General features: G+C 43.0%; 1 protein-coding gene and 1 non-coding gene across 2 annotated transcripts; one reads left to right on the top strand and one right to left on the bottom strand.

Moving 5' to 3' along the window:
* Window positions 1-1,178: 1,178 nt before the first annotated feature.
* Window positions 1,179-1,285, top strand: LOC133820313 (small nucleolar RNA R71). Its single transcript, XR_009886731.1, has one exon. It is a non-coding gene; the product is annotated as a small nucleolar RNA R71 (small nucleolar RNA).
* A 13,332-nt stretch (window positions 1,286-14,617) lies between these two features.
* Window positions 14,618-16,349, bottom strand: LOC133818822 (cytochrome P450 89A9-like). Its single transcript, XM_062251894.1, has one exon. The coding sequence runs from the start codon at window positions 16,314-16,316 to the stop codon at window positions 14,745-14,747; it is 1,572 nt and encodes a 523-aa protein (XP_062107878.1). The 5' UTR covers window positions 16,317-16,349; the 3' UTR covers window positions 14,618-14,744.
* Window positions 16,350-72,089: the final 55,740 nt, after the last annotated feature.

Consider the following 72,089-nt stretch of genomic DNA (forward strand, 5'->3'; position numbering starts at 1 on the left):
TCAACATCGCGCTACATCCTTCTGTGAGAGCCACAGTCTCAAACTCCCCCAATCGCCTTTTCTTTGTCAAAATAGCCTTTAAGAACTTGACATAATTCGGCATTTGCTCCAATGCTTCGACCAAGGGGATATTAATATGCAGCTGTTTCAGTACATCCAAAAACTTTCTGAACTGACCATCCTGTTGTTGTTTTCGAAATCGCTGCGGAAATGGAAGGGGCGGTTTAGGACCAGAATTTACTGGAGCAGTTTGCTGACCCTTTGCTGTAGCAACTGGGCCAGTTTCAGCAATTTCCTGGGCAGTTTTGTTACTTGTTTCTCCTTCACTTTGGATTGAAGTGGGCTCTCCACTACCCTGTATCTCCTCAGAATTTCCCAGATTTTTACCATTCCGCAGCTGAATAGCTTTACAGTGTTCTTTCCCATCTCTCCTTGGATTTTCTGTATCACTAGGCAGAGATCCTTGCGGCCTAGTTTTCATTTCATTGGCTAGCTGGCCGAGCTGCATCTCAAGATTACGAAGAGAAGCTGCTTGGCTCTGTATGACTGCATCGTTCTTAGCCATATACTCCCTCATTAGATTCTCCAAAGAGTTCGGCTGGGAGTTTTGAACATGTTGTGAAGGTCTTGGCTGCTGTGAAAAACCTGGTGGATATGATTGTCTTCCTTGTGCTGGTGCTGTACTTGAACTTGCTCCTTGACCCCCCCATGACAGATTAGGATGATTCTTCCACGCTGGATTGTAAGTGTTCGAATATGGGTTGTTGTTGCGGTTGAAATTCTGATTTCCCACATAACAAACTGAGGCTGGATTTGAAGGGCAATTCTCAAAAGTATGCCCGTCCCCACAATACACGCATGACACTTCTGCACTTTGAATGGCAGCAGCTGGCTGAATACTTCCTCCCAAACTCATATTCTTCAAGATGTTGGTCATTGAGGCCATTTGAGCTGTTAGAGCCGTTAATGCATCTACTTCAAGAACTCCCGCCACCTTCCTACTTGTAGGAGCTCTAGTGTTTGACCATTGATAGTTATTACTTGCGATCCTTTCCAAAATCTCAAATGCTTCGTTGTAAGACTTGGAAAGAATGGCTCCATTGGCTGAAGCGTCCAAGACCATTCGAGAAGCTGCATTGAGACCATTGTAGAATGTCTCCATTTGTATACAGTGTGGGATACCGTGGTGTGGGCACTTCCGCAAAAGCTCCTTAAATCTCTCCCATGCATCACTGGTTGATTCATCTTCAAGCTGCTGGAATGACATGATTTCACTTCGAAATTTTGCATTTCTGGTAGGAGGGAAATATTTGCGCAGAAACTTTTCAGCAAGATCATTCCAATTTGTGACGGAATCAGGAGGCAAAGTGTTGAGCCATGATCTAGCTCGGTCTCGTAATGAGAATGGAAATAGCTTCAGCCTCAATGCTTCTTCACTCACTCCTTGAAGCTTAAAGGAATCGCTCACCTCCAAGAATGAACGAAGATGGAGATGAGGATCCTCCGTTGGCATCCCGCTGAACTGCCCCACAGTTTGGAGCATTTGAAACATCACTGGCTTGAGCTCGAATTGAGCTGCTTGTATTTCTGGCCTCACAATGCCTGGATTTAACTCATTAAACATGGGGGCAGCGTATTCCCGTATTGCTCTGGCTCTGTCATCCGCCAAAACAATGGGATTAGTAACTTGCTGGCCATCCCCCTCATCATCAACACGTTCAGCCATAGTGCCTCGGCTTTTAGCCTTTTGATCTTTTCTCCTTTTTCTGAAAGTGCGTTCGATCTCGGGGTCAATAGGAGCAAGTTCACTGTCCTCTTGCTGGTTCATACACTGTAGGTACCTGAGTTTGCACAACCCGAACCAACAAGGTCAAAAACAATGAAAATAAACTGTAAAATAGTTGATAAAACAGAATTTAATTTTAAAGTCCCCGGCAACGGCGCCAAAAACTTGTTGTGAATTTTCTAACGATTAAAATATGCGCAAGTATACACAATCGACAACAAGTAATACAGTGATAATGTATCAAAGTTCGTCTCCACAGGGACTTTTCAACTAAATTAATGTAAAATCAACCAAAAACAACTTATAAAATAGTAACCAAAACAAAGGAAAGAGTGGGTAATTAACTCTGAAAATAATTTTAGACAAACAAAGGAATTAAACCAAAAATCAGAGATTAAAATGACAAAATACTGGGTGGTTTTCAGATATAAGAAAAATGGGTTCGGGTGATTAATTCCCCTCGGTTCGTTCCAGTTGTTACAGCAATGGGTTAGCAATTATGACAGTGTTAACAAATTTCGTAAAACCCAGCAAGTTTTTCCCAAAACGTGCAATCTAATGTCTATACTCCCCTTCTATACATTCCTGCATGAAACCAGATTATAAACATTCAATTAAGCATCAAATCTGACGTTATGCAAGGTAGCAAAACATTCCTATTCTACTACTCACAATCACCTAAAACTAGATGAATCTCTTGCATCAATTGAATGGGTTCAGCTAGACTTCCCTCTTCCAAGTTAGATCTAGCTTAGCACATGCTAAAAATGGCCAATAATTAACATTCAATAACAGTAAAGCACATTCAATTGAACAAAGACATAATCACTTAGCCATTGCATTTGTATATTGAGTTCACACTTGAGGGTTCATAATCACCCTAGCCCTTAAGAAATTAGTTCATAGTTGCAAACTTAAACATGAAAATAATACAGAAGTAATCCATGGAGTTTGCAGAAATTAGATGAAATTAATACAAAAAGAAAGAGAAGGTGTAGGACGAATGAGTTGTGAGCTCAAATCCCCCTTATGGAATCAGCCTTCTTTCTTCTCTTTTGGTCGTACTCTTCTCAAATCTTCTCCCTGAAACCTCCTCTGTACTTAGCCAGAAGTTCTCTCTCTTTCTAAAATGGTCAATATCCCAGAATAATACGGCTCCTCCTTTAATTCTAGGGTACTTTCCTTTACCCTAATTGGACAATCCAGATCATTTGCCTACATGTACTTTGTCCCACATACTCAGCTGACTCAGTACTCAGTACACTTGCCACCTTTCTACTTCATTTAATCCAGCTGGAGCATTGTTTTCACGAAGTCCTTTTTCTCTAGCTTCAGTTTAATTGCTAAGACTGACTGCTACAGCATTGTTGAGTTAGCATCCTCCCCTTTTCAGCAACATTTCCCTTTGATTTACAGTTCCCTCAGCTCCTGTTTTGTAAGCTTCCCTTCCTGATTAACACAACACAGTAATTTACATAAAAACACTAAAAAAATATTACAATACAAACCTAACTTTTACCCAAACTCACTACCTAGAATAACACACTAAAACTGACAAAATTATAAGAAATAAGGGTTCATTACTCTTTTTAATTTTGAAAAGCAAGTTCAAAGATTATAAAAATAACTCTAAATCCTAGAGTTATCAGTTAGCCCTCACCATAGGAGAACAACCTAGACAAACCACCATAATGGCAAACTTTGTCGTGGTAGACTGCACCTCGGCCTTCAACGCGGTCTTAGGAAGACCTTCCCTAAGAGAATTGAAGGCGATAACCTCAGTATATCACTTAGCCATGAAATTCCTAACTCTTGGGGAGATAGCAAGCTTGAAAGGAGAGCTGAAGGAAGCAAGGGAATGTTATAACACATCACTCCGCACGGCCATAAAACTGTTAGTGCCTACAGCGATGGTAGTACATGGAAGCACAAACCCACACGAATTGGACTTGCGGGTCGCAGAGGAACCCAGGGCCAAGCCAGTAGAGGAGTTGGAAGAGGTCACAGTTATGAATGAGCCGTTGAGGAAGTTGAAGGTAGGAAGAAACCTTCCAGATATCGTGAAGGAAAAGCTAGTAGAATTTCTAAAAGTTAACCTTGATGTATTCGCCTGGAGTCATGAGGACATGGTGGGGATAGACCCATCAATCATGTGCCATCACTTGAACATCGACCCAAAAGCGAGACCTGTGAGGCAAAAAAGGAGGGCGCTGGATCCAGAAAGATATGCGGCCCTAAAAGAAGAAGTTGACAAGCTGAAGGCAAATGGGTTTATCCGAGAAGCATTCTACCCAGTATGGGTATCCAACCCAGTTTTAGTCCCGAAGCCCAATGGAAAATGGAGGATTTGGATGGATTTTACTAACCTCAATAAAACCTTCCCTAAGGACAACTTCTCGCTTCCTAGGATAGATCTGTTAGTAGATGCCATGGCTGGGCACGAGCTACTCAGCTTCATGGATGCATATTCCAGGTACAAGCAAATACCCATGAACTCTGCCGATAAGGAGCACACTTCATTTATAATAAACAAGGGGATTTATTGCTATAAAGTGATGCCTTTGGGTTAAAGAATGCAGGTGCTACTTATCAAAGGTTGGTAAATAGAATGTTTGCGAATTAGATAGGAAGAAATATGGGAGTATATGTAGATGATATGTTGGTAAAGACAAGGAGGGCAGAAGAGCTCACAAGCGACCTCAGTGAGATAATTGACACCCTCCGAAAATTCAGAATGAAGCTAAACCCGCTCAAGTGCACATTTGGAGTTTCGTTAGGGAAGTTTCTTGGTTTTATGGTGAATTCTCGAGGTATTGAGGCCAATCCTGACAAAATCAAGGCGTTGTTGGAAATGAGCCCACCACGAAGCAAGAAGGAGGTGCAATGCTTAACAGGGAGAGTAGCAGCCCTCAATAGGTTCATCTCCAGATCCATTGACAAATGCCTCCCTTTCTTCAACGTCCTAAAAAGGAGCAAAAAGTTTGCTTGGGATGAAGATTGTCAGGAAGCCTTCGCTAAACTAAATGAACACCTTGGAAAACCACCCCTTTTGGCTAAGCCAGAAAAAGGGGAAAAATGTACCTGTACTTAGCAGTGTCAGAGCATGCTATATGCGCCGCCCTGGTCAAAGGAGAAAAGAAGCATCAGCAGCCCGTATACTATGTCAGCAAGCGGTTGGTAGACGCAGAAACCCGATACCCAGAAATAGAGAAGTTATCATATGCCTTGATAGTGGCTTCGTGAAAGCTGAGGCCCTATTTCCACACTCATGCTATTGAAGTGCTCACCAACACCCCTTTACACCAAGTCTTGCACAAACCGGAGACTTCAGGAAGGTTGTTAAAATGGTCAATTGAGTTAAGTCAGTTTGACATCATTTATACCCCAAGGACCTCGGTCAACGGGTAGGTACTTGCAGATTTTATAGTTGAGTTTGCATATCGACCTCATGAGGAGGGAGAAATAGAAGAGAATGAACCAACAGGCGGAGGGGAAAAACAGCCTGAATAATGGAGCCTCCATGTGGATGGGGCATCTAACGAAGGAGGAGTCGGCGCTGGCATAGTGATGACGGGACCTGAGGGACATAAGATGTATTGTGCATTAAGATTCATATTTGAAGCTTCCAACAACGAAGCAGAATACAAAGCACTACTGGCTTGCCTGCGACTAGACAGGGAGCTGAAGGTAACACATTTGCATGTCCTAAGTGACTCACAGTTAGTAGTATTTTAGGTGAAGGGCGAATATCAAGCTAGAGGCCCAAAAATGGCTGCATATCTTGCCAAAGTGAAAGGGTATTTGGATCAATTCGAAAAATACACCATAGAACAGATCCCAAGGGAGAAAAACACGAATGCCAATGCTCTCACAAAACTCACCTCTACTCGAGATGAAGACACACTTGAGTCCATCCCTGTTGAATACCTCACCAGGCCAAGCATAGCAGAAGAGGGGTTCACATGGTCAATAATTATGAGGAGTCAAGGTCTACACCCATCTTGAGGTACTTAAGTGATGGAACGTTGCCTTTGGAAAAAAAGACACCTGTAAGCTGATTTATAAAGCCGCCCAATACACCTTAGTAGATGGAGTTTTGTATAAAAGAGGCTTCTCCACCCCGCTCATACGGTGTATAGACAAGGGGGAGGCTTTAAAGGTCCTGCAAGAGATACACAAAGGAGAGTGTGGAAATCATGTTGGGGGGCAATCCACGGCAAAAAAGGCCATACGAAAGTGGTATTATTGGCCTACCATGGAAAAGGACGCGGGCGATTTCGCGAGAAGATGTGACAAGTGCCAAGGACATGCAAATTACCTCAGACAGTCACCAAATGAGCTGGTGAGCAGGACCAGTCCGTGACCCTTTGCTGTGTGGGGGATTGCCTTGGTCGGAGCGTTACCAATAGGAAGGGGAGGAGCGAAGTGCGCGGTTGTAGCAGTCGATTACTTTACTAAATGGGTGGAAGCAAAGCCTCTAGTCAACATAACAGCTAAGCAAATCACTACCTTTGTCAACAAATTTATCGTCCGCAGGTTTGGAGTACCCTACAAGATAATCTCTGACAATGGGACACAGTTTGAAGGAGATTTATTCGAAGAGTATTGCAGAGAAAAGGGAATTAAGAAGAGTTTCTCCGCTGTAGTGCACCCGCAAGCAAATGGACAAGTGGAGGCCATCAACAAGATCCTAAAAAGGAACCTGAAAACAAAGTTGGAAAAGTTGAAAGGAGCCTGGGTCGAAGAACTGCCCAATGTGCTTTGGGCCTACATGACCCAAGACCACGCCCCATTCGACTACTGGAGAAACGCCTTTCACCTTAGCCTTTGGGTGCGAGGCTGGTCTTCCAATAGAAATGAAAGTCAACTCCTTCCGCATACAAGCATACGACGACCTGGCTAACCACGCAGCATTGGCTGAAAATTTGGATCTGTTGGAAGCGAGAAGAGAAAGGGCACAACTGAAGTTGGCAACGTACCAGCAACGGGCCGCAAGATACTATAACTCAAGGGTGCGAGAAAGGACGTTCAAGGTCGGAGACCTCATTTTAAGGAAAGTTCTGCCAAACACTCGAGACCTGAGTGCGGGTGTATTAGGGGCAAACTGGGAAGGGCCCTACCAAGTTGCCCAGGTGGTGCCCCATAACACCTACAAGCTGGCACGTTTGGATGATACCATGGTACCCAGAGCGTGGAACGCAGAGCATCTAAAAAAATATTATCAGTAAGACCTCAATGTCTGAGGCAAAAATATTATTGCTTTGTCTAAACATGCAACTTTAAGTGTAATAGCTATGAAATAGAGGGCTAACTTAGAGCCCTTGATATGTAGTAAGAACAAAGTCACCGTAGGTAGCTATGTACTCCACTCATTTCCAATGAATATGTTTCTCTTTGGCATCCAATGAATATGTAGTAAGAACTCTCGTGTATGAGCAAAATGATCACACTATCTAACTCTCATTTCCAATAATTATCAAAGTGCATGAGAAAAATGATCAAAGTTCCCGATGAGATAAATCTCACCAACCACTTGGGGGGCAGAGTATACAGCCGAAAAAGGATCCTAAAAGAGACCCTTATATAAAAGGGGTCCTAGAAAAGACCCTTATAAATAAGGAAGAAGACCATGCAAGGAACCTCTTGAGTTCATGAGGAAAAGCTTCCTAATAAAGGTTGATACTTCCATGAGAGGAAAGGCCTCAGGAAGAGCATCCACCAATAAGTCTAGAGTGGCCACCAAGCCATCTAGCCAAAAAGGGTCCTAAAAGAGACCCTTACAAAAATAGTACTATGCATAACGACAAGAAGGACGCTTCTCGCAAGAAATAATAAGCGCGCACAAAAGTATATAAAAGGATGACTAGAACCCAAATGGTCAACATATCCTTATAGATACAATCAAGGTGCACCAAAGAGAGACCTATCGAACCCCTTTTTGCAGGCTCAAAAGGACCTCAAGCATAGAGAAGCAAAAACAAATGATCACACACATATATATATATATATAAATGAGAAAGAAAGTTGCGATAATGTGACAGGACTTAGAAAATTTCCAAAAAAATGAGGTTAAAATGAGCATACAACCAAATTGAATTAAAAGGTAAAAACTGTAGAAGCAAAATCTCAAGGCCTCCTGCCGTGAGCATTCCACTCGGCCACCTTGGCGACGGCATTCTCAGCAAAGGAGGAGAAATCGAAGTTAGGATTCTGCCTCCACATTCCATAGAGGGTGTGCTCTATGGACTTGTACTCGACCTTAGCCAAATTAGCCTCCAGGAGAGTGACCCTCTCTTGCAATGTCGCAGCCTTGGCTTCCGCTCCCCCCAGATCAACCTCCAATGAGTGACCCTCTCCTGCAACATCATAGCCTTGGCTTCCGCTCTCCTCCTCTTTTTTGACGAAGAAGAGGCCTTCGCCAAGGCCTTCTCCAGCTTAAGCTTGGTGTCAGTAAGATCCCTCTCAAGCTTCTGAACTTTGACCACTAGACAGTCCCTTTCAGTGTTCGACGAAGAGAGGTCCTATGTGGAGTCGGCGAAGTGTTGAGCCACCAGCGAATCCTGCAAAAAAAAAAGAAAAAGAATGATGATCAAATAAAGAATCCAAAAAAAGAAAGAAAGAGAAATACCCATGTAAGACGCATGAACTCACCCAAGTTGTGGAGTGCACAAGGGTCTCCCCAAGCTCCGCCATGGTAAAATTCTCGAGACCTCTCCACTCGGCCTCAGGAATACCCTCGGCGACTCGAATATACCTTTGCCCATAAGGGGCCGCCATGCGACTCACCCAGGATGTTCCCTCCAAATCAGGGGTGCCTGGGTGAGAAGGGACAAATGACCCACTCACTGAAGGAGGAAGAGGCACATAATATCGAAAAAATGGGGCCTCGAAGGACCATGATTAATGGGAGCATGAGGAAGATTATCATAGTCCTCAGAGAAGGGCACATCGAAGCACCCTGGCATGGCTTGCAGACTGTGGGAATGAGAGGCCATGTCGCGGTCCACAGGGACAAAAGGAGGGCACCCCCTGGGGGACGGAGATGACTGGAGTGGGTGTCTAGATTCTGGGGAAACCTCCTCAGGCACCCACTCCACATCACCCCCATCCAAGTGAGGCTCGACTATAGTCACCTTCTTCTTTCGTTCGAAAATATGCCACAACAAATCGGGCTCTAAAACCGTGGATAAACCATAGCGGTTAAGGTTGGCCATAGTGAAGAGACAGGAGACCATTTTTATAGCAGGGTCGGCATCGAGAAAGATGTCCACTGGTGCTGCCTCCGACTTAGGAACATCGGGGATACTGAAGCTCTCTGAACAATCAACACAATTATCAATATGAGCATAAGTTCCAAAATAGCAAATTCAATGTAAAAGAAAAAAAAAACTTGAAGTACTTGGGGATGAGCGAAAATGTTCACATACGGAAATGAGACCTTTCACAAAGAAAAAGTCATGCTTCCAAGAACCCAGGTTGGACACAGAACCCTCTATCAAAGAGACCTGAGAATTGGCTTTTTGCAGGAAATAGAAGCCTTAGGATTTAGGGGTGGGCATGAGGTTGTGCATAAAGTGCGCCTCTTGGGCTGTAGGAGCACGACGGTTAAGCTCCATAAACGCCATATATAGGCAGCTTAAATTCAACCAGCTGTTAGGCGCCAGCTGAAGTGGAGCAAGGTGAAGTGGTTGAGGACCATGACGAAGAACGGGTGTAAGGGAATGGTCCCACCCGCCTTCAGGATGTGCTCGCTCATGGCCACGTACCCCTGGGGAGGATTATCGGCCCGACACTTGTCGGAAGGAACGTACAGCTTGTACTCCTTGCCAATATGATATGTCTCGGATAACTCCAATAGTTAGTTCTTCGATACGTTGGACACGATAGTAGACGCCAACAGAGGACCAGAATCTGGCCTCTCGGGAACCAGCTGTCGCCGCATTCTCTTTGACATATTTGCAAAACCCAAAGAAAAAGGTGAGGTCGAAACAGGGCACTTTACCCTCCATTTTTTCTTTCTAGCAAGAGTTTTCCACCGAGGCGTTGAGTGTGGAAGCATTGAACATGGGTGGATCGAAGACAATGGTTGAGGGGAACCCAGGGTAACCTCATGGCAACTATAGGGGGAGAACGGGGCAGGAGGTTCAGGTGGGAGGTTTCCCTCCATGAACTCCAACTCCATTTGTAGATAAAAAAGGCTCACTCTAAGGTTTGAAATGTGCTCACTAAGGTCAAAGGGGAAATGGACTCCAACACCCCTCAAAATTGAATCTATTTCACTCTCCACCACCTAGATTTTATGCTTAAGCTCGGCCATGTGCTCAAGGTGACGTATATGGGCCTTCCTCAAAGTGTCATAGTCTTGGTAAGGGTTGTTCTCCGCGGACCCCGAGTCTGAAGATAAGTCTACAAACTCGACCCTCGGAGGGATGCCAGACGATCCCTCACATGCCATGAAACCTTGTCTCGTTGATAATAAGGGTGCAAGTGTAGGTGAAGGGGGTGCTACAAAACACAAAGGAATAGGCTCAAAACCTCTAGACACAAGTGCTCGAAATGACCAACTACGGGGTACAAGCAAGGTCATGTGTGTGGATTAGCTCACGAGGAGCTCCGACTAAGGCAACCCATCCCGAGTAGTGCTAATTTAGCCCATTGAACATAAGAAAGAAAGAAAGTATACCTTGAGTAAGTAAAATCGAGCATCGTCACAGTCGGAGGAATGCAAAGGGTCAAAAGCACCGTCACAGTCGAAAGAAGGCCAAGGGTCAAAAGCACCGTCGCGATCGAAGGAATGCAAAGGGTCAAAAGTATGCATCTGCAAAAATAAAGGAGAAAGATGTTTTAGTCTCCAAGCACCTATATAGACGTTTAAATAAAAGAAAGGAATTTAAATAATAAAGAGGAAATGAAGCCAAAATGACTATGTGAGGAATTGAACCCCTTACCTCTTGGAGGAAGTGAAGACACAAATACCACCAAGCTAAGACAAGATGTAAATATTATGCTTGAGATGAAGGTCTATTTATAAGAGCCACAAACTCATCTTAATCATTGGATCCAATGCTTGATTAATGCCCAAGAAGGGGGCTTGGCACTCGCCTTGGGATCCGCGGAGCACAATGATAGGCACACATTCACTCTCAAAATCTCAGTCTTTTTTTTTTTTCTATAATGCCAAAATAAAGAAGCAAGTTAATGCCTCACGGGCATCCCAAAAACATCGCACCTTGAAGTCTACCAGAGAGCCTGAAGACCCTCTCATAGTTAGGGGGGCAAGTGTGAATGCCAAAAATTGAACATGATCCTGAGAGGGCCACAGTCAACACTCGAGAGAAAAGTTGAGGCTTTCCCCTAGTGACCTAGGGCACACCAAGCAACCTCATGTCTCACCCTACGTGAGACCAATGCCTCACGCGAGGCCTTCGCAAAACTACCCATCTTGCCCTATGCGAGGCCCTTGCGAGGCCGTGACCCCGGGTGCATCTCGCCTCGCCTCGCCCAGATGAGCGTCTGAAAGGCCACGTTCTGGAGTGTGTCACCTCGCATGCCCACCAACGGCCTCGCACCTCAGGCGCGAGCCGCAGTGCCGCGCACACAACCGCGCCTCACGCCCTCGGCATCCCGCCTCGCGAGACACCAGCGCCACGCGCCTCTAGCCCGCGCCTTGCGCCATTGGCCCTTGGAAGCCTGCCTCGCGAGACACTAGTGCCATGCACCTCTGGCCCGCGCCTCGCGCACCAGCGAACTAGCGCCTCACGCCACTGGCCCTCAACAGCTCGCCTCACGAGACACCAGCACCTCAGGCCTCTAGCTTGCACCTCGCGCACTAGCGCACTAGTGCCTCGTGCCAATGGCCCTTGGCAGCTCGCCTCGTGAGGCATAACCTCGCACACAGTCCTTCCCCCGCGACAGGCACCTCGAGGCTCTAGCCTCCCATGCCTTTGGGGATCGTAATTCCTATGATGACCCATAAGGGCTCCAACACTTAAAGTTTAAGAGAGTAGGATGCATTATGAGTATAAGAAAACCCACGAATGACTCAAAAGAGATCATACAAATACGAAGTATGTATGGAGGTACGACCCTGAATGCCCTAGATGTCTGACCCTGAACACCACGACAAAAAAGTAGTGGTCATACGAATAGGGTACCTGATGTGGTCTTTCCCAGCCAACCTCTGACGTTCGTACTAAACAAGTGGTGGAGGTACATCCAAGTATTGAAGTTGAGGTGCTCCAACAAACCCTCTGCATGTACTAAAACCGACCACCACACTCCTGGCACCACTACCACCTGTAAAGTGCATATGCAGGGTCGTGTCCCCAGGGACCACAGTGTACTAAGTGTCATTAGTACTCTACTATAAATATGACCTCCCTTCATCTGAAGAGGGAGAGAGAGATTTTGGGAGATTTTTGTAACCACACATTGTTAATGGGAATAGATACTATACATTTTTCATTTTGAAATTTTAGCATTTACATTTTATGTTTTGGAAATCATAAGAAAGTTTGCTTGAAATTCATTTGATTTGAATCTACTTCTTTTACAACTCACGAAGTTCTTGATCTAACTTAGTTGACTAGTTCTTATTGTCAACAATATATGATTAACTATTCTATTTTTACACACAATTTATTTTTTAATATAAGTGGCTGAGGTTAAGGATTACTTTTCTTGTATTTTTTTTTCTTCTGCATTTCTGTTATGCTATTGAAGCTTAAGGATTACTGAATGGTGTGAATGCTTCTTAAGCATTTTTTTTTATTTCTGGTATGATTTTCAACGTCAATTAAAAAATTTCGCCATAGAGAGCCAGCCACGATAGTTATTAACTGTCGGCGTTGCTAGAAATGATGACAATTTTTAACTGTCGAAGTTGCTAACTGTCGGCATAGGCAAATACGACAGTTAGTCGACTGTCGTCGTTGCTCAATGGAGACAGTTAAAAACTGTCAGGAAAGCTCATTTTTGTAGTAATTATTGAACTAGTCAATTTGATATTTTTATAAATTAATAATTAAATTAATTATTCAAGACTATTAGTTTCATTTTGATAAGAGATGACATGAGGACCATGGATCCATGAACAAGCTCCAATAAGTTACTATGAGTTTATTTATAACAAATAATCTCACTACCATATTAATTTCTCGTGACTCCACTATAGTATCAGAATTGCACTCTTGAATTCATAGAACGCTTTACACCAAATGTAAATATGTTATCCATTGTTATAACCATAATTGTCATTCAATTCTCTATAGATGATCTACTAATGAGACAGGTGCAAACTATCGTTTTACCTCTCATTGGTATTTTATCCTTAACTCTCACTAAGTTCCTTGTAAATGATATTTTCGTAAACTTAATTACAGAAATGAGTACTCTATCATTTGACACTTGAACCAAGCTTTAAGGAAATCATCGTTTCACTTATTAAACAGAAGTTAAAGATTTCATGTCTATGATAAAGACTCCCACTCAATTATACTACAAAATCTCCAATATGTAAGTATGAGCTAGTCCGTAGGGTAAGCTGGTAACGAACAAATCAAAAGACTTGAATAATACAATTAATAGAATATTAATCACTCAGAATTAAGATTTAATTGACATATGGTCAACGTTGTGATATGATTTGATTAGATAATAACAATACTTACTTATTTTATCAGTCCAGTCTAATGTAACAAAATACATCTGATCTTATCTATTTGGACAATGTCTTGGATAAGACATCACACCCGAATGTGTAAGTAGATCATATCGTAGATTACCAGATCAGTGGAAATCCAATGCAGTGACTTAATCTTAGGACTCGTTCTTTTAAACATATAATTACAATTATAATTTACTGTGATCTAGTCATTATAATTGTAATTATTTATATGTTTGAGATTTTACAAATGTTTGCAGTATTCCAATAATCACATAATAAAACACGCAAGTAATACAGTTGTGAAACTAAATAATTTTTACTTCTCTTATTCACAATATAAAATTGTGTTTTATGTCTGACGTGATTCAACAATAGCGACATTATTGTTGAATTTTTTTTTACTGAATAATCGATATCTAGTTAGGTGAGGATGGTTGTAGTAGTCTGCATGTCTCAAACTTGGTCAGTTTTGCCAAGCCAATGCATGTAAGATCTTGAAGTGAGCAATAACAAGAAGGCACTTGCTGACATAATTTGATTTTGGTATTGTTGAAAGTCAGTTTCAGATGTTAAATGCCAATAGGTTTCGTAGTAGACTAGCTCGCTCTTTGGGAAAGCAAAGTACGAAATTAATAAATTGCCCTGTCTAACAATTGATCTTTTGGTGTAATGATAGGATAGATATGTTTATGGTACTAAAAGTAGAAAATAATAATTAAAAATAAAAGTCGCTTTCTATTTTGACTAATACTACTCCCTGCATTCTTTTTTAATCTTTTAATCCGATTTCTTTTGGGTTTATAGTAAAATTAACTCAAGTAAAAAATACTTTTATCCAAATCTATGTTTTAAACCTAAAATTTTACTTTTAAAAAAAATAATAAAAATAATTTGCTATTTTCTTTAATTTTGATCATTAAATTTATTAATAATTAAATTGAGCACAATTTTTTTTATTTAAAAAAAATAATATTATTATTTGAAATAATTTAAAATATGATCACGCGCATATTTTAATCATTAAAAGCATTTTTGCTTATTTAAATCAATCCCATGTAATAACTTAATTGATAGTGTCATGCAGGCAAGGCAAACTAAGCTGGCTATCCTATCTTTGTTGAAAATTTGGAGTAAACTTCATAGACAGAGACAGTTTACTCAATTCATACTGGAACTGGAAATAAAGTGATCACTAAATAAAACCCAATACAGATTGAGGTAAACACAATATAACTTACATAGACACATAAGTAGTAGTAGTAGCAGTAATAATCTTGTGGTGTGTTGTTATTCTTAATGGTGATGAGTCCTTGGAGACAAGCGAACTTGCAAAGGATTCTTCATGACAACGGTGAACTCTTGTTTCTCAGACAAGTCAACATCATCATCATCATTGACCTTGTTCCACTCAAACATCCAAACCAAATTGGCCACAAAATACTCCAAATGAAGTATGGCCAAACCATAGCCAGGACATATTCTTCTCCCAGCCCCAAACGGCATCATCTTGATCTCTTTACTTCCTGTTATATCAAACTCCACCTTATTATTATTACTCTCATCATTATTAATAATGAGGAATCTTTCTGGCTTGAAAGCCATGGGATCTTCCCACACCTTGGGGTCCCATCCCATCTCTGCCACCATGAAGTTAACACTCCCATTTTTAGGGACCACATATTCATCTAAAACAACGTCCTTGGTCACCGCGTGCGGCAAAACGAAGTGTCCCGGCGGGTGACGCCTCAGCCCTTCCAATATCACTGCTCTTAAGTAACACATCTTAACCAAATACTTCTCTTCGATTTCATGGTGATCATCAATGTTATAGCTTGAGCCATGCGCCATCACTACTACCCTTTTTATCTCCTCATACAGTTGTTTTTGAATCTCTGGATGTTTCACTAAATTCGCCATGATCCATTGAAGTGCCGTCGACGTCGTATCAGTCCCGGCGTCCAGAAATTCTGAGCAAAGACTCACTATTTCCTCTGTTTTCAACCTTCTCTTCTTCTCTTCCTCCGGCAGCTCCAAACCCAATAAAGTATCCACATAACATGCCACTGGCTGTTCTTCTTTCTTGACTTTCCTCCGGAACTCTATCAAGGGGACGAGAACCGCTTCTTGGTCCTTGCGCAGCTGAAAAAACTCCTGCCACCGCTTTCTGAACAAAAACTTTGTCAAACTAGGCCAGAAATTAAGCGTATTGAACCGTCCGAAGCTCAGCAATATGTTACGTTGAGCGGTCTCGATTTCTTTGATCTTTTGCTCCTCGAGTCTGTCCCCGAAACACATCAACACTAAGAGGCAGAACATGGCGTATTGGAAGTGGTCCATCACGCGGACGTGTCCATTGGTTTGAGTATAAGAGTAAAGGCGGGTGAGGAGAATGTCGAGGACCCACTTGCGAGCGCCAGAATAGGACTCCACCCGCGAAGGGTGGAGAATCTCGGCGGTGAGGTTGCGGCGGAGGAGACGCCAAGTGGGGCCGTACATGGCGGAACTGATGTTGTGTTGGTTGCTGCTTATGATTTTGCTGGTAGGGAGAGCGGGTGGGCGGTCGGCGAAGACGGCACCGTTTTGGATTAAGGCTTGGTGAGCGAGAGAGCGGTCGGCGACGAAGACCGCTGGGCGGGGACCGATATGGAGAGAAACAAGGGGGCCGTATTTGGTGTGAAGGTCGCGGAGGACGGGCTCTAACTCTGAGAATGATTTGCGGAGCCATATGAAGTTGCCGAAGATGGGGAAGGTGAGAGGTCCCGGTGGCAGCTTCTTAGTTTTGGATTTGGAGAAGATGAAAAAGTAGTAGTAGAAGAAGGTATTGAGGAAGAGGATGAGGATGAGGATGACCCATAAGCTTTCCATTTTTTTTCTTTATCTTTTTTTTTTTCAGTTTAACTTCCTCACCACTTATAAAGTTTTTTTTTTGTCTTCTCTTAAAAGAATTAGAGATATTATTAAAAGATATTGTATTGAATAATGATGGAGATACCTTATTCACACTTTTTAAACAATATAATATATGTAATTAATTTTAATAATACAATTAAAATTGATTTAGTCCTCACTTCAAATTATCTACTACTAAAATTAAATACACATTATAGTATGCATATAATTTGAGTGCGTGTCTAGCAAAATTGTATTGTATTTTCGATAACATAACATGATATGTTGTTATGTTGTCCTTTCTAGATTCTATACTTAATATAATTAAGGGATATTTGCGACGAAAATGTCTAAGTTTTTTTTTTTTTTTTTACTTTATAACACTTAAATTCCTATGTACCTAAAATACTTTCCGTCAATATTTTTCGGTAGTCGTAGGTACCTAGCTGTTAAGTGTCAGGTAAGTGTCTATGTGTCAACCTCTAATTGGTTAAAGTTATTTAATCTTATTTTTTATTTAAATATTAAAAATATTGTTTAAAATATTAAAAGTTTGAAAAAATCAATAAGAAATAATAAATTTTTTTTTTCCTTTTCCTTCTCTCTCTCTCTTCCCTACACGGCACCCCCTTCTTCCTAATCTGTTTTATTAACTTGTGAAATTGGCCAATGGTTGTATGTACAGTATACGATACCTTTTGAACAAAATAAATATAATATACGACATAGTACAAATATCTTAAATAAACACACATAAATTTATAGTGATTCAGTCCTAATCTGATGAACAGTAATAACCCAATCCACTTAGTTTTTAGTATTAAATCACTTGATAGACAATTACATAGATGAACTGAAGAGTTCACTCATCACCAATTTGCCCAGAGTCTCTCCCTAGAAAATATCCCTCTAAAAATCTTCTAAAGATCCCCCTTTATGAAGCCCTAGGTCCTTTATTTATAGTACTCAGAGACTGTTATATGATTAGTAACATTGGGGATTGTGGTTTGGTATACGATTATTGGGTAGTGGAGATACGAGTCCACATCCCCATGATTATGAGATCGTGGGTCTTCTCGTTGTTTCTCTGGATCGTGGTTGACGATGCAGGATTAAAACCTTCGGGAAAACACTAAGTCTCGGTTTGTTTATGAGACTTAGGTGCTAGGCCTACTGATCTTCTGGGTGCTAGGCCTGATGACCTTCTGGGTGCTAGGCATGTTGATTTCAACTTGAATGAGCGTGAACTTTATGTGTATTTGAGAGTTTAGGCTCACCACCCTATGAATAATAGGGTGGGACGACCACCCATGTGGCTCTTGAGCATGCCAGGCTGACCACCCCTAGGTCAGGCCGACCACCCCTAGGGGCTAGGGTCAAGCCGACCACCCCTAGGATGTTTAGGCCTTGTCGACTTCCCTATAGGTCCTTGACCTATCCATTTTTGTTCATCGATCTTTTTTCAATACTTTGTCATTTTTCCATGACTTGTGATGCCCCATGCCGCTTTCTCATTCGCCACATCATCTCTTAAATTTTGAGGGATAACATTTGCCCCCCAAGTTTATCGTATTGTGTTCAACATTATAGTAAACTTGATCTGGCCCGAGAAACATATCGTAGCAGTACTCTAACAGCAAAGTCCCTCGGGACATTATGTAGTACTTTTATCAACTATCGATAATTTGCTCAGCACATATTTTTCAAGGATAACTATAAATCCTAAAAATAATTATATTTTTCAAGGAAAATTAATTTCCTAAAAATCTATTATATTTTTCAAGGAATTTTGAAGTCCTAAAAATATGATATATTTTTCAAGGAGTTTTGAAGTCCTAAGAATATAATATATTTTTCAAGGAGTTTTGAAGTCCCAAAAATATAATATATTATCCAAGGATATTAATTCCTAAAAATCAAAATATTTTTCAAGGAATCTGAATTCTTAAAAATATAAGATATTTTTCAAGGAATTTGAATTTTTAACAATACCAGATATTTTTCAAGGAATTTGAATTCCTAAAAATATGGTTAGCTTGAGAGGATATAAGTAGGGCTTCACTCATCAGATCGTGACCCATGCGCCTCCTTCAGGAAATTCTAAACTGTGGAATTATCCAATTCTTCATAAACTCTGCGTATCTTCTCTTTGGTAAGTATTCTTTCCCAATCTTTACGTCTTTGATGAATCTGTCTAACTTTTCGTACTTTGCTCTACTTTGATTTAAAACAACTGACTTGTTTGAACCAAAGACTTGTTTTTAATAAAAAAAATTGGCTTGATCCTTGCCTCTTTTTGTGTGATGCTTTAGGGTATAGAGGTCAGTAGGCCAACCACCTTCAAATTCACTAGCCTGGGAAATTTTCAGGCTTGTAAAACCCTAACCTAGGCCGACCACCCTTAAGTTTCCCTGGCCTGGGGGATTTCTAGCCTTATAAAAATTAGGGTAAGGCGATTTTTAGGGCTTCACATCTAGGCATAGGCGACTTCTAGGGTTTCAAATCCAGGCATACGCGATTTCCAGGTTTGTAAATTCCATCACAGGCCGACCACCCCTAGGGTTTCCCTTGCCTTGTGCGATTTCCATACTTATAGACCCTATGATCAGGCTATTTCTAGGGTTACAAAATCCAAATCTAGACTACATTCCCCATGTCCTGGGTGATTTCCAAGGTTCCCAGGCCTGGGTGGTCGGACCAAACCTTAGTATAGGCCGACCACCATACTCCCTGGGCGATTTCCAAGGAACCAAGATCCAGGGTGGTCGGCCCAACCATAGTCCGACCACTCGGGACCCTAAAATTTATTTTCTTCGGTTTCCTCAGTTTTGCTCCTTAGTAATGGATATGCCCCCAACTATTGGCTTCACTATGTGGATGTACTAACTTTACTCTTTATTTTTCCTTTGTTGCAGATGTCCAGCTCCTTTTCGTCAAATAAGTCTGTAAGCGAGCGTAATCCACAAGAGTTCTTGGAAATGGTGAAAAGGATTTTCCCTCACTCTGCTTTATATTTATTCAGTGAGGAAGATTTCTTGAAAATGTATAGCCCAATGGAGAGAGTAAAACGAACAACTCAGCAGCCCTCCAAAGATAATCCTCATATTGTCAGGCACATCACTCAGGGCTCTTCGCCTGACTCTTCTCAGCATAGTACTGTTAGAAAACCAATCAGAGCACACAGCGAAAACTCACGCGTGGTGGGCCAATTGTTGTTTGATTCTTATTATGAAACAGCAGAACAACAACATACACATTTTTTCAATAATCATATAAATAATTTTTATGACAAAGAAAATAACCCAGAAACATTATCATACAATACTATTAATCATGCAACAAATATATATATATATATAAACACAAAAAAAAATCAAGAACATAAACTTTTACCTCTTGAAGCCTATTAAGTGTCCTTGAGTCTTTTCGTATTTTTATCGATCTTCCTATCCAAAGCATTGAGCACTTAAACCACGATCTTCCAGAGAGTTCTCTACACCTTAAGATGTATGTGAGCACATAGAGAACATGAGTTTGTATTTTAGGAATCACAAGTGTTTCTCAACACATGAGAACTTGGACTATGGTCTGAGAATGACTAGAATAAAGAAGAAGAAATAGAGAGAGTTTTCGTCTAACAAAAACATCTGAGAACTATTCTAAATTGGCTCTGTATTGTTGTCTATTGTCTATTTTCTCTTCTTCTTCTATATCATATATATAGAGATTATATTACCTTATTATTAAAAAAAATATAATATATTATAATAATGATGATAGGATGAGATTTTAGGTAAATGTCAAATTTACCATATTTGGAAAAACCATTTTCAAATTCTTTAATAATTAAATAAATAAAATAAAAACTATACTAATACAATATCAATACAAAAGGTACACGCATTACACAGTCATTGGACTATGTCAGACGTGTATTACTATTCCCTTTTTAGAGATTTTACAATTTTCTTTTATTTAATTATTTAACTAAATTAATCTCCCACAAAATAAGATGTTAATCTTTTTAAGGAAAATATGACAACCATATTTCAAAATTTAAATTCTAAATTATAAATTCTAAATTCAAATTTGATGATCCTCATTATCATCATCTTTAAAAATTCAATAAATCAAAAACTATTTTGGACTTACCAATTTTATTTTCTCCCACTCAAATAAAATAATTAATTAATTTATTTATATATATGAAATTCGAAAATTTATTGTTGATGCTCAAAATCTCACCAAGGGAAAATATGAGATCGATGCCATGAAGCCCCCATTTACACGACATAGAAGCCATGGCCTCGCTCGGCCACGCTCGGACACCAGGTGGCCTCGCTCGGCCACGCCCGCACGCACCAGGTGGCCTCGCTCGGCCACGCCCGCACGCACCAGGTGGCCTCGCTCGGCCACGCCCACACGCACCAGGTGGCCTCGCTCGGCCACGCTTGGACACACCAGGTAGCCTCGTTCGGCCACGCCCGCACGCACCAGGTGGCCTCGCTCGGCCACGCTCGGACACACCAGGTGGCCTCGCTCGGCCACGCCCGCACACACCAGGTGGCCTCGCTCGGCCACGCCCGCACGCCTGGTGGCCTCGCAAATATGGGCACGCGCCATCTAGACCCCGTGGTGGCCTCGCCATCTAGGCCCCGTGGTGGCCTCGCCCATGCCCACGGAGTGGCCTCGCCATCTAGGCCTCGTGGTGGCCTCGCCCATGCCCACGGAGTGGCCTCGCCATCTAGGCCCCGTGGTGGCCTCGTCCATGCCCACGGAGTGGCCTCGCCATCTAGGCCCCGTGATGGCCTCGCCCATGGCTCCGGAGTGGCCTCGCCATCTAGGCCCCGTGATGGCCTCGCCCATGGCTCCAGAGTGGCCTCGCCATTTAGGCCCGAATGGTGGCCTCGCCCATGGCCTCACGGGGGTCACATCCGCAGCACACTCGGCCTCATGAATAGCTAAGAGAGCCGTGCCATCAATAAGCCTTCCAAGGGGGCCTCACGAAGGAATGAGAGCTACGTCACCTAGTGGCCACATGAGTAGAGCCATGCATCAAGGGTTCCATTCCTTACACCTTGAGACCCCTATGCTTAGAGGCTCCAGTACGAGTCGAATAGGACATACTTGTACGACCTAGTACTGAGTACGGACACCGGTATCAGTGGGACTGCTGGGATAAGAGTTATGGCCCGTACGTCTACGACCAAGGGTCAGAGTCGACACCACTACCACCTGTGCCACTATGCCTGCCACCACTCATCAGACATGGGTACAGACAAGTAGTGGAGACATCCTCCTGACACTTGCTCCTGTATTGGATGTACGACCACAACCTCTGAAGCCACTCCCCTGACATAGTACTTATGTACCACTTGGTCTCCTGGACCACCATGTACCTAAGGCCATTAGAGCCTACTATAAAATGAACTCTAACACCACCTGAGAGGGGGTTGGGAATTTTACTGTAGCAAAGGCTTGAGTGTGAATGAAAGAATGAATTCTCCATTATCGTTCTATCATTGTTCTTGAGTGATTGTTTAAGTTTCTACAGCTTTTCCATTAGAGACCTTGACTTGATAATTTTTCCAACTCAACTTAGTTGACAAGTTCTCACCGTCAACAGTTTGGCGCCGTCTGTGGGAACGTTAGTTTCAAGCTACTGTTCCACCATTGTTTCCGGCAAGAAGAAAATTCCAAGACGTTCAAAGCGACTGAGGGAGCCACGAGAGGTAGAGGTTCACCTGAACGGAGTCCAGCTGAAGGCCTCCATGAAGGACGCTCCTCCACCCAGAGACGTGGAGCCCCCGAAGGACCCTGAGTTTCACGGAGGTGATAGAGTGGCCTCGTCACCGGCCGCTCCACCTGGAGAAATTCCTCCAAGAGCACCACCGGGAAATGCTAATGATTTCCCTCCTCCAAAACCACCGCAGGTACCGAACTCCGGCCGGCAGGACCCGGGCCCTTCTGCCCGTAGGCATGATAAGCACCCCCGGGTCCATTCCGTGAGCTCGAGTTCGAAATCTCGGTTTTATGAAGAGGAAATACGTGAGCTCCACCGTAAGAACCAAAGGTTGGAAACCACCTTGGAGAACATGCAAGAGGTCCTGAACGGCCTGTTGCAGGGTAAGTCGAGCGTGACCTTGCCTAAGAGGAAGGAGAAGGGCAAGGATGGGGTGGAGACCACTGTACCGGTAGATGATGGGAGAACCCGACACTCAACCAGTAACACCCCCCGAGCGAAGCAACGTGAGCACCCTGAACCGCCTAAGCAGGCCCAGAAACTAGCGCCGAGGACCAACACTGCCCCTCGCAATGAGGACGAGGTCACCTCTAAAAGAGCACCCCCAGACTTACGGGAGGAGCTCAATAAAAAGAGGGCGGGCAAAGGGACCAAGCCCCATGTGGCGCCTCGAGAGGGCAAGGGAAAGGCGGATCTTAGCCCGTCCGCTCTGAGGGACACTCTAAGCAAGAGGAGGCAGGACCTGGACACGGAGATGAGGAGCCTGCGAAGCAAGATCGTCACTGCATCAGGTGGCCAGGTCTTTGAGGAGGAATTCGACCATGAGTCACCCATCGTCAGGGAGATCCAGGCCATCAGGCTCCCTGCCAACTTTAAAGAGCCCCACATGACCCCCTACGAAGGAGACACGGATCCAAAATATCATCTAGATACATTTAATGACTTGATGAAGCTGAGGGGAATTGGCTGCGGGGTGCGATGTCATTGCTTCGTTGTCACCTTAAGAGGACCTGCCTACAAATGGTTCAGGAGGCTTAGACCGGGGTCCATCCGATCTTGGCAGCAACTTTCTGATGAATTCCTCCAGTAGCACCACTCCATGTGAGATTACACAATGCCAGGCACCAGCCTCGCCAATGTGAAACAAGGAGAAAATGAGAGTTTGAAGAGCTATATCCACCGGTTCAATATGGAGGCGGCTAAGGTAGGGAGCCTGACCCGCCGAGAGCTGAAAATGGCCATCACCGCTGGAGTACGCCCAGGGAGCAAGTTATGGGATAACATGCTCAAGAGAGAGGTCACAGACTTGGATGATTTCTACGAGCGGGCACAAAAGTACATTCGCGTGGAGGATGGTCACGAAAACCTTAAAGTTGGAAAAGGCCCATCGCCCCCGAAACCTTCTGCCCAGGAAAACCAAAGCCGTGCCAAGAAGAAGGGTGTATATGAGGGAATGAGGGACGATTGTCCCCGGAAGCACCAACGCTCTGGCGAGCGCATACAGAGCCCCTACACTTTTTACACAGACCTCACCCATGCGAGAGAGGATATTTTTGTTACGAACAAAAACAGGGTCCCTTTTAAAAGGCCCCCGCCAATAAAAAAGGATCGGTCTAACAGAGACCCGGGCAAGTATTGCCAATATCACAAGGATATCGGCCACACCACCGCGGAGTGCAGCCATTTGAAGGTGGAAATCGAGGAGTTCATCCGCCGGGGACATTTGGGCAGATATGTGCGCAAGGAGAACCAAAGGCCAGAAGAAGGAGAGTCCCCTCCGCGGGCACGAGGGGTGGCCCCAGAAGTGCAGGGAGAGGTCAGGACCATCTTTGGAGGACCAGGAGTCGGAGGCGATTCAAGGAAGGGGCGAGACAAGTACGCCAAGGAGGCCAGACGAAGTCCACCCCCTTGTGTTTTAAGTTTGGAGCAGCGCCCCCCGAAGAGCTTCAAAGGCGAGAATGACTCAATAACTTTCACTGAAGAAGATGCACTGGGGGTGCATTTCCCTCATAATGACCCCCTGGTGCTAACCGCCCAGCTTGCTAACATGAGGGAACGTCGGGTCATGGTGGATAACGGGAGCTCTGTGGACATTTTGTATCGACCAGCGCTGGAGAAGATGGGGTTGAGCCTCCTTCACCTAAAACCTTGCACTACGACTTTGTATGGGTTTACGCGAGATTCGATGCAACCCCTAGGGACAATCGAATTAGCCCTCACCATGGGGGAGCAACCTAATAAAACCACCGTAATGGCTAACTTTGTCGTGGTGGAGTGCACCTCAGCCTTCAATGCAGTATTAGGGAGACCCTCTCTGAGAGAATTGAAGGCGATAACTTCTGTGTATCACCTGGCTATGAAATTCCCAACCCCTGGGGGAGTAGCATGCGTGAAAGGGGAGCAGAAGGAAGCGAGGGAATGCTATAACATGTCCCTCCGCGCAGCCACCAAACCATCTATACCAATGACAATGGCTGTGTATGAAGGAGCGACCCACACAAGTTAGATCCGCACAAGATTGGACCCACGGGTTACGGAGCCTCTCAAGAAGTACTACCAGCAAGGCTTCAGCTCTCAGGGCCAAAAGAACCTATGTTTAGTTTGTTCTCCGTTGTTTTAGCTTAAGCAAGTAAGAATCAAAGAGGCTACCTAGGTAACCTCCTAGTTAGATGTAACCCCCTTTTTTTATTTACAAAGTCAGTTGTAAACCGCGTGTTATGAATGAAACTGTTTGCAACTTCATGTGTTATTTTTCTTCGCTACGCGGGCATCAACCAAAGTGTCAGCCGAAATAAATTTCACCAAACACTTGGGGGGCAGGACAGGAGGCAATAACATGCAGCTAGCTCGGGGAACCTAAAAAGGGCCCTCTAACGGAGGATCCTAAAAAGGACCCCTCGCCCTCCTAAAAAGGAGACTCCTAAAAAAGAGGCTCCTAAAAAGGACCCTCTAATAGGGGATCTTAAAAAGGGCCCTCCATCAGGAGGAAGTGGCCCGTGAAGACAAAGCAAGCAACAAGCAGGAGAACCCAAAGAAGGACCCCTTGCACCAGGATCCTAAAAAGGATCCTATGCACCAGGAGGATCCTAAAAAGGGCCCTCCATCAGGAGGATCCAAAAGGGACCATGGCCCTAAAAAGGACCCTTTAATGGGAGGTCCTAGAAGGACCCCTTATATCGGGGCCTTAGGCGAAGTCCTTAAATACAAAAAATAGGGAGAGGACCTTGCAAGGTATCCCTTGGGTTTACAAGGATTAGCTACCCTTGTGAACATCAAGGAGGCCAAAAGGTCTTATGAAAGAAAAATATATAGTGACAACACTAATAAGTCTAGAGCGGCCACCAAGCCGTCTAGCCAAAAAGGGTCCTAAAAGAGACCCTTGCAAAAATAGTACTATGCATAATGACGAGAGGGACACTTCTCGCAAAAAATAATAAGCGCACGCAAGAATATATAAAAGGATAGCTAGGACCCAAGGGGTCAAAATATCCTTATAAGAGTAATCAAGGGGCACCAAAAGAGGTCCCAGTGAACCCTTTCACATGGGCTCCCAAGGACCTCCAGCCTGGTAAATAAAAGAGGGGAACCAACCAAACCCCATCATACAGGCTCAAAAGGGCCTTGAATGCAGTAGAATAAGAGACACTCCACATGGCTGCTCGAGCGAAGACATGCTCCCCAAAAGAAGAGAAATCAAAATTGGGATCCTGCCTCCATACGTTGTAAAGGGCGCAGTCTATGGACCTGTACTCAATGACAGTCTTCTCTGCCTCCAAGGAAGCACTTCTCTCCTGCAAGGGGTCTTGGTAACCTCGACTTCGGCCCTTGCAATCTGGAGTTCGACCCTGATAGACTCGACTTCGGTCTCTAAATAAGTAACCCTCCTGCGACACCGTCACGATATCCTTGGTCGCTTGGAGTTCGCTCTTCAGGATGGCAACTTGGTCCTTCAGCTCCTTGGCCTTGACAACCGCCTTCAGCTTCCTCCTCGACGAGGTGGCAAGTTCGGCCCGAACCTTCTTTAGCTCAGATTGGGTTTTCTCAAGCTCTTTCTCGAGCTCCTGGACCCGGGCTGTAAGGCAGTCCCTCTTAGCAGTAGACGCAGAGAGGTTGCTAGACGAGTCGGGAAACCGTAGAGCCACAGTATTGCCCTGCAAAAATAGACCAAAAGGATGTATTAGTCTCCAAATAGATACCCCAAGAAATTAGCCCATACTTAAAAAAAAAAAAAAAAAACTATGGAAAAAGTGAGGTGATGGGGGATTGAACCCCTTACCTCTTGAAGGAAGGGTTCTCTAAACCACTAAGCCAAGGAAGTAAGGTGGAAATATTAAGCCACGCATGAAGGCCTATTTATAAGAACTAAGGTGAATAGTCTACAAGAGCACCTAAAGGTACTCTCCTAGATTGGGGGGGAAGTGTTGATGCTCAAAATCTCACCAAGGGAAAATATGAGATCGATGCCATGAAGCCCCCATTTACACGACATAGAAGCCATGGCCTTGCTCGGCCACGCTCGGACACCAGGTGGCCTCACTCGGCCACGCCCGCACGCACCAGGTGGCCTCGCTCGGCCACGCCCGCACGCACCAGGTGGCCTCGCTCGGCCACGCCCGCACGCACCAGGTGGCCTCGCTCGACCACGCCCGCACGCACCAGGTGGCCTCGCTCGACCACGCCCACACGCACCAGGTGGCCTCGCTCGGCCACGCTCGAACACACCAGGTGGCCTCGCTCGTCCACGCCCGCACGCACCAGGTGGCCTTGCTCGGCCACGCCCGTACGCACCAGGTGGCCTCGCTCGGCCACGCCCACACGCACCAGGTGGCCTCGCTTGGCCACGCTCGGACACACCAGGTGGCCTCGCTCGGCCACGCCCGCACACACCAGGTGGCCTCGCTCGGCCACGCCCGCACGCCTGGTGGCCTCGCAAATATGGGCACGCGCCATCTAGACCCCGTGGTGGCCTCGCCCATGCCCACGGAGTGGCCTCGCCATCTAGGCCCCGTGGTGGCCTCGCCCATGCGCACGGAGTGGCCTCGCCATCTAGGCCCCGTGGTGGCCTCGCCCATGCCCACGGAGTGGCCTCGCCATCTAGGCCCCGTGGTGGCCTCGCCCATGCCCACGGAGTGGCCTCGCCATCTAGGCCCCGTGATGGCCTCGCCCATGGCTCCAGAGTGGCCTCGCCATTTAGGCCCGAATGGTGGCCTCGCCCATGGCCTCACGGGGGTCACATCCGCAGCACACTCGACTTCGTGACCAACCAAGAGAGCCGCGCCATCAAAAAGCCTTCCAAGGGGGCCTCGCGAAGGAATGAGAGCTACGTCACCTAGTGGCCACATGAGTAGAGCCATGCACCAAGGGTCCCATTCCTTACACCTTGAGACCCCTATGCTTAGAGGCTCCAGTACGAGTCGAATGGGACATAATTGTACGACCTAGTACTGAGTACGGACACCGGTATCAGTGGGACTGCTGGGATAAGAGTTATGGTCCGTACATCTACGACCAAGGGTCAGAGTCGACACCACTACCACCTGTGTCACTATGCCTGCCACCACTCATCAGACATGGGTACAGACAAGTAGTGGAGACATCCTCCTGACACCTGCTCCTGTATTGGATGTACGACCACAACCTCTGAAGCCACTCCCCTGACATAGTACTTATGTACCACTTGGTCTCCTGGACCACCATGTACCTAAGGCCATTAGAGCCTACTATAAAATGAACTCTAACACCACCTGAGAGGGGGTTGGGAATTTTACTGTAGCAAAGGCTTGAGTGTGAATGAAAGACTGAATTCTCCATTATCATTCTATCATTGTTCTTGAGTGATTGTTTAAGTTTCTACAACTTTTCCATTAGAGACCTTGACTTGATAATTTTTCCAACTCAACTTAGTTGACGAGTTCTCACCGTCAACATTTATATATTTAAAATAATAAATATATTTTTTGAAAATTAATAATTTATTCCAAATTAATTATTCAACATCAATTATCATATAATTGCATACTTGACCCAAAGAACAAAATTATTTTCAAATTCTCAAATTACGGTTATACCCTTGTATCAACTCTTACCTTGATATGATGTTGATAGAGCCATCCAGGAGACCTATAATAACAAACTCCAATAAATATTACATTATTAATCAAAGCTCTTTGATTAAATAATCATATTTATTAATCTCATGATTACTCCACTAAAAATATGAGATTGAACTCTTGATAATTATAAACATATATTTAGTGAGTACTTTATTAAGAATAAAGTGTCCATTGATATAATCATTACATACAACGTTAATCCTCTATTAAGGTTCATAATTAACATGTAATAAAATTACTGTTTTACCCTTTGAGCTATATCTTGTTCCTAGAGTACCATTGACTTTGCTAGTGAAGGTTGTGTCACAACAAGTTTGCGACGTGAGGCCTCATAACCTTTTCAGTTCCAAAAGTCAACCCAATAGGGAACCATTATTCAATATATAAGAAGGTATAGATTTCATATCTGTTAAACTACATCCCCAGCCATATACATCATTGAGTCCCTAAACTAATTGTTCTTAGCCTGATCATTCTGAAAAAATTTAACGCATGAATTAAAGGATCAGCTGACATATATAGGAGTTCATAGCAACCTCAGGATTAAGATCATCGTGTATATTATCATTGTTTGATGTGTTTGATTAATACTATGAAAAAATATTTAAACAAGTATTAATAAAGCACATCTGGTCTAGTCCTACATACTCTTAGCATGCAAAGTACCTCCACTAAAGTGTCCTACTACACTAGTAACTCGGATCTAGGTCACATGTATTTATAATACTAGTGGACCGTACTAGCAGTAATTAATCTAAAGATTTCATAACTTTATTTTATTGCGAACTATTTAAGTTTATTATCTTAATCTCGATCCTCCCATACCAATACGAGATTAAGACCACATAGATAAACTTTGGAATTTTATGATATTTACTTAATATTATCATATAATATCAGACATAGTCTGTATATATAATAATTCAATTCAATTATTTATTTCATTTAAAACATTTGTCAACTACAATTTATTAAGGGCATTATTCCCAACAATCTCCCACTTGCCCTAAAGAAAATTGAGGCATCTCTTTTAATATGTCAATCATATTCTCCTGACTGATTTTGTCTAATAGTCTTTGTAACATTTTTTTTATTTTGAAGTTATCTTCAAGATTATTACATCAATTATGTAAAATTTTCTTGAATTAAATGATACTTTATGTGCTTTATCCTCTCATGATTTCTAGTTCTTCTAGAATAGTTGTATCTCCATTGCTTTTGCAATGAGATGCTAGCTATTTATTCTAGTCTGAAACCCTTTCCAAAATGTCAAAGAACTTAACTAAATCAAATAGCCTATTTAATTGCTCATAGCTGTTATATATCAACCTTTTGTGGTGAAACATATAAATTTGAAATGTCTAACACATTTCTAGATTAATGTGTTTCCTCCACAGCTTTGGAATCTGATTCTGATATCAATCTTTGAAGATTTAATATCAGATCATTCATTGGGATTTTAGGTCTCTGCCTAAATGCACATACATATAATCTCTATTATATTTAAGATACTCAAAACTAAGTCCTTATAATTATTCAATGGCTCAATCCAAAATGGATTGATAACTGCTGACAATTGCCACCGTTTAGCAAATGTCAATTCGAAAATATAACATTCGATTCATTAAACATTCTATCACTGAGTTGTAGGAATAATTGTCTCATTTCCTCTTTTCTAGTAAAAGAATAAATGGACATTTATTATTTAGTTAATACATCGTCCTTACCAGGAGGGCATAAAGCATTTCTTGGATTTTGTAAACTAAAGTATTTAAGCTTCCTATCTATATAAGCTGCTTGAGACAGAGCATAAGGATTATTCTTTCAATCTCTATAAAATTGAATGTACAGAACATTCTTAGCTTTTCTAAATCCAATATTCATAAATGTTCAGCTAACCATTTATTTTCTATTGACAATTTCTCTACATCATTCCTAATGATTAGAATGTTGTCAATATTAAGGATAAGAATCACAACAGAATCTTTCTAGTCGAGATCTTCAAATGATTTTGTCATGTCAGCCATCCCAGTAAAGACTACTTAGACATTCATTTAAATAAATCTCATATTCCATGCACAAAGCAGTAGATAAGTGTATGTAAACAGATTCAAGTTTGGTTACAGTAGAAGATATTTATTCAAGTAATAAATTCTTCTTTTTGTTCATAGCTTTTGACTATTAACCTAACTTTGAAAAATCAATACTTTCCTCTATTCTCCTCTTCATCTTGAAAAGTATGTAGTCATTATTTCTAGTACAACTTAACTAGAAAATATAGTGATATTAATAATAATCCTTCATTAAAGTATCATTTAAAAAGATACAAACTCTTTTGTAATCTTTTATGATCATTAAACTGCTTCACTAAATGACTTCATGGAAAATTTTCAATTTATTCACATAATCACTTGTTAGTCCCAACTTCCAAGTCTTTGATGTTGTACAATTAACCATGTACAGAGTATAACAAGTGTTAAAATTATAGAAATAATAAAGATGATAATGACTACTCATTATCTATTTAATCTAATCTAATATGATTATATTTTATTTCCAAAATACTAATTTTGCTTATCATTCTAGTTGTATGTGAGTTGGGTTTGAATTCCAAGTTCACATGCAAAGTACTTGAATGCCAAATTTGTGTTTAGACTTCCTTTTGATTAGATCAAACAAGTCTCTAAGTGACTTTACTTTGAATGTTGCATAAAAATTTATGGAAATTTTCTTTTCATTCAATCAAAGGTTAAACATATCTAAAATAGATGTCAATCAATATTGATTTATTATTTCTTTTAGCCTTGAACATTAAAATGTTCAACATACATCTATGTATTAGCTAAACAATTATGTGAGTTTTGAGTCTTTATTAGAGAAAGGTCTTTTGGTTAACTTTAATTAACATACTATATAAACAGGGAGTGAACCATTGAATGGTTACAATAAAAGACTATTTTTTATTTGTTTTATGTGTCAAATTAATTACAAGTCAATCTAAAAAATAATTCTCATATATGTTTCACTTAATTGGGATTGGAATAAAAATTGTCTTATTAAATCTATGATTTGAACAATAATGAATAATTCATAATTAACATTTATACTCATTGATGAAATAGATGGAACAAGTATATTTTAAAAAAAAAAAACAATTGAATTTATTATTCAAAAGAAATACTAAACTTGTTCATTCATCAAATAAGGAATCTAAAAACATAGTTTCTAGAAAAAATTCTAGAACTAATTTAAAGAAAAAAGAACTTAATAAAAAGTTGAAAATGAAAAACTAATTTCCATGTCAGTTATCTCTTGGTCTACCAATCTGCAATCATTTTCTTGTTTTTCTTTCGCATTCTTTTATTTTCTTGAATAATGCGTTCAGAAAACAAGACAAAAATATGGTGGCATAAATTTTGAATCAACATTTAAATATATTAAAAAGAGATGAGCAAATCATATTTACCCTTTCTTATTTCAAACTTCTTAAGTGATCATAAGAATCTCTTTTGATCCTCTCTCATATCTCGTATGTAGATCTGAGGTTCACATATCTCAATTTAAGAACGTCTGGCATAGTCTTTAGTATGCAACGACGTGCCAAATAATCAGATCTCATCTAGTTCACATATTTTTGATGACTATCATAATCAGACAAAGTTGATGGCTCATATGGAGGTGCATCAATGATTGCATCATACACCTTTAGTTCATCTAGAATTATGTTTATGTTTATGTACCAAACATCTAGATTGTTGAAGTCTAAATGAAAAGTACTTAGGAAGCCATCACAAGGATTAACTGGTTATTTCTTATTTTGAGGCTCTTGATCAGGATTAAGAGGATTAATCATTATTGCTGGAATTAAATAAATAAAATATAATGAATTAAAACTTATAATAAATATAAGATTTTATTTGGAAAAGTAAATATGATTCATTAATGCAACATATAAAAACACATAAAAAATATACTAATCCACGATAAATTAATTTGAAAAGTTAATGGACCGCCTTTGTAATGTCCCGAATTTGATATTAAGGCTGAGTGCCTTGACTATAGTGCCTGTAGGGCCTAATTGAGATTTTATGAGTGAGTAATGGATTATTGTAATGCCCCGACTAATTCTAAGACTTCAGACCATTAAAACTACTATTTTGTAATACATACATATGATAGTAGAACTTTATTATAAAAATCTAAAATACGGGATCCCATTGTTATTACATAAAAACATAAAGAAACATAGACTTTTAATTAATTGTTCAAGTATTAAATGCGGAAAAATAAATACATAAATTAAAAATATTCAAAAATATATACTTCATCCTTGATCTTTTCCAGCAATCTATCCATTTAGTCCTCTCCTAATACACATGCCAAAGCTTCCATAAATCCGTCCCTCCTTCCAAGCTTATTTTCTTGCACCATCTAAAATAAAAAGGAATGAACTTAATGCCCAACAAGGAAAATCTACTAAAACACAACATAAATCATAAGACTAAAAACCTATACTATAAAACATATAACGTAAAAACGTATATCATATGGTAATGGCCATTAACTCATTACCATAGAATGTGATAACACTATCTAGGTCCTTTATCTACTAATCGAGGCAGGTTAGTGTTAGGAAAACTTATACATGATCTTTATTTATTTTCATGTATATCTAATATTAAAAAAATTAATACGAGAAAGCCTAAAATATGTTTCTAAAATTGAATTCAAAGAGAAACAATGAATAGAATACTTGTAGTATACGCAACGGAATTAAAGAGTCCTTCCTTCAGTTTCTCTAACTCTTGTATCCTCTCTGTTGCAGAGTATTATCAAGAAACTGAATCGATCTTGTATTTTATTCACAGTCTTCAAATGTATCCTTAGAACCACCTAGACTAGTGTGAGCAATTCTCAACACATGAGATAGATACAGAGAAGAATAAGAGAAAATAATCAAAGAGGCTTAGAAAATGACTTGTGTTTTGAGAGAATCTAAAACTATCAGAAAACCAGTGATTAAACTTATGTTTTGACTTCTCTCTAAGCACTCCTTTTATAGACTCAATTAGGCTATTAAATTTAATTAAAAAATCAATAAAATAATAGCCATTTTAAAGCCCTAGGTCGAAATTATCATGGGCTTTAGGCCCTTGAAATTTCCCATTTGTTTATAAGCCCATTGGACTTAAAATCAATGTCTGTATTATTTTCTATTGATTTAATTAATTAAATAATTATTTAAATCCTTTATCAAATTAATTATTTATAATTTGAACCTTGATTTAAACTTATTTATTATTTTAGATACCAATTTATCTTAATTAATAAATCTGCCATAATTTCTCTTTTCTTCTCAAAATTACATAACTCTGTGAAACTATCCAAAATTAACCTGGTCAACTTTGATAATTCTAATTGATAATTAAATAAATAAATTGAGACTATCTAGATGATTTTATACAAGGTACAATGGGGACCATGGGCCTATGAAATCAAGCTCCAATAAGTTATCATAAATCTAACAAATAAATTTACTAACTTATTAATTCCTTGTGACTCTACTATAGACTCAGAATTGCACTCTTGAATTCATAGAATGCTCTATAACAAATATAGATACGCTATTAATTATCCATTGTTACAACCATAATTGTCACTCAATTCTCTATAGACGGTCTACAATGAGATAGGACTAAAATACCGTTTTACCCCTCATTGTATTATATCCTTAAAACACTTAGTTCCTTGTAAATGATATTTCAGTAAACTAATTCAATTACTGAAATGAGATCTCTATCATTTAACACCTTGAACCAAACTAAAAGGAAACCATCGTTTCACTTCTTCATCAGAAGCTATAGATGTTCATATCTATGATTAACACTCCCACTCAATTATACTACCGAGTTCCCAAGATGTGCATAGGTTTTTTGGCTAGTGTAGTTGATACTGCTAGAGTTATGCCGGCAGGGCCGGGAGAGACCAGGTTAGTGTGTGAGTTCTTGGATGTCTTCCCTGAGGATTTACCAGGGTTACCGCTGCGTAGGGAGATACAGTTTGAGATTGAGTTGGCACCGGGGACAGAACCAGTGTCTAGGACACCATACAGGATGGCACCAGCAGAACTAAAAGAGTTGAAGATACAGTTGCAAGAACTTCTGGATTTAGGGTTTATCAGGCCTAGCTACTCTCCATGGGGCACTCCAGTGTTGTTTGTTAAGAAGAAAGACGGGACAATGAGGATGTGCATTGATTACAGAGAATTGAACAAGTTAACTATTAAGAATAAGTACCCTGTACCTAGGATTGATGACTTGTTCGATCAGCTGCAAGGTAAGACGGTGTTCTCAAAGATTGATCTTCGATCTGGTTATCACCAGCTGAGGATCAAGGATGAGGATGTACCAAAGACGGCTTTCCGGTCGCGTTATGGGCATTATGAGTTCTTGGTCATGTCTTTTGGTCTGACCAATGCCCCAGCAGCTTTCATGGATCTGATGAACAGGGTGTTTAAGGACTTTTTGGACCAGTTCATCATTGTCATCATCGACGACATCTTGGTATACTCCAGTTCAGAGGCGGAACATGAGCAGCATCTCCAACAGGCTTTGCAGAGGTTAAGGGAGCATCAGTTGTACGCCAAGTTTAAGAAGTGTGAGTTCTGGCTACCAGAGGTGACCTTTCTTGGACATATAGTTGGGGCAGAAGGGATTAAGGTGGATCCGTCCAAGGTAGAAGCAGTTAGAGATTGGCCAAGGCCGAGGAATGCCTCGGAGGTGCGGAGTTTTCTTGGGTTGGCTGGTTACTATAGGCGGTTTGTAGAGGGGTTTTCAAAGATCTCTTCACCGATGACAGAATTGACAAGAAAGAATCAGAAGTTCATCTGGTCAGAGAAGTGTGAGAATAGTTTCCAGGAATTGAAGCGACGACTTATCTCTGCGCCTGTGTTGAGTCTTCCTTCCGAGGAAGGGAAGTTTGTGGTTTACTGTGATGCATCGAGGTTGGGCTTAGGCTGTGTGCTGATGCAGAATGAGAAAGTTATAGCCTATGCATCTCGACAGCTGAAGGATTATGAGCAGAGGTATCCGACTCATGATTTGGAGTTAGCAGCAGTGGTATTTGCACTGAAGGTCTGGCGTCTTTATCTGTATGGAGAGAAGTGCGAGATCTACACCGACCATAAGAGTCTGAAGTATTTCTTCACTTAGAAGGATCTGAATATGAGACAGAGACGTTGGTTGGAGTTGGTTAAGGATTATGATTGTGATATCCTTTACCACCCTGGGAAAGCCAACGTGGTGGCAGATGCGTTGAGCTGGAGGGGCCCAGGACAGTTGTATAGTTCTATTCAGATCTCGAGAGAATTAGTTGATGAGATGGTTAGGGCAAAGATAGAGCTGGTGGTGGGCCAGCTAGCCAATATCACCTTGCAGTCGACCCTGTTGGAGCGGGTCAAGGAGGGTCAAATGACAGATGTGCAGTTGCAGGACAGTAGGCAGCATGCCTTAGCGGGGACAGCTAAGGATTATTCAGTTTCAGAGACAGGTTTGCTCCGATATCAGGGACGGATATGTGTTCCGGCGGATGAGGGGATTAGGCGTGAGATATTGGATGAATACCACACTACGCAATACTCACTTCATCCGGGTACCACAAAGATGTATCAAGATCTACAGACATTATACTGGTGGCCCGGGATGAAGAAGGATGTAGTTGAGTATGTATCTAGATGTTTAACCTGTCAGCAGGTTAAGGCTGAGCATCAGCGACCAGCGGGATTGCTGCAGCCTTTGGGTATCCCAGAGTGGAAGTGGGAGGATATTACGATGGATTTCGTGGGAGGATTACCTAGGACAGTTGGACTCCATGACTCGGTGTGGGTGATAGTGGACAGGTACACCAAGTCAGCTCATTTTCTACCAGCGAGGTCAACTTATACCGTGGAACAGTACGCAGAGCTGTATGTGAGGGAGATAGTTCGCCTCCATGGGGTTCCAAGTCTATTGTATCTGATCAAGACCCTATCTTTACCTCTAAGTACTGGGGAGCTCTGCAGAGAGCCATGGGGACTCAGTTGATGTTTAGCACAACTTTTCATCCTCAGACTAATGGACAGTCTGAGAGGACGATTTAGGTATTGGAGGACATGCTTAGGGCATGTGTGATTGAATTTGGGGGTTCGTGGAGTAAGTATCTACCATTGATTGAGTTTTCATATAACAACAGTTATCAAACCACGATTGGGGTGGCTCCTTATGAGATGTTATATGGAAGGAGGTGTAGATCGCCCATTCACTGGGACGAGATGGGCGAGAGAAGATATTTGGGACCAGATATGGTTCAGAGGACTAATGAGGCCATTGAAAAGATTAGAGTTAGGATGCTTGCCTCACAGAGTAGACAGACAAGCTACGCTGATCCTAAGCGTAGAAATGTGGAGTTCCAGGTTGGGGACCACGTGTTCCTGCGAGTTTCACCGTTGAGGGGTGTGAGGAGATTTGGAGTGAAGGGCAAGCTGAGCCCTCGGTTTTTTGGACCCTTTGAGATTCTAGAGAGGGTTGGGCAGGTGGCGTATAGACTGGCCTTTCCACTGTCTCTATCAGAAGTTCATAACGTGTTCCATGTCTCTATGTTGCGGAAGTATCTTTCAGATACAACACATGTGTTGAGATATGAAGATTTAGAGCTGCAGACAGACTTGTCCTATGAGGAGAGACCAGTTCAGATTTTGGATCGGAAGGATAAAGTTCTGCGGAATAAGACGATTCCGTTAGTGAAAGTATTATGGAGGAATAGCAAGGTCGAAGAAGCGACCTGGGAGCTAGAGATGGCGATGCGGGATCAGTATCCCGAGTTATTTAGGTAAATTTCGAGGACGAAATTCTCATTAGGAGGGGATAGTTGTAACGACCCAAAATCACTAATAAGGCTTAAGGGCCTTGATTAGTGTGCCATGAGGGCATTAGTGGAATAATTGTGATTAAATGAGTAATTATATGTTTATTAAAGTTTATGTGATAATTGATGGTATTATGTGGTAATGTGATATGAAATAAATATGTGATATATGTGAGAACCACATTATTATGTGGACAAGTTCGCAGAGCACGACTCAAGACGATTCTAGGGTCAGATAGCGGGATAAGTCACAACGGGGTTTTAGATAGCGGGTAGTGATTTGGACTATCGGGTTATGAAAATAAATATATGGAGATATATTTGAGGTTAGGATGTCTAGGCGGGAATATTGGGGGATTTTACCATTTTGGCCTCGGGGACGGTTCCGGCACCCCGAGCCTCGGGATTAACTTGACGGGTAAGTTAAACATAAGGAAGCTTTTAGAAGAAAAACACAAACCGACTAAGAGCTTTTATCTCAGCTCTCTTTCACGCTCAAGGGGAAACAAAAGAAAGAAAACACAGAAAACAGGGGAACAAGCTGGAATTTATGAGTTTGGTGGTGAGGGTTTGGAGGTTTAGCTCAGGAGTAAATCAAGAACTAAAACAGGGATTAAGGTGAGCATCTAGTCTTCTTTTCTGTGGTTGAATTATGAGTTCTAGCTGGGTTTTGGTTAAGTGTTGAAACAAATATGGTGTTGATGTTCTAAGGCAGAATTAAGAAGGAAATTTGGGAACTTAGCTTGGCTATGGCTTGGTGAAGTGATTCAACAGAAAAGGTAAGTTTCAACTCCTGGTTTAGAGGTTTTAAATTGAGTTTGAATGACTGGTTTAAGTGTTTATAGCTATTGGGTTTCAGAAATTGGAAAGAGAAGATTAGAGTGTGCTAGGTTGTGTTTTCTGTGGAATTATGCTGTTTAGATCATGCTAAAGGAGTTGAGGATTAATTGGTTAGGAGTTGGGAAGCTTTGGGATGGTTTAAAGTGAGGTTTCAGACTTAAAAATGGTGTAAGTTCTGGGTTCGAAAGGGAGGGCCGCGGCTCTGTTCTAGAGCGCTACGACCCTAGCATGCAAAGGAGCCAAGGAGGCTCGACCAAGGGAGAGCGCCGCGGCGCCCAAGGCAAGGGTCGCGGCGCGTGTGTGGTTCAGTATGGGTGTTGGTTCTGTTTTGGGGAAGGGCCGCGGCTAGGCTTCAGGGGCCGCAGCCCTTGGTTGCACACATGAGTTTTTGAGGGTTTTAGGCACGGGAAGGTGGTCTAGTGTGCTCGGGTTTGGTTTCACCACCGTGCTTGGTGGAATTTGGAATCCCGGGAGTAAGTCTTGTAATTGGAAACTTATATTGGAGTATTAATGGAACCCTATACTTTGGTTGTGACTAGGTGATAAAGACTTAGGCTCGGGAACAGATCGTGCTTGAGAGGCGTTGCTCGTAATTCAATAACTGCGCAGACTAAAGGTAAGAAAACTGCACCTGGTTGAATATATGTGACAGGACTAAGGGCTCCCTATTGTAAATGCTTGAAATGATGGTATTATGCCACGCAAGCCATTTGGTGAACCAATGGCCTAAGGGTGCCAAGGGTTACACTAGCGCACAGGGTGCAGCTCGGCCACTGGTAGCTAAGGACAGCTTATTATGCACTGAGCTCGGTTTAAGCGGGCTGGAGTCAGTGGGTTAAACAGAGGGTGCGGCCTAAGTCTTCGGCCTTGAATATTATGTGATATGAGTGTTATATGTGATAGAATGTATCTTAAATTGGATGGTATATGCTGAATATCTGTTGAGGATTATCTAATGGGAATACATGCGTATTGAACTATTTGTCTGTTATTATTGTTTGAGTTGTTTATGATGTTTTCTTACTGGGCTTTGGCTCACGGGTGCTACGTGGTGCAGGTAAAGGCAAGGGAAAGTTAGATCAGCCCTGATTGGAGAGCTCAGCGAGCAGAATGTACATAGCCAGGTGCTCAGCCACCACGGTTGAGACCTAAGCAAGGACATGGAACCTAAAGATTGTCTGTTTTGCCTTAGTATGGCTAGTGGATATTCATGTACTTTTGGGAGTCTGTAAACTTATTCTAACTTTGTTTTCATATGGGATCCCATGTTTACTACAGTTTAAATATATGAAATGAGTCTTCTGAGACCAAAACCTTTTTAACCTTAGCTTTTACATGTTTAGTGACACGTTTTCAAATTAATAACTTGATTAGCAAGTCCTGCACCTTTATAAGTACACAGTGTAACAATCTTGGCTAACCAGGGCGTTACATGAGTAACTAAGCATGCATCTAACCATTTCCAATAAAGTTCTGTTCCAGCGTTTCGCTACACCATTTTGTTGCGGAGTACCTGGGGTAGTAAGTTGTGATAAAATCTTAAGTTCAGTTAAATGATCTTGGAACTACATATCCAAATATTCTCCACCCTATCAGATCACAAGATCTTTAATGTTTTTCCTAATTGGTTCTGAGCCATTGCTAGGAATTCCTGAAACTTTGAAAATGTTACTAATTTCCTATGCATTAGGTAAAGACATGAGTATCTAGAGTAATCATCAATGAAAGTGATGAAATACTCAAAACCACCCCTGACTTGTACATTCAAAGGTCCACAAACATCTGAATGCACAAGACCAAGTGGTTCTTTGGCCCTATCACCCTTTGTAGAGAATGGACGCTTGGTCAGTTTTCTTTCTAGACAAGATTCACAGACAGGTAATTCACCTAAGGTGAGTTCCCTCAAAGGTCCGTCCTTTGTAAGTCTTTGAATCCTATCATCGCCAATGTGACCTAGTCTCAAGTGCCATAAATACGTCATATTATCGTTATCGATCTTTTGACGTTTATTGGTCCTAGGTTTAGCTACTTTCAATAAATCATTATTAAGAGCGAGGGGTTCGTTAGGTCGCAGAATATAATGCCCATTTTCCAAACATGTAATATACAATTGTGATCCATTGAAAGAAATAGATATATAAAAACTTGTGAAAGTCATAACAAATCGTTCTAATTGCAACATGGAAATTGAAATTAAATTTCTACTAAAATACGAAATAAAAAATACACCTTTTAAAATTAAGTATTTATTTCTGAACTTCAGACGAGCTATTCCTCTAGCTTGGACCGTAACGAACGCTCCGTTCCCAACTCTAAGCTTTAAGCCCCCTGATAACTCTACAAAATAGAGTTATTTTACCACATTTTTTTATGTTAATTGTTGCTTAGTCTTTGAGTTTTTGAGTAACTTATTAAGATTTTAAGTAATTTTTAATATAGGGTTTATACCTTTTTGGACCCTATGTTTTTTCCCATTACTTGTTTGGACCCTGTGTTTTGACAAATTATTTTTTAGACCCTATGTTTTGTAAAATGGTTAAAATAGAAAGAAAATATATTTTCCCGTTTTGGTTCACCACGTGCTATCATTAGTGATAATGGTACACACTTTTGTAATAAGCCATTTGAACATTTGATGAAACAATATGGCATTATACATAAAGTCTCAACACCATATCACCCACAAACTAGTGGTCAAGTTGAAGTGTCTAATAGAGAAGTTAAGCACATTTTAGAAAAAACTGTGAATCCAACTAGGAAAGATTGGTCCTTAAGACTCACTGATGCATTATGGGTGTATCGTACCGCGTACAAAACACCTATTGGCATGTCACCCTACAGACTTGTGTATGGGAAGGCGTGCCATTTACTTGTTGAGTTAGAACATAGAGCCTTTTGGGCAATTAAGCAGTTAAACTTTTCTTTAGACAAGACAGGTGAGAAATGAAAGCTTAAACTAAATGAACTAGACGAAATTAGGAATGATGCATATGACTATTCAAAAAAGTATAAGGATCACATGAAATTTTACCATGACAAAAATATTTTGAGAAAAGATTTTTCTGTAGGTCAGAAAGTCCTTTTATACAACTCTCATTTGCATTTATTCCTGGGAAAGTTACACTCTAGGTGGTCCGGTCCTTACATTGTTCGTACTATTTTTCCACATGGAGCTGTTGAAATTGAAAATCCTAAAAATGGTGATATATTTAAAGTTAATGGACAAAAATTTAAACTATTTTTAGAATTGAAAACCGATGAAGTGGATGAGATCCTCCTTGAGGAACCTATTTACCATGCTCTTTGATTCCTATTTGATCTTGATAACTTGTGTTTTATTTGTTTTGTTTGTTTTATGTGTGATTTAATTTTTGTTTGTTGTATCTTTTACTCTCTTAGCGATGCACCATATCGAGGTACGACCATTTATATTTTGACACATTGAGGACAATGCTTAAATTAAGTTTGGGGGTATCGAGTTTATATGGTTATTATCATTAAGGAGAGTATGATTTATTGTGTTTATGTTCTGCGTTGTTTTTATTTTTTATGTTTTGTGTTAATTTTTGTTTTATTTAGGTTTGTTTGAAAAAAAATATTTATATATTTTGTTGTCTTAATTTTTTTTAATTGTTCATTTTCAAAAATTAAAAAAAAAAAAAATTGGTGATATTTTTCATTTTCAATGATAAAATTCTTGATTGAGTTTGAGTTGAGTTCTCTTAAAAAAATGAATAATTCTTAAGCTTTTTATTAATTATAGGGTCCATTTTGCTTGTAACAAAAATTACATTTTTCATAACAAGAACACTCTTATTTCCTATAAGTTTAAGTGAAAAATAATTTTAATGAAAACCTATTTTTTAAAGAAAAATTGAAAATTTAATTAATTACATAAGCTTAACTTTTATCCATAATAATTTTTTAGAATTATTTTCATTGTGCAATTTTTGAGAAAATCCTTTTTATATCACCAATAAAAAAAATGTGTGTTTTAATTTTTCTTTTGCTTGAGAACTAGCAAAACTTTAAGTTTGGGGGTGTGATAACTCTACAAAATAGAGATATTTTACCACATTTTTTAATGCTAATTGTTGCTTAGTCTTTGAGTTTTTAAGTAACTTATTAAGATTTTAAGTAATTTTTAATTTATTAGTCTTATTGTAATTTTTAGGATTTTATATGTTTTTATAGATATTTTATTATAATATGTTGTAGTTTAATTATTTGAAATTAAAATTGTTAAGTTAGGAGTTAAAAAAAAAAGCTCTTTTGTTGATCTTTAATGTTAAATTAAATTAAGTTGTAATTAATATTTTCAAAGAATTAATATATTTTATTTTATAATTAAAAATATTTTATCATGACTTAATTTATATTTATTTTTTAGGAATTATGTGGTATTATTTTAGCTCTTAAAAGCAAGAAAAATGAAGGAAAAAGTGGTATTCTTCAAAGAAATGTAAGATATGTGGTGTTTTTGTCCAAAGGCCCAAAGCCAGGCCCACAGTTTCCTTCAAAGCAGCCCTTTGGCCCATCAGCACCCAACCAATTCTCCCATCTGAAGCACCTGATGCTCCAATGCCATGCCCAGCCGAAGACCTCAGTCAGATGCCACCCAGTAGCTCCACGTGCTAACGAAGCACCCAGCCGCATCCCTGCCTCCAGCCGTGGCCATCTCCTTCCCCAGCTGCTCCAAACTTCACAAGCCAGCAGCTCCTAGCCGAAGACCTCTCCAACCCGTGCATACAACCCAACCGAAGCCCAAGTTTCCTCCATACCCACTCAGCCCAAATGCCTGCTGCCCTCCTTCAGCCACCCAGCAGCCAGCCGCCTGGCCTAGCCGTACACCACCATTCTTTAGCCCATAAAATTGCCCAATGTCCCCTTGTCTCCTATGTCCAAAATACAAACTTTTTACCCATTTTTCTACACATTTTCACCACAACATTATCATTACACCCTATAATTTACCTCTACATACCATATTTATTTTATTTAATTAATCTAATCAATTTAATTAATTTAAGTTGATTATTTTAATAATCTCATTTTGGCTATAAGTATGGAATTTCAAGACCATTTTAGGGTGCTTAATTTTTGGGTGACCATCTTCTTCTACCATTTTCTCTCTTCCATTTTGGGTTTTTCAAGAGCATTTTCAAGTATGTATGTCATTTATTTTTTAATTTCTACTCTAGTTATGTGCTTCTAATACTTTTCATAAGATTATTAAGATCATGATGAAGCAACTTGTAACTAAGTAATATTTATGTTGTATGTTGATTTCCCTTGTAATGCAACAAAGTTTATGGATTTTTCTTCTTCATATATGTCTTTCATCTTTAATATCTCATATTTTGGATTGCAAAAAAATATGCACTTTGTTCTTCATTTTGCAAAAACATAATATTCTTTGTGTAAGATGTGTCATTAAATTGTACACATCCATGTTTAGAACAAAAATATTATGTTTTGCCTTATAAATAATGTTATTTGATTTTTTGTTGTTTCATTAGGTTGATTCACATTAAATACTTTGAAATTATAATTTTTTAAAAGTGAAGAAAAATCCTATCTTTTTAGAAGTAATTTGTGCTTAAACTTATAAATCTATTTGGAAAATGATAGTTTGATTTATTTTAACTATCACTAAAACTTGGGAATAAATATTATTAAACTTACATTTTGTGGATTCTAGTATCTTAATAATCTTTCCTTTTTACCAATTATTTTAAAATCCTTATTGAGTTATTTTTATTCTCTTAAATAGCTTTATTTTTCAATCTTTTATTTTATGTTCATCACATTAAAACTCATCAATCTTTGGAGCTAGGTTAGAATTTATTACTTTTGATTTAAAACACTATATTCCATACACGATTCGTGCACTTGCGAGTATAAATTTTTAAAACATACCCATTTTGGGTCCATCACCCCCTTCGTCCACTTCCTCCCACGATTCAAGAATCTTTAAAGAGTTACAAACATGGTTGGTAGATCCAGAATCAATAATCCAAACAGATTTATCATTCTCTAAAACACATGTTTCTAAGATAAATGAACTATAATCATTACCTTTGTTTTCCACTGCTAGAAACTTGAGGCAATCTCGTTTCCAATGCCCATTCTCTTTGCAGTGAAAACACTTATCTTTACTTTTCTTGTTTTTCTTGTTCTTCCCCTTAGGCGTCTGTGCATATGGTTGTGCACTCGTCTTTGCAGCCTTTGCAGGCTTGGGGTTGTTGTTTTGTCCACCTTTCCTCTTGTTTCCAGCTTTCGAAGACGAAGCTTGGTGAGCTTCAGTCTTAGTTGGATCAGCAGCAACATCAGTAGTCTTATTTTCTCCTCCTTTACTAGGTCCATCCATGATAGGCTCAATAATCTGAAGCTCATTCATGAGCTGCGTCAGACCATAGTTGAGTTGATCACGAACGTGCAGACACGGTGCTGTTCAAATATTCACGGTGTCATCATGTATGTGTGGAGAAGGTGCTATCCAAGCATTTATGGTGGCATCACGAGCATGCGAAGACGATGCTCGTTTTGGGGATTCCTCAATCATGACAAATTCAGAGTTGTCACCAATCAACTCTGTGTTGATATTCTGCTTCCAATTAAGGAAGTTTTCTCCAGTGAGTTTCTCCATCGAAAGTTGAGAAAGGATGGGAGTAGACACTACTTAACTTAAAACTACAAATTACCAATAAAATAGAAATCAATCACATTTGCTCAATAAAATTTCTATTCACACATATTTCAAGAAATAGCACAACATATACCAAAAATATGTAAGATATGAGAAAAAAATACCAAAAACAATCATATCTCAATTTCTTTAGGTTTTTAACTAATCTATGATATCCTTGTCCCGGTTGGCGAGAGTCAAAAATACCACTAGTTAAATAGAGTTGTAAACTCATTTAATAATGGACACCACTATTAACAACCTACTATTTGATCAAAATAAGAAAACAAAATCTCTTATTTTATGAGCTAGACCCACAGTTTCAATAATCATAGATTGAGGCCTAGTAGTCATTGTAGCAGTGAGTTTACTAGAATTTGACCTATAATTATCTATCTTTCAAGATCTAACTGTTATCCAGATTTCCGGATAGCGTTTAAATGGATAGCCTCAGGGAAGCAAAATTATCCAAGTCTTTCACGAAAGGTGACCAGAGCTCGCGGATGGACAGAAAGGCTTCGCCTCTCCCGCTGAGTGTTCAGCATACTCTTTCAAGCAACCGCGACGCGGAAGGTCCTCGATTCTCCCAGACTCCCGAAGGGATATCCTTCGGGGAAGGTCCTTCCAGGAGAAGCTCTTCAGGTTACCTTCGCGGATACAGTTCCGTGTCTCGCACGGAAAAAGACCAAGCGGTCGAGTCATGGAGGAGGCATAGTTGGAATGATATCCACCTGACACAGGATCCCGCCTGACACGCCCGACAGGTCGAGGCCGCACACATCCCAGCATGCCTAAAAGTACTATTTCGCCTACTGTTCCGCTGACAGCCTGGAAAAGACAGCTGCCTTTGTGCATTCCCCATACTTTCACGTAAATATACCCACATAGAGCCTGGTAGCCAGGCGACTACGGTAATTGTATCCCCTATTTATGGCTGGTGTAATTAAGACTCATGGGGGCAGAGTAAAACCCTAGTAAAAAACTCTAGCTATAAAGACCTCCTGATTTTCCAATAGAAAGGGGGAGAACAGAGGACATAGGAAGAACTCTGTCAAAATCTCTCTAGCTTCGTCTTCTTCTAGAGAACTCAAGAGAAACACTGTGAGTTTGTGAGGTTCCTGTACACCAGCCATTTTACTGTAATTCTCTACAAGTATAATAACATCGACTCGTGGACTAGGGCTCGTTAACGCCTGAACCACGTAAAAAACTTATTGTCTATTTATATTTCTGCACTTCTACAGTTCTTATCTTTTTATTAGTTTGTTTGTATTCGTTTCCGAAAAACTTGGTAAACATTTTGGTGCTTTCATTGAGAGCTGTAGGGAGTTGTTAGTCAGCTCTTTTTCTGTGTACGTTTTTTGTGTTCGCTCCGTACTGAAGAGATGGTGACTACGAGAAAATCCGTGGTTGACAAAAATGCTAGGGTCAACCCCGATACTATGATGGAAGATGTGGTACAAAACGAACACTCGGACCACCAAGGCGAAGACCCGACATCTCGCCAGGATCGGGTCAGTACTGAAGATACGACATACTTAGAAAGCGAAGAAGAGTATGTCCGAGACGGTTACTACAAAGACGACTACTACTACGAGAAGGATCCAGAATTGGTCCAAGTAGCCGAAGAACTGGTGGTCACTAAGGCCAAGCTTGCTGAGCAGGAGCGCATCTCCGAAAAAATGCAACGCATGATGAAGCGCCTCCAAAGCAAGTTCGGAGATCTAGGCGACTCGGACGAGGACGCCTCTGTTTTAGGTGGTGCTGATGCCACCATGCCGGATCCAGCCGCTGCTGGACCATCCAAAGCCGCCCCTAACAAGGGCAAATAAAAAGTTGGGGAGCCTGTGCGCACTAACGCCCCTGCACCTCCTAATGGCGTGAATCACCAGGCCGACTGCCCCCCCCGCGTGCAGGAGGTCTCTGGCACTCCTAAGCCCAGACGTCCTTCAGCCCCAAGGGGGCACTCTGTGCCTAAAGGGCCCGGTGCTAAGGCACCCAGGCCTAGGGGAAGGAACAACCGCCCCAGTGATTCCGTCAACCAGGACGGTCGGGCCGCGGACACGCGCTCTGAAGATAGCTGGTCCACGGTGGACCTAAGAAGAAGGTTGGAGGCCAAGTATGAAAAGGCCAAAGGAGAAAAGGCCCGGCCTCGCGGAGATGACCTGCGAAATCATCTCAACGACAAGCTCCGGGGACGTGACCTCCCGGAGAGCGATACAAAGAGGCTCGAGGAACAGATCGCTGCCTTGACCAAGCTGGTCCGGAAGCAAAGTGGGGCCCTGTCAGACTCTGAGGAGGAAGACCCGGAACCATGTATTCGGAGGATCACGGAAACTCCCCTCCCGGAGAACTTCAAAATGCCTCATATAGAATTATATGATGGGAGGACAGACCCGCGCACCCATCTAGCTAAATACAACAAGATGATGCAAGTGGCGCGCGTCAGTGAGGATGCCAAATGCATGTGCTTCTCACTCACCCTTACCAAGTCCGCGGAGGACTGGTGGAAAAGATTAGCTCCCGGATCAATCCACAGTTGGAAGGAGCTACAGTCCGCATTCAGGAGGCAGTTCATTGCTGCCCGGGACCACGACATGGAGGTTGGTTCCTTAACCAACATCAAGCAGCTACCCAATGAGAACCTCAAAGCTTTCATTCAAAGAATGATGGAAGCTGCTGCTAAGACCAAGGTCAGCGATGATATGAAGCTGATCGCCCTTCAATCGGGGCTTACCGTCGGCTCCCTGCTGTGGGGGGAAATGCAAAGGAGACGGGCAGAAACTCTGCCCGAATTCATGTCAAAAGCTCAGGGAATCATCAACCTTGAGGATGCCTACCAACAGGCCTTTGGAGTTCCCCCGGCTCCGACGCCTTCCGTGACTGCGCCGAGCTTTGCTTCGCAAGCTCCCGCACCAGCCCTCACACTTCCAGGAGCCCAGTTCACTCCAAGCGTGTATGGGCCTTCCGCGTCTGCTCAGACGCCGAGTCAAACCCATTTCTCTGGGTACGGAGCTGTACAAATCGGATGTAGTATCGCTCCTGGCCCGTCGCAGCCGCAAGCGGAAGGCCCAGAACGAAATCTGAGCCACTCGCGGAAGAAACTCCAACCGGGGAGACCATTCAAAGAAACCCCGGAAGGACTATGAGCCCAAGTTCACGGAGTACACCAGTTTGATAGACTTACGAGAGAATGTCTATCGGGCGACCTGTAATATGGTCAACTACAGGAAGCCCCCGAAAGTGTCTCACGGAGGAAGGCATCCGCGAGACTCCAATAAGAGGTGTGAGTTCCACGGAGACGTGGGGCACACCACAAACGAATGCCTTCAGCTGAAGGATGAGATCGAGTCCCTGGCAAGAGCGGGACACCTCGATCAATGGGTGAGGATACCCATAATCTATCCCGGACAGGGAGTAGTTCACGGAGCTGCATATTCTCCGGGACAGAGGGGGACTGCTAGCGCTCCTGGAGCCGGTCACCCCCAAGCTCCTGGGTCTCAGTTCCCAGCACTTCCTGCTCCAACCTCTCCGGCACCCATTGCATTATTGGCTCCAGGACTCGGAAACCCATATCCGCCCGGCCTTGCTCCGCCACCCGTTGACGGACACGTAGCCACCATTTCCGGAGGACCGCACCTTGCCTGAAGCACCCGCAACTCCCAGAAAAGGTACTTGAGGGAGTTAGAACACACCGGAGAGATGTGCGCCTTGGTTCAGTCACCTGCTCAGCGTCCCCGAATGATGGATCTTCCCATCACCTTCACGGAAGATGACGCCCGACATGTGCACTTCCCCCACAACGATCCCCTCGTGGTGGAAGCTCAGATTGCCAATAAGAAGGTATCACGGATCCTTGTCGATAATGGAAGCTCCGTAAATATCCTCTTCAAAGCTGCCTTCCACGCTATCGGATTAACCGAGACAGACCTGACCCCATGCCCCATCCAGCTTCAGGGGTTCAATGGGGATGCACTCATGCCATTAGGCAAAATTCAACTTCCAGTCACCCTCAGAGGAGAAAGCGACGCTTGCGCCTTCAAGCACTGCACATTCGTAGTGGTCGACTGCCCCACGGCGTATAATGCTATCCTAGGCCGACCGGTCCTAATCGATTACGGGGCCATAACCTCGATACGCCACTTATGCTTGAAGTTTCCATGCGACGACGGGCGTATCGGCACCCTCCGGGGAGATCAACGAAGTGCACGAAGCTGTTATAACGTCTCCGTCCGATCCGTCTACACGGTCCAGGAGGCGGTTGTTGCCGCTCCTTTAGCGGGAGATTTACCAGAAACTGGGGATGCCCAAGGGGCATGCGTTGACGAACTCGACCCTAGAGTGGGGGTCGAGAGAGCGATAGAGTCGATGGAGGAAGTCGAAGAGGTGATCCTCAACCCGGGAGATCCCACCAAAGTCATTCAGGTAGGGAAAGACCTTCCATCGGCCATTCGAGAAAAGATCGTGGCCACTGTGAAGAATAATCAGGATATCCTGGCATGGTCCCACGCTGATATGACGGGGATTAATCCTAATGTTGCGTGCCACGCACTCAACATAGACCCATCTGCAACTCCAGTTCGCCAAAAGAGGAGGCCGTTAGACCCAGTGAGGGCCGAAGCAGTCAAAGCTGAAGTAGACAGGCTGATGTCCATAGGCTTTCTCCAGGAGTCACACTATCCCGTGTGGTTGGCCAACCCGGTTCTGGTCCCGAAACCCAATGGGTCCTGGAGAATGTGTATTGACTTCACGGACCTAAACAAAGCCTGCCCGAAAGACTGTTTCCCTCTTCTGCGAATCGATCAGATGGTAGACGCCACTTCTGGGTATGAACTCTTATCCTTCATGGATGCATACTCCGGATACAACCAGATCAAGATGCATGTCGCGGACCAGGAACACACCAGCTTCCTCACGGACAAGGGTGTCTACTGTTACGTGGTCATGCCTTTCGGTTTGAAGAATGCTGGGGCGACATACCAGCGTCTAGTAAACAAGATGTTCAAGGACCAGCTGGGGAGGAACATGGAGGTGTACGTAGACGACATGTTGGTAAAATCCAAGACCTCCGGGGACCACAGCGACGACCTTGAGGAAGCTTTCGCCGTGATCCGAAAGTATGGAATGAAACTGAATCCGAAGAAATGTACTTTTGGGGTCTCGTCTGGGAAGTTCCTCGGTTTCATTGTCAGCTCCCGCGGAGTGGAGGCCAACCCTGAGAAAATTAAGGCCTTCATAGACATGCCTTCTCCCCGGAAGCATAAGGATGTCCAAAGCGTTACCGGAAGGATAGCTGCTCTCAGCCGCTTCGTATCTAAGGCCACTGACAAATGTGTCCCCTTCTTCAATGTGTTGCGAGGAAACAAGAGGTTCGAGTGGACCCCCAAATGCGAAGCAGCCTTCCAACACCTCAAGGAACATCTAACCCGAGCTCCCATTCTATCCAAACCTGTCGAAGGAGAGGCGTTGTTCTTGTACTTAGTTGTGACAAAGCACGCCGTGAGTGCCGCTCTCGTCCGGGAAGACGGCCGCATCCAGCTTCCAGTGTATTACGTGAGCAAGAGGTTACTGGACGCCGAGTACAGATATTCAATGATCAAGAAACTCTCCCTTTGCTTGCTAATCCCTTCGAGGAAGCTAAGGCCCTATTTCCAGGCGCACACCATTAGAGTACTCACCAACCACCCTCTCCGACAAGTCTTACAGAAGCCCGAGTCTTCTGGAAGATTACTTAAATGGGCCATGGAACTGAGCCAGTTTGACATCCACTACCAGCCACGTGTTTCCATAAAAGGGCAAGCTCTCGCGGACTTTATTGTGGAATGCTCGGGAATGAATGACCTCCCGGAAGATCCTATCCCGGAACTTCCCACATGGAAGGTCTATGTAGACGGAGCCTCAAATGAAAAAGGAGCTGGAGCGGGGGTCATCCTAATATCTCCCCAAGGACATCAGTTCCAGAGCGCCATCCGTTTCGCGTTCCCAGCATCCAACAACGAGGCAGAACACGAAGCCATGCTAGCTGGATTACAACTGGCCAGAGAAGTCGGAGCCCAAAAAATCGAAGTATACAGCGACTCCCTACTTGTGGTAAACCAAATATCCGGGGAATACCAGACGAAAGGCGAAAAAATGGCTGCCTACGTGTCTCTCTCCCGCGACCTCCTGCAGCATTTCAAAGGCTACCAAATCCGCCAGGTCCCCCGGGACCAGAACTCACTCGCGGACACACTGGCCAAGCTTGCAACAGACCCGGAGATTGAACAATATGGCCTAGTGCCCATCGGGCACTTAGGAGCACCTAGTACCGAGACACAGAGGGTAAATGCCATCATCGACCATTCCCATTCCTGTATAGGACCCATCCTCAGATTTCTCACCACCGGAGAGCTCCCCACTGATAAAGCTGACGCAAGAAAGCTCCAGTATCAAGCTCCCCGATACGTGGTTATGGATGGAAAGCTTTACCGCAGGGGGTTGTCCATACCCTTCCTTAGGTGTGTTGCCGGGACCGAAATCAGTGCCATCATCCATGAGATTCACGGAGCCTTCTGTGGCGACCATACCTCCGGGCTGAGCCTCTCCAAAAAGATCCTTCGACAAGGATACTTCTGGCCCACCATGAAGAAGGATTGTGTGGATTATGTCAGAAAATGTGAGCAATGCCAGAGGTACGCCAAGGTTCCGCGAGCGACGCCTACAGAAATTACCTTAATGACCAGCCCCTGGCCGTTCGCCATTTGGGGCATTGACCTAGTAGGTTCCCTTCCGACTGGAAGGGGTGGAGTGAAGTATGCCATAGTCGCGGTAGACTACTTCACCAAATGGGCTGAAGCTGAACCTATGAGCACGGTCACGTCTAAGAAAGCACTGGACTTTGTCATCAGGAATATAGTGTGTCATTTTAGGCTTCCACGAAAAATTGTGTCCGACAACGGGAAGCAATTTGATAGTGAACATTTCACGGACTTCTGTGCTTCGCATGGAATCATCAAAAGCTTTTCCGCAGTCGCCAGACCTCAAGCTAATGGGCAAGTGGAAGCAGTAAACAAAATTTTAAAGACCACGTTGAAGAAAAAACTCCAAGCATGCAAGGCTCGCTGGCCAGAAGAGCTTCCGCGAGTACTTTGGGCCTATCGCACAACAGAGAGGACTTCGACGGGGCACACACCTTATTCCATGACCTTCGGTTGTGAGGCCGTCATCCCAGTAGAAACTATGATCCCCTCTCACAGGCAGGACACCTACGACCCTACCCGGAACCACGCCCTTCTCCAGGAGTCCCTGGACATGATCGAAGAACTCCGGGAGCAGTCACAGGTCCAACTCAAAATGTACCAAGGCAAGATAGCCCGACACTTCAACACAAGAGTCAAGAGCCGTACATTCGAAGTTGGGGATCTTGTCCTACGGAGAGTATTTCCTGCTACGCAGGATCCGGGAGTGGGAGTCCTCGGACCCAACTGGGAAGGCCCCTATGAAGTCCAAGAAAAAGTGGGCCATGGGACGTATCACTTAAAGAGACTCGATGGATCTAAAGTCCCGCGCGCCTGGAACGCGGAGTACCTCCACCGTTACTATCAGTAAGCCCCGGACCATCTAGTCGAAAGTCCTTGGTGGACGTAGCAAAAATGTAAAATATGGAGGCAATCCTCCTAGCTGTAAAACACATGCCTCACAGGCTAATTTAATGAAACACGGAGAGATTCACTCCACTTATACTGCATTTTTTATCCCTTTGTTCCAAGCTGCGTTTTAACAAGTGACCACGCGGTCCGGAGACGTCCGGACCCCACGCTCACTTGGAGGGGTATACATGGCTAAGGCATAGCCATACGCCCCTTGAACAAAACATACAGAGAACACCACTTATGTGTTAGCATTGTGTTTGAAATTTTTAAATTGTTAAGCTTAGGTTGATTTGTTGCCATGAGCATATTTGCATTACGTGTCATATGTGCATTATGTGGTTATGTGAAAATTGCCATGAAAATGTCTGCCATTATGCATCATGAAAATTATCTCCTGTGTAGCCCAGCGATGAGCAGGACTGGGGGTTGAGGCACATTCAGAGAGCTACGCCAAAATACCCCTAACTCCCTGACAAGTCCTTCGCAGAATACTCCGCGACCGCTGTAAGCTTTGCTTCGCAAGCTCCAGCTCCAGGTCCCGCAAGGAAAAAGATGGCAAGATCCGCGACCGCTGTAAGCTTTGCTTCGCAGGCTTCAGCTCCGGACCTCACAAAATAATGCATGGCGAGCTCCTCGACCACTGCAAGCTTCGCTTCGCAAGCTTCAGCTCCAGGAGCAGATATGATCGATCCCCCAATTACAGCAGGCCTTGCTTCGCAAAGCCCCTGCTCCGGGATCGCACATGGTAGGCATGGCAATTTCCCCGACCGTAACGAACCTTGCCTCGCAGGGCTTCGTGCCAGGTCCCTGAAGTCGGCCACCGTGGGGTTCGCAACGACAGTTAGTTTTGCTTCGCAAAGACCTAGCCCGAAGTCTAGTGACGCTCACCAAAAGAACTCCCGTTCTGGCACCATGGAACGGGTCACCCTAGCCATCCCAGCGGATGGTATAACTACAAGTCCCGACATTGGCTATTTACCTTAGGAAGGCTGAGTACGATGAAAGAGGGAGTCTGGCCATTGGAACCAAGAATCCTCCGCAACCTAGAAACTACGTGGGAAAAGACATAAGCTTTTGAAGCTTCAAGTTGGAAATGCATAGGTTCTGGTCGTTGGAACCAGAACCTCATGCGCCCCTACGGCAGTTTCTATCGTATAAAAGTATCTATTCTAAACGCAAAGCTAAACAAGGAACTCGGCAGAAAAAGAATGAAAAATGCTATAATTATGGAAAATACGTCTGCAATGAGAAAAGAGTACAGGGAGCTTCGCCCCAAAGGAAAATACAAATGAAAAATAATAATCAGTAAAGAATATTTTTTACAAAAGATAAGACCCCTTCAAGCATTGGGGGTGGCTGCGGCTTCTGCGACCGGGGCCTCGGGGACATCGGTTTCAACTGGGGACAGCGGAGTCGGCTCTTTGGAAGGAAGAACGGCATCACTGGCTGGATCAGAGGTCCCCGCCCCTTCAAGGACTTCTGCCTCAGGGGCTCCAGCAGGCTCGTCAATGTTGTAAGTTTGGACGTACACCTCTGGGCCTTGATCCCACACCTGTAGCTTCTCCCTCATGGCGTCGGCATCCTCTCCCAGATAGCCTAGTACCTCCGGGTTCATTTTCCAGAGTTGATGCATGAGGATCACATGCGATAAATTAATCGTCCTGTTCAGTACCACCTCGGCATCCTCCTTCTCCTTCAAGCGCTCTGCCTCGGAGGTTGCCAGCTTTGCCTCCGCGACAGCTAATTGAGCCCTCAGTTTTTCCATCTCGGCCTTGGATGCATCCCCGCTCTCCCTTAAGAGAATCAATCTCCTTGCGCTGCACCTTATTTTGGTTCAGCACGGATTGCTTCTCGGTCACATGCCCCCTGACAGTGAATTGCAAGGCTCCGATCTCTTTATCCTTCTCGGCGAGCCCCAACTCCAGCATAGACACGAGATCCCTGCTCCTCTTATGAAATTGCTCCTCCTCGTGCAGCTTATTCTGAAGAGTGGAATATTCCTCTTGCTGCTTAAGGAGGAGATCATTTTTCGATTGCAAGCGGGCTTCCAAGGTATCCTTCTCCTCCCTGGCTTGGGATAGCTCTTCCTGGAGCTTGGAGTTTTCGGCCTTCAAGTCATTCGACCGCTGCTTGAACTCATTCTCCGCGCTGGCCCGGTACTCTCGATATTTGGCAAGATATTTCTTGTCCGCCTCTTCTTCAGCCAAGCGCCGGGCCTGGTTAAGCTTCTCCACAGCCTCCCCCTTCATGCTCTTGACCTGTTGGGTCAGTTTCTGCTTCTCCGCCTCCAAGGCCTGGCGAGCCACCTGGCTCTCCTCCAGCTGAACCAGAACTGCACCCACCTCCCGGAACGAGCGTTCCGCGATGAGAGAGGCCTGCGAGGAAAGACAACAGAATGAGTTAAGTAGAACCAAATGTACTAAGACAATTGATCCCGGAACACAACAACTGGCAGCTTACCCCCGAAAGTTGCTGCTTTACGGCATGTGTCAGCAACAGCGGGTCCTTACTGCTACTGATGGCCCATTTCTCAGAATTGAGTTCGCACAAGCTCAGGGCCATATCCTCCATCATCTCCGCTCCGAACGGCGCCAATGAACGTCCGAGCCTAGGCACCAGCCTCTTCTCCAAGGCTGGGCCATCCAAAACCGCTCCAGCCGGGTGAAGGGATCTCACCCCCTCGGCCAGCTCAGCTCTCTTCACGGCAGACAAGTTGTCTGCCCTTCCCTGAGTAACAGCCTTCTCGGCCTCCAACCGCCTCTTCAAAAAATTAGCGGCCCGTCTTACACCCTCTAGGAGGGCAGCGGGGAAACGGGTTGGTTTCTGAGGGAAGTGGAACTTCAGGCCAGGCCGAGGAAGGCTTGTTTGTTGAGAAAGTGGAAGAGAAGAAGAAGAAGGAGACCCCGAAAGGGTGGACTCCCTTTCGACTGTAGGAGGAAGTAGACGGGGTATTGGGGACGGTAGCGAAGACACTACCGCCCCACTTTGTGGTTGTTGCTGATGTTGCTGTTGCTTTTGCTGCTGCTGTGGCGGTGTTGATTGTCTTTGTGGTTGTTGTCGTTGTTGCTGTTGCTTTTGCTGTTGGAGTTGTGTTTGCTGCTGGTTGGGGGTAATCTGGTGGGGACTGCGCGTAGCCCGGAAGTCTCCATCACCTCCGGGAGAAGAGTGCCTAAGGCGTTTCTTCTTGTCGCCCTCAGCCTCTCCTCCGGAGCGCTTGCTCACCCGGGCCCTCTTCGCGGGGAACACAAGACCTTCCCCATCGCTGCTACTGCTCGAGACCACCATGTTCTCGGAAGGCCCCTCGACAGGAGGCTTCTCCACCACAGGCACGATTGACCTCTCCACCACCGGAGACCTTTGCGCCTCGCCACTTGTCTTCTTGGGTGTGGCAGCCTTACCTCCCCTACCAGCTCCGGCCTTTCGTCTTTTCCCCTTGGACGGGTCTTGGCTGGTGGCGGCCTTCTTGATAAGAGAGGTAGCTCTCCCCAACATCTTTGCTTCAGGATATTCTACAAGAAATGTGCGAAGCAAGGTTAACCAACCAGCAAGCAATGTGGAAAAAGATAAGCAGAAAACAAAACAGGCAACAACATAACAGCACGAACAAGTCCCCCCAGAAGGGAACAAGAAACAAAAAAAAAAAAAAAAGAAGAGAGGGAAAAGTTTGAAAGGGACAACCATGCACGAGAAACGTGGATGGTCTTCCCCGAGCAAAACAAAACACCGCTTCCTGCTCCAGGAAGCTCCCGTACTCCTTGAAGTCCGGGAATGACATGCTGAGGGAAGAAGGGTCAACCATGATGACACCTACTGGCAGACTACCGTCACTCAAACACCCAAGGAGCTCATCTACCCTATCGCAATATCTGTCAAAGGGTATCCTACGCGGATCTAGCCTAAGGAAGCGCGGATTGAACCCCGCCTGAGAAGTCCGGGAAACCTCAGACAGGCTGGGGGTGTGGATCAATCGAAAACTAGTCTTACCTCTCCCGGAGGTACCAGCTCCCGGAGTCCCTTCATTGGGGTAAGCTGCGGAGTGGCGAGCCTCGTTCTCTTCTTCCTCCGGCTGGGGGTCGGGGAGATAAATTATTCTCGTCCCGGGCCGCTTGGCAGATCACCTTGGACAGCTCCAGGGCAATTTGCTCCCGGATGTCAGCTGACACCTGACTTTGCCCCCTGCCACTCACTGGCTCAATATTTTGGAAAGAGGCGAGTAGCCCATACTCCCTCAAAGATTCGGTGGTCACAAGTCCTTCCACCTTCAGCTCTTCCTCCGAGAGCCCCTCGTAGAATTTTGACCTCCTTATCATCTCCGCACAGCGAGGTGTCCGCGGGACGGCTTCTGCAAAATCCAAACAGGAGTGTTAGAGATCCTCCCGGAAGGTAGACCAAACTTAAAGAAACAAAGTTAAAGAAGAGAGGAAGGAGCACTTACCAGGAACTTTGAAGTCCAAAGATAGGGCTGGCACCCTCTTCAATGGGAAGCCAGTCGTCAGGAACCAGTACTCCCGGAGATCTGGAACCCTCGCGGTATGACAGGTGGGACACATCACGTCCGGGTACCTCTCCAGCCTGTAAAACCCCACCTTGTCTGGATGACCTCTCATGGGCTGAGACTTCAGCCCATAGAAGTATAGCACCTCCTCCGCGGTAGGGGCCTCCAGGTCCCGGGACTTGCAAAAGATGTACCACCCCACTAGGAGCTTGTAGCTGGGGGGAATCAACTGGAAGGGGGCAATCCCCGCCTTCACACAGAAATTGGAAAAATAACTTCTTAGGGGCAAGTGCGCCCCACACACTATGTGTGCCCAGCTCCAGGCACCAAAACCCTCGTGACTCTGACTGGCAGACTCACCCAGCACCGACAGGCGGTGCCACATCAGACCTGGGATGTTCTTCAAACCTGCCTCTGAGGAATACAGCTCCAGCATGCCGTAGTTCCTGAGCAGGTTTGGCTTCTGGTCCATCTCCCAGATGGAGCTGTTGATATTCGGTGGGCTAGCCGAGGCCACCTTAGTTTTCGCTTTCCCCTTCGCGCCGGCAACAGGGGGACCTTGCTCCTGGGCAGATCCAGCCTCTGCCACAGCGGTGACTTGTTCCTTTGAGGTGCTCGTCACTGAGCAAAAGAAAAAAAGAAGAAAACACTCCAATCAGTCAGCACCCTTGCCATACCCTAACGGTATTAAAGGCGTCGGGGAGACCCTCCCCGAAAACTGCTTGGAGAGGCTCCCACCGAGCTTGCCGAGGGACTGGCACCATGCCACCCGGAGGGCAGCAAGGAACCAGATTCAAACTTCGAGCCTAAGCCCGCCGAGAGAAGTGTTTTCCCAGGGGAAAACACCCTAAAGGCGTTCATGCTTATGCCCTAAAATAACAAATCAGAACAACACAAGCAGACGAGAAACAACTTTCCAAAAGCAAATCGTCAAAGCATGCAAAGAAATGACTTATTGATTCGCATCAGTCACATGCCTATCAGAGCCCTATTCACGCATGCATAAAGATGACGCCGACAGAAAACTCAACCCTAACAACTACCAACAAACTGAGGTTTAGAAGGGAAAAGCAAAGTAAAAATACTTATTGGTATTCGAGTAGTTGAAGATTGAGGGAGTAACCGGGTCCCTACACTGCACGAACGCGTGAAGTAAAGGCTGCAAAGACAAGCAACGATTCAAACCTAGAACTTCAGCGATCAAACCTACTGCCTAATCGAAAGAAAAGTTCCTGGATTCCTTACCAAAAGAAGTGGCGAATTCGAAGGAAAGGATGCTTGGAAGCTTGAGAGTTTGAAGATTTGAGAATCTGAGAATCGGAAAGACTCGAGAATTTGAAAGCGTAAAGAGGAAGAAAGGTCCGTTCCCTCGTTTTTATAGCAGGAACGAAATCGTTTCGAATTCCGCAAATGGACGGTCCCGATCTTCCCATACCGCATGCATCAAATCCAACGGTTGGGGATGAAGTGCCGGTCCAATTTAAGACTCCTCGGATGGGAATAAAGTATTTATTTCCCATCATTATACCATCTCGGGCCCAGTGCACCATTAAATACCGTCAAATCACTACTCAGCCAGTCGCCTCACGCACACGTCTTGGTCACAGAGCCATTCCCTGCATGACGCGTGGCCCTTGCCACACTTGAGTGTTTGAGGCCAAACAGAAGAAATTTCCTTTTGTTTTGTACTGACACTCAGGCGGGAAAAAGGAACTCTTCCAGGAACACAGGAGGTGACCCCTCGCCTAATCTAGAGACCAGAGCACCCGGAGGACTGTACAAGCTCCCGGACCTCTCAAGCCCCGTGACCTTGGGGGGTAAATGTTATCCAGATTTCCAGATAGCGTTTAAATGGATAGCCTCGGGGAAGCAAAATTATCCAAGTCTTTCACGAAAGGTGACCAGAGCTCGCGGATGGACAGAAAGGCTTCGCCTCTCCCGCTGAGTGTCCAGCATACTCTTTCAAGCAACCGCGACGCGGAAGGTCCTCGATTCTCCCGGACTCCCGAAGGGATATCCTTCGGGGAAGGTCCTTCCAGGAGAAGCTCTTCAGGTTACCTTCGCGGATACAGTTCCGTGTCTCGCACGGAAGAAGACCAAGCGGTCGAGTCATGGAGGAGGCATAGTTGGAATGATATCCACCTGACACAGGATCCCGCCTGACACGCCCGACAGGTCGAGGCCGCACACATCCCAGCATGCCTAAAAGTACTATTTCGCCTACTGTTCCGCTGACAGCCTGGAAAAGACAGCTGCCTTTGTGCATTCCCCATACTTTCACGTAAATATACCCACATAGAGCCTGGTAGCCAGGCGACTACGGTAATTGTATCCCCTATTTATGGCTGGTGTAATTAAGACTCATGGGGGCAGAGTAAAACCCTAGTAAAAAACTCTAGCTATAAAGACCTCCTGATTTTCCAATAGAAAGGGGGAGAACAGAGGACATAGGAAGAACTCTGTCAAAATCTCTCTAGCTTCGTCTTCTTCTAGAGAACTCAAGAGAAACACTGTGAGTTTGTGAGGTTCCTGTACACCAGCCATTTTACTGTAATTCTCTACAAGTATAATAACATCGACTCGTGGACTAGGGCTCGTTAACGCTTGAACCACGTAAAAAACTTATTTGTCTATTTATATTTCTGCACTTCTACAGTTCTTATCTTTTTATTAGTTTGTTTGTATTCGTTTCCGAAAAACTCGGTAAACACTAACCTTTTCAAAATAACTAATGAGCACCTTCCATAGGGGGACGAATCAAAGCACCTCGAGGCCCCATTAAGCTATTGACTATGTTAAACCAACGGTGGAGATCGAATAAAATTCTTAAAATAAACTCATTATAAAATTTAAAAAGTATTTTTATTATTTATATTTAGAAACGTTTAAGAGCAAGTCCAAGTTGTTGAGGCTGTTTCTAATTCAGTTCCACAAAGTTTCAAAAATACCCTAAAAGAGCCGATATATCGCCCTCATAGGCGATATATCGCCTACCCCTATGTCCCGAGCCTTCGTGGTTTCATTCCTGCGAAGTCGACGTGTTTTCCGTATCAACCTTAGAAGATGTATCGGCCCCTATAGCTGCAATATATCAGCATACGCTGATATGTTAAACACATTTTTGCACATTTTCAGCACACTTGAAGTTTGTTAAAACAACTTTGATTGAGTAAAACATGACCCTAACAACTGCTGGAAGGTTCTAGACCTTCTAGGTATATCCTTTATTAATTTATTCATCCAAAATCCTTAATAAACATACATGTGACAAGTGTCACATTCTTAATAATTCTATCTAAACCTTAGATTATAATAAATAATATTTCTAGGACCAGCTATATTAATCAAACCTTATGTTAAAATTAATATTTCTAAACAATAGGTTAAAATTATAAAATCCTTAACTATTTCTACGAGTTTCCAACTAAATCCTAGCTTGAACCAATAATTGCGAAAACTAAAATACTACTAGCTAAGTAAAATTTTGAGACGCTATAATTATAGGCGAGACACTACAATTATAGGGGTGATTGTGTGATATAAATAAATTATGTCGTAATGTAATTAGACATGCATGTTTGCGTGTATTAAATATGCATGTGGGCCCATTTCAGTGAATAAGGGCATGTTTGTAATTTTGGCTCGTTTATGGCATAAATGTAAATATGCATGTGTTTTGAGTGAGACCCTAGTGTTATGAGTAGCGGAATAGTCACAACGGGGTTAGATACCTGGCTCGGGGTGAGCCTAGGGGTATTTGGAGAACTTGGCATGTGCCTGCGGCTTACCGGGTAACGAGTAATTATTAGTAATTATTTGGGTATGTCAGGATTAAATGAGAATTTATAGGATTACTTGAGGATTAGCAGGAAATGTGGCAAATGATGATTTTGCCCTTGGGGCCATTAAAGGATATGGTTATGTCTAAAGGGCATTTTGGACTTTTCAGTTAGGGGATAGACTTGGATGGCCTTAGATACTAGAACCCACCAGAATAAAGGGGAACTCTCTCACTCTCTCTCTCTCGGCTCCCTCCCTCCCTTTGGTATGCTTGTAGGTGTTGATGAATTCTTGAGGATTTTAGCTAAGGAATTGTAAAATTGGAGGCTTCAGGTGCTTGGGAATTAGCTCAAGCCAAAATTGTCACTGAGGTATTACTGCTCAGGCTCAGGATTAGGAGTCGTGCTCGGGATCGCTTTGGGTTGTTAGCTCAGGACACCATATGTGATGTATAGCGTTTATGTATTGTTCATATTTTTTATGTCATACATGTGATTATGATTGATCGGCAAGAGCTGGGAGCGGCAAGAGCCAGAAGTGGCAAGAGCTGGGAGCGGCAAGAGCCAGAAGTGACAAGGGGCCGAGATCGGTGTTAAGCATGCTAAATGTAGGCCGCCAGGGAGAGACCCTCAAGGGTGCTGTACAGACTCGTTTGACTAGAACCGCAGACTTGGTGCCCGGTAACACACCCCGATCAGCAGAGGCCACTGCTGTGGTGTTCTGCTGTTGTAGTATTGAGCTGTCGTGTTATTGTGTTACCGTGTTATTATACTGATGTGTTATGGTCTTACTATGTCATTGTATTGCTGTACCATTAGGCTGTTGTGCCATTGTGTTATTGAGTTATTCTTCTGCGGTTATGTTATGCATTCCAATTGGAACTGGTAGTTGTTTGTTGTTCTAATTAAGTATGTATTTGTTAAGGTATATTATTTTGTGTTGTGCTTGAAGTTCTTTTGTTGGACCTCGACTCACGGGAGCTCTGTGGTGTAGGAAAAAGCAGGGAAAATGGGTCGAACAACCATGAGTTGGAGGGCATGGAGCGGTGTGTACATGTTTGGCCTACCTGGCCGCCATGGCTGGGAATTGTTTTAAGGAACACGTGGTAAATGTTCGCTTTTGTCACCTTGGTCGACTATACCATATCTTTGGATTGTAAATGTATTTTAAAATAGTATTTTGGGATCCCAATGTAATATTTGTACAAATTTTAATGAATGACCAACTCTTTTTATCTAATGTTCATTAAATGAGTCTTTATTTTGATTTAATCACACTTTTTAACCTAAAACCTCGATTAGTGAGTTAATGGCACATTTATAAATCACATGGTAATGACTCTAAGGAAGTAGGGCGTTACAACTTGGTATCACAGCATGCCAAGGTTTATGGTTCCTGGAGATTGACTAAACATGTACGCTCACTGCTAGAGACAAGCTCGACTCAGGATTGGTTGGTATTAAATGCAATATTTGCTTAACTGTTTATTTGAGTTGCCTTATCTGCTAGAATAGGGAGCATGATAGATATGCTTATGTTTTTGTGGGATTGAGGTTTGATGAGTGTTGCATGAGCATTTTGGATATGTGCCTTGATATGTGTATTATATGGCTACTGTGTTTTTTAGCCTTGCTATGGTTTAGTGCTGGATAAGAGTATCAGGGCTGGTAGGCCAGGTTTCGACTGTAGATAGATTTGGAAGTTTTGTATCCAAGGCAGGCCATTGGATAAGGCAACGTGTATGTTGGCAGCTGAGGCCAGAATCATCCGTCGACCCTGAGATTGGCGACAAGTGTTTGCTAGCAAGCAAACAGAGTTGTAAAGGCAAGAAGAAGAGAAGAGGTGATTGAGACAGCGGTTTCCGTCAGGGAACGCTGCCCTGTGAGAGTTGGCAGCAATGGCACCAGTACGACTTAACCTGAGGGTGGAAACAGACGGGAATTATTATATGAATGATTCCAAAAGTGTAATCCTCCAGTTTTTGAGGGAGGTATGGATCCGTACAAAATTGAACAGTGGACATGCATGGTTAGCTCTGTCCTCGGCTATGTAGGAGTGAAAGGCAGCGATAGAGTGGCTTTGCCATGTATGTATTGCAGGAGGATGCCCGAACCTGGTGGGAAGTTGTATTCTAGACTCAGAATGTTGTCTTGGTGGGTTGGAAGGAAACTCAGACAATGGTTCAACGAGAGGCCTTACCCTGACGCAGTTTGAATTGCGAAGATAGATGAGTTTATGAATTCGATTAAGGATAGTAAGGCAGTGACCGAGTTTGTTAGTGAGCTTTCTAGATCGGCCAAATTTGCGTTTGATTTGGTACCAATAGATGTGGCCCGGAAGAAGCGGTTCACTTGAGGATTGAACCCTGGGATGGCCCAAAATTTTAGGATCACTCCATTATAGGAGGATGTTACCTACGCTTGAGCAGTAAGGAGGGGGCCTTTGTTATAGAGGACGCAAGAGACGAGACATGAAGTAAGATTTTCGTTGGGTGGAAAGCTCAGGCAATAGTATCCCCATTTGCGGGATCAGGTAAGGGCGGAGGCTCAGTAACCAGGAAAGAAAGACTCATGATAGTTTTATTATTCCTGATATTGACAAGAGAGTTCATAGTATTCAGGACGGCCGCTAGGCCGGCGATGAGGTTTGGAGGAGTTATTTAGTGCGCGCTAGGCGCAGGAGACGTCATGTAGAAGAATTCCGAACGAAGGCATGTTTTCGATGAAGAATGGTAGGGAACATCAAGAGGAATTGCCCAACGAAAAAAAACGGATGAACTAAAAGTACATATAACCTTACCTTAGTTTGAGTGACCGTCTCGATATGGTTAGAGCCCAAGGCTAGCCCTCAGAGGCGACTGGTTGGATTTCTAGTTCTTGTTCCTGTTTATAAATTGAGCTGATTGAGTTTGGTGCTACGTACCTATTAGGAGAGACACCGACATGTGGCACATGCTATATGGTTGTCATGCCATGGGGATTGAGACATTAGCAGCTAGCTGGAAAGATGGGTGGTAAGTGATTGAGCTAGCTTTATGAGGTATTCGAGGTGATCTTGAGTGTGGACTGGCTTGTCAAAAAAGGGACAACCATGGACTGTAAAGTAAGATGGTGACTTCTGAGGTTGAAAGGAAAGGACTTGGTTGCAGTTATGGGATTCCTAGTTGGTGAGGAAGATACCACTGAGGTTATATTAGTTAGACCAGATAAACACTGGATCAGCTGGTAAGGTTTCGGATGAGTTCACTAGGATTTATTGGGATTATTGTCACATCTAGGGAATTAAGCATGCTATGGAATTAAGGCAAAGATAGAATCAGTATTTGTGACATTATGAAGAATGACACTAGCTCAGCAGAACGAATTAAAGGTTTAGTTGAAGAAGTGTTTGACTTGAGGGTTGATTGAATGGAACATCTTATCATGGGAGACGTCAACATCGTTTTTCAAGAAGAGGGCAAAGTCTACAAGGATATGTACTGCATATGGATAGTCAAGGAAGTGATTGTTAAGGACAGATACCCATTACCTAGAATAAAGGTTTTATTACCCGGTGGCAAGGGTAGGATAGTGCTCTAAAGAATTAATCAGTTGAGGATCAAGGCAAGAGGCATTCCAAGAATTGCTTATTGTGCTAAGTATGATGTGATGGATTTTCAGTAAAGACTTTTAAAATAACCAATGCTTCAACACCCTAAGTGAGTTCGACAAGCAGAGAGTACATGGATGGTATGGACAAGTCACATTTAGATTGATCAAGGATGTTTCAGACTATTCTCGGTTAGAAGCATAACGCGAATATCAACTTCATTGATAGTACCAAGGCTAAGGAAGCAGGGTTACATGTAAGGTTCCAAGAGGGACAAGTTCTGATTTCTCTAGAAGACATTCAAGATTATGTTATGGGAGGTAATGGGATCATATATGAGGTAATTAGGATGGAAACCATAAGAAAATTACTAAAGGAACACCTTAGGGGCGAGAAGCACAATGAAACTAGTGTGACACGCCGGCTATTACTAAAAGCATCTTTGAGAATAGCCATACCTTGACTGAAGTAACATGAGAACATAAAGCTTGTCTGCATGGATAGTTGCGTACTGGATTTTTAGAAGTTGGAATGGAGAGTAATTCATACGTCATGGTACTAAAGTTTGTATGTAATGGACTTGTACAACAGAACTATGTGAAGGACATTTTCCTTGCTTAAAGTATGGAATCATGGTGCAGCATGCTATAAGTTAGGGTGCGCTGGTGTGTAGATTGGAAACAGAAGTTGTTCATGCTTCACGATGGAAAGAGGAATAAGAACATAGATGCTCGACATGGGACCTAGAAGTTCTACATTGAATGTTGAGTTGATAGTAATGCCAGTTAGCCACGATTAGAATGAAGTAATGACTGGGGTTGGTTTGGAGCTTGTAATTGATAAATTGCAAGTATATTTCTATGAATAAACGGTGAAACACAAAAAGAAGATCTTGTAGGAATGGTTTCAGATCCTACCACTTTGGAATAGATGGGTGAAGATATGTAGGTCGGATGAGTGATCCAAAGGATGTTAGCATTGAGGGAAAGATGTAGGGAACCTTAAATTACCCCTTACAATTATGATATACAAGAAGTTTGAATGAGTTTTAAGACTACAAGTTTGTATATCAGGAGGTGCACGACCTATTCATTTAGTAAACAAGAGATGATAACCAGAGGCCAGAATGGCTATTATGACTCTAGTGTTTCCTATAGTCAGTAAAGGCATATGATTATGAACCTTAGAGATGGACCACTGTAGCGTCTCGAAATTTTACTTAGCTAGGTAGCAGTAGCTTATGCTGTAGTATTTTAGTTTTCTTGGTTATTGGTTCAAGTCAGGATTTAGTTGGAAACTCATAGAGATAGTTATGGATTTTATAAGTTTAGCCCATAGTTTAGAAATATTAATTTTATAATAAGATTTGATTAATATAGCTGGTCCTAGAAATATTATTTATTATAACCTAAGTTTTAGATAGAATAATTAAGAATGTGACACTTTTACATGTATGTTTATTAAGGATTTTAGATGAATAAATTAATCAAGGATAAACCTAGGAAGCCTAGAACCTTCCCTCAGTTGTTAGGATCTCGTATTACTCAGTCAAAGTGGTTTTAAACTGTAATGTCCCAAATTTCCTAATAAGGTTTAGGACCTTGATTAGGAGGCCGGGAGGGCCATAATTGATTTATTATGATATTTAATGATTATATGCATGTTTATGTGAATTATATTATTATATGATGGTAAATGCATGCAAATGGGTTCATTTTAAATTATAAGGGCATTTTGGTAATTTGGCCCGTAGAGGGCGTGATTGTGTATTTTCATGCATGTGGGTGAATTATAAATAATACCACATTATATGTGGATTGGTTCGAGCCATTCGGCATGAGACGATCATGGAATGCAAGTTTTCGGTCTAGTCATAATGGGATTAAGTTCGGGGCTCGGAGTGACTCTTAGTGTAATTTGGTGATTAGAACGTTGCCGGGAATTAGAGGGTAACGGGATATGAATTATTGGTGTTTGAGAATATTGAGAATAACGGGAATTGGAGGGTGTTAATTATAATTAACGAGATAGGCGGGAAAGGACGATTTTACCCTTGGAGTTTAGAAGGTTGTGGAATTGTTGGAAACAGAGCATTATCACCCTCATCTTTCTCTCCCATACTATAATGCCCCGAATTCTCCGATGTGGTTTAATGGCAGGATTAGTAGGCTGAGAGGGCCATACTTGTTTAAATATGCCATTAAATGATAATATGCATGTATATGTGAATTATATTATAATATGATGTTAAATGTATGCATGTGGGCTCGCATTTTAATTACAGGGGTGTGATGGTAATTGGCCCGTTGAGGGTATAATTGTATATTTGTATGCATGTTGATGATATATGTTGAGACCACATTATAATGTGAGTTTGTTCGAGCTATTCGGCATGAGACGATCTTGGATTATTGATTAGCGGTCTAGTCACAACAGGTTTAAGCTCGCGGCTCGGGATGAGTCTCGGGGTGATTTTAATGATTAGAGCGTTACCGGGAATTAGAGGGTAACGGTATATGAATTATTGGTGTTTGAGATTGTTGAGAATAGCGGGAATTGGAGAGCATTAATTATGATTAACGAGATAGGTGGAAATTACCAATTTTTCCCTTGGGAGCCTTTAGAAACCTTTATTAGACCTAGGGGTATTTTGGTCTTTTTACCCCTAGGATAGATATAACCATTTTTTGCTGTGAGAGAAGAGAGCAAAACAGAGTCTACTTGAAGCTACTCCCGTACCTATCTTCCCTTTAGTTTTCTTTGTGATTTTTGAACCATTCTTGAGGATTCAAGCTTGGGAAGTAATCCTTGGGAGTTTGGGAGTGTGTTCCACCCTTGAAGAGCATCATAAGCTGAGCTTTGGGTAAGTTTCTAACCATTGATTTCCCTGGTTTTCCCTGTTTTAGTTCTGTTTTGTAGTTGTGAATTCTAGGTTGAGATCTTAGTTTTGATGGAAGGTTTGGCTAGGGTTCTTATGGTTGTGATGTTTGGGGTATGTTAGGATGGTTTTTGGGTTCATTTGGCACCAAAAATAGGATTTGGAAGCATTGGAAACAGGTTAGAATCGAAGGAGATGAAGAAGGAGGTTTCAGAGGGGTTTCTGGTCTGGAGGTAGCGCTGTAGCGCCCACCTTAGGGCGCTACAGCGCTACTCAGGGGGCATTTGGGCATGTTGGGGGTTCTGAGTATAGCGCTGGGGCGCTGGGGGTCAGCGCTACTCTGTTCCTTCAAAGTCCCGTTTTGGGTGTTTTTAAGGGTTTTTGACTTGGGGTTTCAATCCTTAAGGCCCGGGATCGAATCTACTCACTGTGTGGGCATGTTTCGAGGTCCCGAGAGTGGTGCTTAGGTCAAGACCCTATCTATGTTGATTCTCAGTAATGGAGGTTATAATTGGTTGTGATTAGGTAACCGCTAAGGAACCAAAAGATCGGTCGTTCTCAGGGGTCGTCCTTATAATATTTCTCGCTCGAACCTGAGGTAAGAAAATTGAACCCTGTGTATATGTGACATGCGTGATTGTATTGAGGCATGTTGATTGATAAATGTGGACATGGATTGCCTATTAAATGCTAGTGAATGTTGTATACTTGTATATGTACTGACTAGTCAGGGACACTGACCTAATAGTCAGAAATGGCATAGCGTCATGAACGCCGAGCCAAATGAAGATTAGATCTAATCGATATCAGCATTGAATGGCTCTAAGGCATTAATGCTAGACCGACCCTAAGGTCGATGAAACTTATAAGCGCTTGGCTAGTCTAAGACTAGTTACTCAGAGTCAGGGCCTAAGGCCCGGGTGACCACATGTCACATGGCTAGGGTACGATGTTCCAGGGTTATGACTCTATGTTCATGAGGAAGGTTTTGTTGGTGACCAGTCACCATGCACCTATCCTTGTTAAGCTAATGAAAGGTTCACTTAGCTGTTAAGCCCCGGTGACCCTATCGTCACAAGGCTGAAGGGAGCTATTCCCAATTTAGTGACTTTTGCGACTGTCACCTATTTTTTTGGATTGATGGTCCTGAATAATTATTACGATCATTGTTGATATTATATCATGCTTTATTGTGTTTTCTTGCTGGGCTTTGGCTCATGGGTGCTATGTGGTGTAGGTAAGGGAAAGAAAAGCTCACCCAGCCTTGAGTGGAGAGCTTAGGTGGTGATGTGTACATATGTGGTCGCTTGACCACCACGGCCAAGGATTTCTCAGAGCAACTAGGGTGTTTACCTTATTTTTGGCGCTTAGGTCGGCGGGGTTGTAAATTTGAAATAGAAGTGGCCATTTTGAGTTGTAAATAACTTGTAAATGTTTTAATAGGCTCATGAGCAGTTATATACTTAATAAAATATATCCTTTCCTCTTTATTGTTTTTCCACCTTAACTTGTTAATAACACTTAGAACACGTTTTAACCAAAGGACTCGGGTAGCGGGTCAAATTTATGGTTCACCGATCACCGTAACTGTTATGGGGTAACCAGGGCGTTACAACTTGGTATCAGAGCATGCCAAGGTTAGGTTTCCTGTAGACTGGCTGGGCATGTACGCACATCACTGAAGTCAAGCTCGACTCATGGTTTGGTAACTATTTATGTAGTTATATGTATAACTGCTTAAATATAGTATATGTGCTTTACCTGTATGCATGAGACACCATGTTAAACCTGTGCCCTGAAATATTATATCCTCAACAAGGGTGTGCTAATTTGTACTGAGATTGCTGGAACATACTTATAAGTATGATTGATTGTGAACTATTATGTGATACATGCTGAGTGCTAAATGCTATAAACATGTATCTGTTTGTATAATTGTATGACTATGGAATGTGATAATTGTCTGTTTGTTCTTTAACCATAAGGCGGCAAGAGGTTTAGTTATTACTACCTGACTGGCCGCATTGATCATTATTTCAGCAAGGTGTCAGATAAAAATGAATCCAGGGCAGACAGATACTTCAGCTGGCCAGAGTGATCAGAGCCAGAATAATAATAATAATAGTCAGGGTCAAGAGAATGACCAGTCACAGATTCCACAACCAGCTCCTGTAAACTGGCAGCAGATAGTGAGTGATCTGCATGCTACAATATTAAGACAGGGAGAAGAGCTTCGTCTCCTGAAACAGCAGCAAGTGCCTGCAGTGGTCAGTGTATCAGAGGCACCTCCTGTGTCGGTGCCAGCAGCTGGGCAACTGCCTGAGGTTGGAAATAAATGGGAGCCTCTCTATGAAAGGTTCAGGAAGCAACAACCTTCTGTATTCGAGGGTAGTGCAGATCCTGCCAAGGCAGAGCAGTGGATGAGTATGATTACCACTATCCTTGATTTCATGAGGGTAACTGGAAATGAGAGGGTGGCCTGTGCTACTTAAATGTTTCGGGAGGATGCCCGGATTTGGTGGGAAGTGATTACCCAGACCAAGAATTTTAATGCCCTGAGTTGGGAAGAGTTTCAAACTCTGTTTAATGAGAAATATTATAATGATGCCATCAGGGCAGCTAAAGCTGAGGAATTTATTAGGCTACTTCAGGGAAATTTTTCAGTTACTGAATATACCTTAAAATTTGATCGTTTGGCAAAATTCGCCATGGAGCTGGTGCCCACTGATGGGACCAGGAGAGAGAGATTTCTTCAGGGGCTACAACCCAGATTAGCCCGTGATGTTCGAATCACCACTGTGGCTGGGGTTACTACCTATGCACAAGTGGTTGAGAAGGCACTCACAGTTGAGAGTGCAGAGAACAGGATCTGGCGTGATAGTGCAACCAGAAGGGATTTCAGGAGGACAGGTCCTCCATTTGTGGGTTCAAGTAGGGGTGGAGGCCCCAGTGATCAGAAGAGGAAGGTTCCTGACACCTTTCCAGTTCCAGGTCCTGATAGGCGGCCCCGTGGTATTTCTATGGGTCGTCCAGGTGGTAGTGAAGCTTGGAAGTCTTATCCTGAGTGCCCCAGATGCAAGAGGCATCATTTGGGAGAGTGTAGGGCGAGGGCCTGCTTTTCATGTGGAGCAGTGGGTCATCTTAAAAAGGATTGCCCTAAGGCAAGAAAAGAAGAACCCAGAAAAGCGGACAGCTCGACCCCAGCTCGAGTGTTTGCATTGACTCAAGCAGAAGCTGAGGCTTCTCCCTCAGTTGTTACAGGTCAGCTTCTTAGTGCTGTAACGCCTTATAATGTCTTGATTGATTCTGGTGCTACACATTCTTTTGTTGCTAGTAGTGTTATTGACAAATTGTGTAGACCTTGTGATTGTTATGCTGTGGGGTTTGGTACTTTGTTACTCACTGGAGAGTTAGTGGTATCCAAGAGATGGGTTACATCTTTGCCAGTGACAGTGGAGGGCAGAGAGTTGTTAGTGGATTTAATAGAATTGGTTATGACTGATTTTGATATGATATTGGGTATGGACTGGTTAGCAAAGTATGGGGCAACCATTGATTGCAGAAGGAAAATGGTCACCTTTGAGCCTGAAGGTGAGGATCCTTTTGTGTTTGTTGGTGATGTGCATGGACCTCGCATTCCTATGATTTCTATATTGAGGGCTAGGGATCTATTACAAGGAGGTTGCATTGGATTCTTAGCCAGTGTGGTTGATACCACTCAGGTCGTGCCAGTGAGACCAGAAGAGACTAGAATTGTTTGTGAATTTCTGGATGTGTTTCCAGAAGATTTGCCAGGGTTGCCACCGCACAGAGAAATTGATTTCGTTATAGAACTGGCACCAGGGACAGAGCCAGTGTCTAGAGCGCCTTACAGAATGGCCCTCGCTGAGTTGAAAGAATTAAAGGTACAGTTGCAAGAACTGTTAAATTTGGGTTTTATTAGACCTAGTTTCTCACCTTGGGGTGCGCCAGTTCTGTTTGTAAAGAAGAAGGATGGTTCTCTGAGAATGTGTATTGATTATAGGGAACTGAATAAGCTGACAATTAAGAATAGGTATCCTTTGCCAAGGATAGATGATCTGTTTGATCAGTTGCAAGGTAAGAAGGTATTCTCAAAGATTGACCTTCGTTCTGGTTATCATCAGTTGAGGGTCAAGGAGGGAGATATACCGAAGACTGCTTTTCGTACTAGGTATGAGCATTATGAGTTCCTAGTTATGTCTTTTGGATTGACTAATGCCCCTGCTGCTTTTATGGATCTGATGAACAGAGTGTTCAAGGACTATCTAGACCAGTTTGTGATCGTCTTCATCGATGATATTCTGGTATATTCTCAGACTGAGTCAGATCATGAGCATCATTTGAGGTTGGTTCTACAGAGACTGAGAGAACACAGATTGTTTGCTAAGTTCAAGAAATGTGAGTTCTGGTTATCTCAGGTATCCTTTCTTGGGCACATTGTCAATAAGGAGGGGATTAAAGTAGATCCAGCAAAGATTGAAGCGGTCAGAGATTGGCCAAGGCCAAAGAATGCTTCTGAGGTTAGAAGTTTCCTTGGATTGGCAAGCTATTATAGACATTTCGTGGAAGGGTTCTCAAAGATAGCTAGTGCATTGACTGAGCTGACACGCAAGAGCCAGAAATTTGTGTGGTCAGATAAATGTGAGAACAGCTTCTAGGAACTGAAGCAGAGATTGATTACAGCTCCGATTCTGAGTCTTCCAATAGATCATGAGAAGTTTGTGATTTATTGTGATGCTTCTCATCAGGGATTGGGCTGTGTTTTGATGTAATTAGAGAAGGTAATTGCTTATGCTTCTCGTCAGTTGAAGGAGTATGAAAAGAGATATCCTACTCATGATTTAGAGTTGGCGGCTGTGGTCTTTGCTTTAAAGATATGGAGGCATTATCTCTATGGAGAGAAGTGTGAGATCTATACAGACCACAAGAGCCTGAAGTACTTCTTCACCAAGAAGGATCTTAATATGAGGCAAAGGCGTTGGCTGGAGTTAGTAAAAGATTATGACTGTGAGATTTTGTATCATCCAGGAAAGGCCAACATGGTAGCTGATGCTTTAAGCCGGAAGGGTCC

Source organism: Humulus lupulus, chromosome 2 (assembly GCF_963169125.1).
Source record: "Humulus lupulus chromosome 2, drHumLupu1.1, whole genome shotgun sequence".
Classification (NCBI taxonomy): Eukaryota; Viridiplantae; Streptophyta; class Magnoliopsida; order Rosales; family Cannabaceae; genus Humulus; species Humulus lupulus.

What these genes read in the sequence shown, in the direction of transcription:
- LOC133818822 (XM_062251894.1), bottom strand. Translation starts at nt 16,316, where the DNA reads ATGGAAAGCTTATGGGTCATCCTCATCCTCATCCTCTTCCTCAATACC.